This window comes from Sprattus sprattus (genome assembly GCF_963457725.1).
Source record: "Sprattus sprattus genome assembly, chromosome: 2".
NCBI classification, from domain to species: Eukaryota; Metazoa; Chordata; class Actinopteri; order Clupeiformes; family Clupeidae; genus Sprattus; species Sprattus sprattus.
Genome location: NC_137921.1, coordinates 12831808 through 12903896, shown reverse-complemented (window position 1 = coordinate 12903896; position 72089 = coordinate 12831808). Strand labels below are relative to the sequence as shown.

Sequence of the window (72089 nt, the reverse complement as noted above, 5' to 3'; positions counted from 1 at the left end):
GTCTTCACTACATTCATTTTGATGTGATTTGACTTCCTGCTTGTGAATCTATGGGGAAAAAATGCATCACTATACAAGTCAGAGATAAAAGACAACATACTTATGTTTCTTTTGTTAAATGTTACACACAACCAGCAACAATGTTTCAGACATGAATACAGTTACAACCATACAAAATAGACAAAAAGAGCAATATCTAATTCAATTTCTAGCAGATGTTTTTTTTTCTAGTGAGTTCCAGAGAATATTTATTAGGAATAAGGAGGCTAGTGGGCAGGGAATGGAGAGTTGCAGTTCCACCGTCTAGCGGTGATATCGAGACTGAAGGAGAGAACGGATGTCCATGTGTAACAGCTGTACCCAATTGGCTTTCTGATTTGCCTCAGATTTTTAGAGATCTGCTCAAACTTCTTCCTGATATCAGATAGGATTTCCGTCAAGCAAGATGATTCTAACTCACCAAGCTGATTGCGTCAAATAATGGCTTAAAATTGAAATACACAAAGATTTACATATCCATACAAGATTATAACATGTGTGTGCCACTAGTTTTGACACTCTCAAACTTTAGTAAAACTGATCTAACAGTCATAATGTGAAATCCTTTAATGGCCTAGTTATTACCACCACATCCTGCTTGATAAGCCTCGTTAGGGGAAAGTTTAGTGTAGGGACAATTAATAGCCATCACAACACACATCAACTCCACCTGGACAAGTGACTGCATGTCTCAAACCAGTTTAGATGTGAATGGAAAAGGTAAATATTCTTGTGGGTACGTATTTGAAGTTAAGTACTAACAGAGGATTAAGTGCCTTTCTGAAAACAAAAACGTCCTTGTGCCAAGAGTATTATACATCACTGGAGATTATCAAGCATATTTAAAGGGCCTTGCAGGCTGTAGTTCTGACTCAGACTCTGGCTATTCCCTCCAGAAATGGCAAAACCTGAATGTGAAAACCACCTAATGAGACTGTGATGCCATGATGAACAGCTTCTGTTATAGCCGTGGCACCTGTAGCAGGATGGAAACAGTCTAGCCTCAGAGGGAGATAATTGCTACAAGCTGGTTAAAATGTCATTAGCATTTGTTAATTCACAGCTCTCCTGTGTTATTACAATGCTCATAGCATGCTCATGCTAATTAAACTGTTCCTTTTTTTGGCCAAGGGATGATTGTCAAAAATGTTTCAAACATTTGGTCCAATCACAGCCTAAATCATACTGCAGATAGTACTATTGTTTGCCATGCAATTAATAACAAGACATTTAATGCTGTAAAATCACCTCAACATCTAATAGAGATGTGGATGTAGAGTTCTAAATTAACAGTAGAGACCAGATGTGGGCACAAAATACTTCAAGGTGGACTTAAGCTTACTGCTGTACTGAGGGTCAACATGGAATTTTGTGTGCAAATATTTAAGAAATTATTCCTCCTGACAATAAATTGAATTCAATATAGGGCATTTATACATTTCAAGGCTTTGCCCCTGGCTTTATAAATGCTGGGGGTGCTTATCATTTACAGGCAACAGCTTAGAATACAGAAAATATTGGGCAGAACAATCTGTTTGTAATTAAATAACATCCTCCTTAGAATCACATATTTTTTGAAGGCCAATAAAAGGGTCCTCACAGTTTAAGACAAAGCACGCAAGAAATACTGGGCACAATAACACTGCCATTGATTTTCTCCATAGCATGTAATACTACTTTCTGTGCAGAACTTAGAATAATTCTGCTCTAACGTCATCAAATTGGCATGACCATTCTATTATGTCGATAGAAAAACATGTTAGGAACTAATTATGTAACCACAACGTTAAAATGTCATAGACTTACGACAATGTGATCGACATGGTTGTTTCTTTCAGGTCGTACATGAACACTTAAAAGTAACTGTACTATTGCATTGGTCAGATTCAGGTTGAGCAGTTCAAACAGAATGTACTTAAAAAAACTGCAATGCACTTTCTACAAGCACACACTTTTGCTTGTCTTAGAAACATAGCTAACTAGTTAACTCTGGACAGCTCACTTAATAAGATACCATAAGATCAGTTTCCTATTGCTCTGCTCATAGACAGACACAAGACTTAATGTGATGTTTGTTTATGACATGCCACTCCTCTAGAAATGACTCATTTACAAGGACTCTACAGATGTAGTGAGGCTGGTCAGTTAATCGGTTGGGGGAATACATATGTACTAACATCTACTGAGAACTCATTCTAGGCTATTCCTTTTCAATATAAATATGACTCTACAAGGCTCATGCTCGTGACAGAATTACATGTCTGTTTTTCTCAGTCAGCTAAGTAATATCCCCTATTCGTTTCCAGTGTTATGTGACCATGTCTCAGTCTCCCAAGGACCTAATGTTCCTACTAATGACACCTTCTTTTTTCTCACATAACCACATAGTATTAATGTATGCTGCCCAGCCTTTTCACAGTATATACTTAAGTGCTACAGATTGCAATGCTGGAAAGGCTTTCTATATTGTCCTGTCAACAATGATACAAGATTAATGGTATGGGTACACAGCCCCTATCAGCCAAAAGCTGACAGTGGCCGTGTGGATGTCAATTCCTCTTATTTTACAGGTCACAGTATGAGTTCGGCAACCACTGGATTGACCCTTCCCAACAGCTATCTAATTGGGATAGGCACAGCAACAGTGTGGATTGTTCCTTATCAGACCACAATTGGAGTGTCTGAGAAAACAGAGCTGATGGACTCTGCGACGGATTTCTTCCTGTGAGCTTCCCCTTGGAGGCCGTCTTCATCCCCGTCCTCCTCGCCATTGGGGTTGAGCTTGCCATTCTGCCCCTGGAGGTCCTTGGGGTCTATGAAAGCAACATGCTTGTTAAGCTCTGCTTTGGACGCCAAGTCCCCATGAGTAGGAGAGACACTGAGCATGGAAGAGTGGATGCTATCCTCATCAAGGTTCTTACCTTTGTTGTGGTCGGGGCAGCAGAAGCAACGGCAGGGGGTGAGGTACAGGTAGATGAGGACGAGCACCACGCTGGCCAGGCAGCCCACGAGAGTGGTGTAGGCCGTGTTGAGTGTGTCACTGTTGCCGTCGAGGGTGAAGTTGTGCACTTTCACCACCACGTACAAGGTTTCGTTGAGGGCTGCACTCACGGCAAAGCAGGTGTACACTCCTGAGTCCTCCGGTCGCAAGGAACTAAGCTGGAGCTTGCCATCTGGTAGGACCGTTGCGCTCTGGTTGCTATTCGGAGTCACTGGCACATTGCTGGGCATCATCCAGGTCTTTGTCATGTTTCGATGCCGTGTGTCACAGCTGAGGAGGACCGTCTCGTCCAAGTAGGTCTCCTCATCCTCCTCCTTAAATGTGCTGCAGTTCATGAGGGTATTCAACTCAAAAGCAGCTACGGTTCTCTTCTCCTGGCCTTGGCCTTGTAACACACAAGTGTAATCATCCCTAAAGTCGTAGGCTGAACTAAACTTTCGAATATACCAATGAGTCAGCAAACTGTAGAGGTCGCAATCACATACGAGTGGGTTTTTGTGGAAGTAAAGACCGTTCTTTATCCAGCCTGGCAGGTTCTGAAGCTCCTGGATTAGCAGAACTTTGACCTTATTGGAAGACATGTCAAACAAGCTGAGCTTCTCGAGCCGAGTCTTATCTTTGACCAGCTCCAGAGGAAAGCGTGAGATGTGGTTTTGGCTCAGGTACAGTTTCTGCAGGTTGTTGAGACCAGTGAAGGCAGTGCGGTCAATCGACGAAATGCGGTTGTTGTAGAGCAGCAGCACCTCCAGGTGTACCAGAGGCTCAAAGATGTACTCATTTAATTGATCCAGATCATTGGAGGACAGGTCCAAGTAGCGGAGCTGAGTGATGTGTGAGAATGCTTCAGACGACAGAAAGTGAAGTCCGTTGTGAGCTAGCAAAAGGTTGCGCAGTCTGGGCAGCTTGACTGGGGTCCACTCTGCACGCAACTTGGTGATGTTATTATAGCTCAAGTCCAACACTGCTGTGTATACAGGCAGAGCAGTAGGGACCGTGGTCAAGTCCATTTTGGAGCAACTGACAACATTACTGGCACATATGCAGGTGGTGTGGCAGTTCAAAGGCGAGCCCTTGGTCCCTAACAACTGCAGCAGCAGCAGGGAGATACAGTGAACCCAGCCAACACAGGCACTCATTGAGAATGAAATGCCTGTCACGCACTTGCCTAACGTGTGTGGAAGAGACATCATTAGCGCTCTGCTCAGACTTTATTCTTTTTGCAAACAACAAGGGCCATCAATTGGGGGGATCCATGGCGTTATATTGTCCTACAAGAAAAAGCAAATACAAAAGACGTTTAATTAAAGATAAGAATGCATGTTGACTGACATTTCTGTTTCAGACCTAAATGCTGATAATGTCGCGCGCTCACATGCACACGCATCCTCGAGAGGACACAAACATTTTGACTCAAGGATTGAATTGTAAACAAACACAGATCTTACGCGCAACCGTAAGTGCCCAACACTGAACGTTACAAAAGCAAGATGATTCTCACACGCTGGGTAGCCAATCAAAAGTTACAGCAGCTGGAAAATTCTTGTCTGGCCACGACAAATCGAGATTAAGTGTTGCATTGCACCATTTCTCTTGATGTGTTGTCCGATGATGGTAGAAAATTCGAATCAAACAGACCACAATTTAAAAATCATTACACTTGAAGTGGCATACATTACCTCCTGGTTGCGTTGATACGGATCACGCCATTTCCAGACCAAAGGCAAATAACGAATCCTCTCAAAACATAGGGTGCGAATCTATTTCATCCACAACACATCACTGCCAGTCGTCCATCTAAAACATGCACCTTCACATGCAGGAGCGAAGGAGGGGCACATGAGAGAAGATCCAATTATCCCGAGATCCAGATGTTATGAACGTGTGACTGATGTAGGCTAGTCATACGCAAATACGATTACATAAAATTACATGTTTAAGTGGATAACCACCACGAGTTCAAATGTCGTAACATTACAATTATTATAGACCTTCAACGATAACGAAATTTAACATTTAACAGCCAAGAGGCGATTCTCCAAGTAACCGTCGGTCTTTTCGTCGCAAATCAGTGTAATTACGTATAAGCCCGTCTCTTCCAAAGACTCATCACCGAAGTCCTAACAGCATCTCCTCGCACTGAATCGTGTGGACGCATGAGCAGTACTGCAGAGAGCAATAAACGGTGGTCTCAGACCAAAGATCCAGAACGCTTGGCTTTGGTGAGACCTCGACAAGACAGCCTGACAATCCCTGGAATAGATTGCCGTGTCTCACCTTCACAATACATGGCATATTTTTTTCAACCTGTCTTGGGATAAAGATTAAAGAGCACACAACCTAGCCACGACAATTATCTGCTACTCTGTCGGGGAGAATTCTTGAAGGAGGTAGCACAAGTGGCTAAGCAAAAAAAAACACCAGTGTTAATGTAAGCGGACACGCCTAAAGGGTTGCCTCCTGTTTGTCTTACAAGGGAAAAAATAACCGTTACACGGATTTCAACCATTACTGTCAACATAAGACTATGTAGGCTAGTGAGACAAATATGATCAGGCACCTGTAGAAATACGTGAGTTCATGCAACGTGCTACCATAGCTAAAAACTATTCAATGTCTACATGGCTATTATAAAACAATATTCGGTCACTGTTAAGGGTTGCCCTTCTTTACGCAGGTAACTAAACTGGTTACAGGAGCACCTCCTTGCACGATGGAAATTTACCAGGATAGGCCTGCTTTTGGAAAATCCAGCCTTTGCAAGACTTCCCCCGCGAGAATGTAATTACAGACCTCCTGGCACCATTACTTCGTATCCTAGGCCTACTATGTTTCCACTGGGTTCATTTGTGTCAGGTCTTTAGGCACTTCTCACGTAGCTTAAACTGAAGTGCATTGTTTTTGGGGAGACCCACATGACGTCACTATCAGATATGTGCACCATACCACTGGCTGTGGTCTACCTTATAGGTTGTTTTCATTTGTCCTGGCACACGAGGACTGAGGATTTTCTTTTCTGAAAATTAAGACAAATAAGTGGCCTGGAAAGGGATATTGATATAACCAAAGAAGGAGAAGATGGCTAAGGTTACGTTGTAGTTGACATGGCCAGTGAATGTCTGTGGTTTGTTAGACAGCTATATCTCTTTGTACAAATATATTAAATATCTCCCATCGGCTTATATATTTGGCATTTAATCATTTGTTTTGAGGAAACCTTTGACTGATTTGAGAGTCCATTGCTCTCTTCTTGGATAGAGACTTATTCCATGTCAAGATGAAAGCATTAGAGTGAGGTCACCTTGGCCACCCAACCTGAAGAACAACCCATGATGATTTATGCTCTTGCCCTCTCTCTCTTTCTTTCTTTCTCTCTCTCTCTCCATCTCTTTCCTTTTAAAGACAGCCTTTGATGCCTCTTTACATTTCAGTGCCAGGGGATTCAGAGGTGAAAGGGTGTACCTCTCTCACAAGACTGTGCCAGGAGATCTTTTAATGACAATGTGTGTTTGGACCATTTTAAAGCCACATAACCCCTCAAGGATGACTTTGTATCTCATTAATGTTTATACCACTTATGTCCTGGCCAGAACTGCATTTACGCATGGGAACTAACGAAGAGATCATGCACTCTGAGAAATCAATAGAACAGGAAGGAAGATCACGCACTCTGTGAATCAATGAAAAGAAGAAAAAAAAGCTGATGACAGTTTCAGGGCAGATTCCATATGGGGGTAATGATCATCTTTGCTAGGGTCATGGAGAGGTAGGCTACAAAGTGAAGGCATCTGTTGGAGAATTTTCTGATGAAGTGGTGTTTAACAGAAGCCCAACTGTCTGAACAGAACTGAGCATCACTCTTTCCCTGTTAGGAGAAGGGAGGGGGGTGAGAGAGCTGTTGGGTAACAAGAGTACCGTCTCTGATTAAGAAGAACATGATGAAGATTGTGAAACAGGCCATATGCTTTGTGATGTTCCGGGGTTCTGCTACCCTAGGTCTGAGTGACCTAGGTTTCGGTGTGGGGTTTAAAAGATGAGGTCAGAGTGGCCTAGGAGATTGGGAGACATGTTTACCAAAAAGAAAACTTGCTTTCGAAACAAGCAACAATCTTACAATTCCATAATCAAGGGTCGAGAGGCTGTAGATCTGAAGTTTATTGTGCTCTCTTAACCACAATAGAAGATGTTCCCTGGGCGATCTCAAAGTAAAAATTGCTGCACATTCTCTTTTAAAGGAACATAGCTCCTCCCACATTCTTTTGTGTGGCTATTTCTGTGGCCAATCAGAATTAGCTCCATCTTTTAACTTTACTCAATCAGAACTTGTTGCGTGTTTGGTACCACTCCCAACTCCCGGGTATACTTGTTTACAACATTGCTGCCTGCCTCTCAGCAGTCAGCCATTTTGAGGGAGGCAACTAAAGCTTCCACCTCAAGTTAGTCCATGTTCACCAGATACAAAAAAATATTAATTTAATAATGAATTATTTAATTAATATTAATAATATCTGCCAATTTGGTTTGGTGTGGTCCCAGTGACGTAAGGAAATTGTGAAAAACAATCAGATTACCAATCGATTTTGGGAAAAATATGATATGAAGATTTCCAGTAAAGAGGGTTTTTTGGCAAGAGATTTTAACCAATCTGGTTTGGGGGAGTTAAATTTATGAGAAAAGTATAAAAAATGATAATGGAGATATTGAAGGAAATATACATCCAATGTATCTGTGTTTTTTCTTTTGGTTTGGGGTTTAAAAAATGATGTAGGGCTTTTCCTTTCTATCTCTGCATCTCACCCTTTTCGGTAAGACTTTGATCCAGCACCTTCAGAGACGTTGAACTAAACTCATGATACCTGTTGCCTTGGTGTGATTTCAAGACTTCAAGATTTTCAACTCAACAAGAGTTGGAAGTTTACCAAAACAGCTTCAAATTCAACAGTGCATAATTGCCCACGGAGGGAATTTTAAAAAGGATCTGAATTTTGAGCTTTTGGTATAAATAATTGTGTCCTTTACTCTGATTAGGGTAGTATACCTTTTATATGACTGTGAATTAAATTGGCTTGCACATTGTCTTTGACAGACTCATGTATTTATTTTTACACAGCCGGCCTACTGAAGCCTATCATAAATTATTTGTCCATCCAGACACCAGGCGTTTGTGTTTGTGCTCAAAATGACTAATGTTCTATTTGACTCAGGTTCCCGCTGTGATAGGGACAGTGTTGCCTGGCAACTATTTGTAGCCTTGCTGTGGTGGTTCAGAAGCCTACCTTGTGCCTTGCTCTGAGTCTGTGCATATTGTGTACAGGCATCTCAGGGATCTTCCCTGGACACTGATGATATAGGCTACCCTGACCTGAAAAGAAAATGATTTTCCTTTCTCCTTGTACATCAGCCACAATTAAATATTTAAACGGTTACAGAGACTTTATTGTGTCACAGGGCTCTCATCCAAGGCAAGCCAGTGCCAGAATTTCGAGGAAACCATAACATTCCCACACAATTATTTGCCTCCACAAAGAGTGGGATGCCTCCGTTATCTTAGCTGGGCTGTTGTGGTGATGTGGGCCAGCTTTTACCTCGCAGAAGGTTATGTTCTAGAAATGACTTAACAGTGCGAAGGACTCTTCATTCTTCTGATACCAAAAATTCTTTAATAGCTCCTCCAGTACGCCATGAATAATAAGATGTTTGGTTAATAAGATGCTTAGTTAGTGTGTGCACCACCTGGCCACTCTGCCTTTTGGATAAATACATTCCCTGGAATTGTACACATCATAATTAACAAGAAATATAGCTCAACAGAATCTTATGCAAGCTATCATATGGTTTACACTGGTCTAATTCTCCAGGACTTCACTTGACCACATCTGCCTAACATATTCCACATGGTCTTCTGTAACAAAAGGTCCCAGCAGGATATCTAAGACTCAGTACTCCTTGCAAAACTGAAGGATGCAATTACATTTCTTGGTCTAAATGCCTGTGTCAATCATATTTACCTGAGTTTGACTAATGAGAGTGGATTCCCTGAATAGATGACAGTGCAACCACAGTCAACGGTGACATGAATAATGAATGACTCTTAAATACATGAGACAAATGATAGTTATTTATAACCTTATTGCACTGAGGTAGGTAACAATAGCATGGCAGGTGATTTATTCATGCAAGTTCTCCTTCACCTGTCAGATTCACTTGCAGGGTCTCTCAAATCTGGTGGATATAATACATGGAAGAGCAATGAGGTTACACTGAAAAAATGCTGAATCATCAGAAGCTTTGCCTTTATATCCTCACCCTGTCTGCTTGTATTGCGTGGTCTCTTTAACTGTTGTGGGTTTGTGTGTACACGCTTGTGTGAGAAGCGTGTGTGTGGGTTCACCAGTAGAGGCCGAGAGGGATCCCCATTGGCTAATGATACTACACAAACACCAGCCGGCATTGTCTTTCTGTATCCGTCACCTCTCATTGCTTAGCAACCGGGAGACTATTTTTTTCCATGTCTGGTCTGACGTTAATACAATACTGAGGACTGACCTGTGCTTTCGTGCATATGTTGAAGGGAAGGTATAGCACATAATATACCAGGCTGTGTCTCAGTAGCACATTCTTATAATCTATGCTAGAGGCAGAAAATTATGAACCATGAATTAAACAGTGTTATAAGTGGATCCAGAGGGCAGACATACTTGGCCTTTGTATGGTGTCCAATTACAATAGTTTAATATTTAACATAAAAGGAAAGGTAAGCACATCCTGTTTGTTTAACTGCAATCTGAGAAGAGATAACAGCTGTCTGCATGAGCCTGAATTACATGAATATTGTTAAGAGGGTATTACTTCAATGATGGTCACTGAAAAAATGTGCTGTTCCTTGGTAGATAGGGAATGTAGTCTACAAAACAAAATGATGCATACAAAACATAATACTTAGGGTCGGAAAGGTTACTTTTGAAATGCATTAGGTTGAAGATTTTCTATTTACCCTGCAAAAAATATAATAAGTAATGTAATTATTATTTTAATTACTTCATCAAAGTTATCTAACTTGTTACATTTGATTACTCAATTCAATTAGGGAAAAGATTCAAAGAATGAGTGTTATATTGTACCTATAAAGCATTTTACCGTAAATAATATATTCAGATGGAACCCCTTTGTAAACACCAACATTTGGATTAGTAACTGTAGTTTAATTACATATTTCTTCTTAGTAATTGTATTACTGATTACAATTATATTTCTTTTGTGAGTTAATTATGTAACTCCGTTTCATGTAAGTTACTTCCGAACCCTGGTAATAACAGAGGCACAATCTAATTAACACTTTTAATCTGTGAAATAATCCATGAGGTATCTGGCTACTTGCCTTCACTATTGAATGTGATTATCAAAAAAATATATCCAAAGTACACAATTTTTGATGTGGTAAAGGTTTAAAGGCTTTTGTTGTACTGGCTTACCAGAGACAGGTTTTGCCCCTTGTGGTTTATGAACATTTTGATGTCTTTCTGAGTCGCATTGATCTGTATTTGCTTTGATAATGCATGGAACTTCATAAAAGTGCCAAGGAGGAAATCAACGGAATCACTTTCGAAGTAAGGTACATGGTTCTATTTCTTATTTTATATTTTTGTTCCCCAACTGTTTTTCTCTTTCCTATCTGCTAGAGTTAATACACGGATGTGTCTTGAAGGCCCATTAGTAGACGCCAGCTGGCAGCCAACAGCCAATGTTCCGGTGTCCCCCTGGCAGTGGAGTCCATCTCCGCCTGCTAATGACTGATATTTGTTCAGGTGATTGGAGTGAGCAGTGCACCTGCTCTATGGCACCACTTGTTATTGTTGGCAAGCAGGCATTCACTCAGGCAAGTGGGCAGACTCACAGGCAGTAGTTACTGTGCAAGGCCAAGCCTTTTTCCGCATGACCCTTGCAGCCGTAGACCTGCCCCTGTTACGGCACTCTCAGGCATATTTGAAATAAATAGCCTCTTCACCTCCCCTCTTCAACTAGAATGACACAGCTCTCTCTCTCTCTCTCTCTCTCTCTCTCTCTCTCTCTCTCTCTTTCTCTCTTTCTCTTTCTCTCTCTCTCTCTCTCTCTCTGACAGTCAAGGGCTTATTTTTGTTGTGGAGTGTAGATGACTATTTTTCATTGCTGCCTGGTATTATATAGGAAATATATATTAGGGGCAAGACAGGAGTGCAGTTGCTCACTGATGCTTGAGATAATGAAGCACTTTAGCCAATAGAATGTGCATATGTTCCTTTGCACACACCAGTATATGTGCCTAAGAACATAAAGCTCCATACGGACCAGATAGATTGGGGGCCAGCAGTGTAGAAAAGACACAAAAGCACAGTGTTGGTGTGTGCAAGGGGAACCTATAGCGGCCCATAACTCCAGCTTTATGACCTGCCCAGGGTTAGCGAAACGCTAAGAGGTCATATCAGTCATACACAGAAGGCCATTAGGCTAATGTAATTGCCTGGACTGCGGCATCCCCCATCTTGAGGCAGGGCTCTGCGACAGGAGGATGACCCAGGAGGGTGACTATGTGAGTCACCAAACACACCCATGCAGCTCAGTGTCCCGTTGCACCGGTCAGCGGCCTCTATTTGAGCTACTGTCTTCATTTATTCATCTCTGCACCGTGAATAATGAAGAGCAGGTGAAGGAGTTCCGGGACAGGGCCTCAGGGGGTAGGGAACACGAAACACAGAGATGACACTCGAGGCAAGATTTGTTTATGCCTGCAATTTGTAACCTGTCATCTCAACGCTGTGTGTGTGTGTGTGTGTGTGTGTGTGTGAGTGTGTGTGTGTGTGTGTGTGTGTGTGTGTGTGTGTGTGTGTGAGTGTGTGTGTGTGTGTGTGTGTGTGTGTGTGTGTGTGTTTGTTTCAGAGCGTTCTGAGCAGCATCAGAGGCATCCTATTTGTGCGTATACCAGAAATGGAACACATAATCGGCCTGAGAGCTGATTATATGATGAAAAGCGATTCTGTGCAACACAGGAGAGGAGTGAACCGCCCGTCTGGGACACATCATCCTCCAGGAACTCCCATCTGCAGGGACGATCCACCCGGAGTCTGTGCACATCTGCCTGAGAAGAGGAGAGAGAGAGAGAGAGAGAGAGAGAGAGAGAGAGAGAGAGAGAGAGAGAGAGAGAGAGAGAGAGAGGAGATGACAGATTGCATAAGTCACAAGCACCGGGCGTGAAAAAGGAAGAGGATAAGACATGAGGTTGCGTTTAAGGGGATTGGCGAGGCAATGCCTACATCCTGTCTCGCCCATCTCCCCCCCCCCACCCCCAACCCAACCCCACCCCCATCTCCACATCACCCCCCACCCCACCCCCCTGCATACACACCCATTCTGCACTCTAATCAGCAGCCACGACACACTGCCGCAGAGCACGGCAGATGGTCTTAAGCCAAAACGAATTCTGGTCAACGGGAAGAAAACTCATATCCCTAAATGCATTCATGAGGACACCGCAGAGTCTCAGGGTCGGTCTCCGGCTCCACCCCAGCGTCAGATAATGACTTGGCAAGGATCCGGCTGTTACGCAAGCAAGGGCCCTTCATGTGCTCGAATGCTCATGGGAGGGAACAGGCCATATATTATTAAGACTCAGCATCACTGGAGATTAACTCTTGGAATGCAGAGACGTCCAAGCTCCTGATGCCCACCACATTCAATGGTCACATCGGAGGCAACATCCAGATCTTAACAGACAGATTGTTCTCTCAGACTTTTTTGTAAGTCACTTTTAACCAAAGTTTCTGCTATATACTATAACCATAAACATAACCATATTATTGAATCACTCACCAGCCACTTAACATATTTCCTATAACACAACTGTTTGTAGTTCCACTCCAATGGGCCTAGTTTAATGTTCGATTTTTTTTTACTCCTGTCTAAATTACCAATCTACTATTTATTTTTGTTTTATTATATTTATTTTTATTTTATTTTTATTTTTTTGGACAATTCTTATTTATAAAATCCTAAATATGACAGATTTAGCCTAAAATGTTAATTCCATCCACTGTGTTTTCAACATTTTGTGAAATTTGCAGGACTTGTGGAGTGGACATTGTTCTGGCAAAGGAACAGGATCAGACAGATCTTGGTATCGGATCATGGTCTTAGTGAGTCTAGAATAAAAGCAAAAGACAATGATCATCATTTGACATTTTATTAAATTCAACATTTTATTAAATTTAACAATTCTCTAAGCTCTGTAACCTGTCCATGGTCAATCAAAGTGGAATTATGCCACCTGTCTAAGCTCTTCACCGGTTTCACTGCAATAAAAGAAATCACTTCGCCATCACTATATTAGCTCCCTTCTACCAGTTTTCCCTCACCGATAGCCAATCAAACGTATCTTGTTTTCCATTTCGGTCAGATGTCGGATCCTAACCAATCATCAATTAGAATTACTTCCTGGAAGCGGATCGTACATTCTACATTTGCTAAGTTTCATTTAACATGGCTAACGGATGACAGGTGTATCCAGCTATAGTGCCAATCTCCAAATGCTACCAGGATGTGGTGTAGTTACCACAAAATATGCTTTGACTAATGTTGCAATCTTCTCAGGGACCTGAAAGTAACTGAATGCCTTCCACAGCAGACTGTGTGGCACCAATCCAAAGGCATTACTTCCAAAGAATACAACACAGAGGTCTCTGCCCTCTCTTCTTGCTCCCTGACTTTTATGCCAAATCATGTTACTATGTTCCAAACGTCCAGAAAATGATCTTTCAAACTAAAGAGGATCTTTCCCTCCCGACTGATGGTCTATGGACTATGGTCAACCACCTGCCCGACACCACAACCTCGAAATTGTTCCTTTTTACTACACAATCACCCTAGATATTTCAAAACATCAGGCACTCATTTATAGGCGCCGGTGCAGCCCTTGCACAATGCCCTACCTCTTGCACCTCTCTCCATCGTCCATTTAGGAATAAGAATAGAGATTATATTAATGAGAAAATATAGGATGTATAGGTATACATATATATTCATTCCATTAGGGAGATATACATATCAAATATTCAGTCACCATCTGGGACTGTAAGGTAAGAGCCTTTCTGCATAGTGTCTCTTGAGTGAAAGCACAATGTGTTGAGTAATGAAGATTACTGTCTAACATACAACTCCAGTGCATACAACTCCATTCATTTTAATTCATTACATCATAATATTTTGTTGTGATAGACGAAGGCGTGGCCAGTTGCATTTGAAGCAACATGTAGTATTAAGAAGGTTGTGCAGCATATCACACAAAATCTGAATAAGGATGCACAAAGAGGAATGGACACAAACTCCTGGAAAACCAGAAATCTGGGTTACATAACCAAACCACCGATTGTGACAGGACATGGCATTTTATTTTTTGGAAAGTGCACCCAACACAATCATTTTAAATCAAAAGGATTTGCAGCTATGTAATACCATCAGCATGAAGTGTTCCTAGAACGGAAACAACAGCCGTGGGGAATTACTAGATAAATCAGAGAGTTAGATGTCAGGCCACCTGCTTTTGAAAATAGCTGTTTGAACCCTGTTAAAATCATTTTCCTGTGGTGCCACATAACTGAAAGTTTAAAACTTCAATACACATTTTCTACAGAATTAAGAAAGAGCAAGCATAATGTAAGTGGTCAGTAGATTTTGTTTGTGTGTTCGCAAACGAAACAATGTTCAGACAAAAACATAGGAGACGAAAGGAAGTTCACCTCTAAACATCAGTGCAGGATACTGTATGTCAGAGACTGCTGTCTTATAAATTACACAGATTAGTTTCGGGGTGTTAGACAAAGCCTGTGTCAATGGCAGTAATCTTCCTTTCAGTGAGGAGCCTTGCGGTAAGATTTACGGGATTTAAATGCATCCTCTTCAATCGGAGCCACCAATGTTAATCCCTGCTCCATTACAAAACACAAGCATCCATGGAAGAGCCTTGTGAACACCAACACCCCCCCCCCCCCACAGTCATGAAATATTAACAGATTTATGGACACTTGAACAGAGGGCAGGAGGACAGAGAACAACGGAACAGAAAAGATAAAACAACAATTATATATGTACTTGTCTAGAGGTCAGGAAGATGCACAATCTTCATAACTCATACAAATAAGGGGACACACTGTGTCTATTAAACACAAATGAAAACCAAGACTGTAAATCCACTGGCACCAAGAACGCATATGTAATATAAAGACACTCGTAATGGGAAAAATGCCAGTATAGATCTTCACAGTTATTTTATTTATTTTATTTATTTTACTTAGTTTAATTCTGTATTGTCTTTCCTGTTGCTGTATATGTAAAGCACATTGAGTTGCACATGTGAATGAAATGCACCATATTAATAAAGTTGCCTTGCCTTGCCTTCACAGACATGCACTTTGCAGTGGCCAACATTTAGGACAATACATGGCACTGAGGGCACTGTGAAAGTCAACCTTATAAGTCAACACCAACCTTATAAGTCAACACCATATCTCCAGTAAATATTAGATTAATCAGGGTCCTTGTGTTAGTATATCTTGCAACACTTGTTGCTATGTTTTTTTCCAGTGCTGATATTACAGGCTGCTGTAAATATGAGTGCCATTATGAACAGAGTTGGTTTCTCAGTCAATATTAGCATGCGGGAGACAGCTGGGTCTGTTGCTTTGGGGTAGTGTAAATATTTTATACAAAGATGACGATCTGGAATATATACTAGCCCACTATTTCATGACACCAAGGGTAATGGATACCAGGTGGAAGTGAATGATACTATTGAGTTTACGTCAGGGAACTAGGAGATTGCATTCATGTCTGGTTTGAACAATAAACATTGATTTTCTTCTAGCTGCTGTAGGTACCCACAGGCCAGATACATCCCAGAGTTCTTTAGCACCTCTTATTTTCACAGCAGAAAGTCAGTGCACTCCGACACCCTTACCTTCCAGCAAACACACTATTCATAAAATTTGACAATGATTAGGCCTATGTATTATAAATAGATGATCAGTTTTGTGTTTTCCTCTAAAATATTCAAAAGACTGGAGTTACTTTGTGTACAATAAGAAAAAAAATAAAGATCTTCTTGGACAGTGCATTCTTGACACATCGCATCATACATTGCCTCGTGTTTGGCTTAGTGTTGTGCCAACCTTCTGAGAGGCAACATCTGTCTGTCTGCCCCCCGGTGGTAACTGTGTTATTATTACCTCTACAGCATCTGTCCCTTCCCAACAGTGTTATATAGACGCACACACTGCATAGAAGAGTGTTTTAATTGACTTCGAGCTCCCCCAGCCTCCCGTCAGCATAGTCTCCCAGTGGGCTTTCCTCTGGGTTGGAAGCCTGTGCGTCCTGTCATGGGACAAGCACTGTCTCCTGTCTCCCACAGCCCTGAGGGAATGTCCCCCAGTGGACATCAGGAATAGCACATGCTGACCTCACAGCCTTTTGTTCTCTTCCAATTCATCCTCCTCTACGTCTCAGCCTCTACTCCTGTACTCCCTTGAAAGTGCTTACTTGGCCAGTGCCCCGTGCATCACAGATTATTCAAACTGGATTTACCCACCATCTGAAGACCCACCATCCCAAGAGATTTGGTGAACATGGTGTCCAAGATGGTTTGTTTGTTGTCATAGATAGTAAAGAGATTTGACAGGAGAATGAAATATCAAGTCTTCTTTTCATTTGGAAAAGTTCCTTCCTTTTTCATTTTTATCTGCTTCATTTTTTTACCCTAATATTTGTAGAAATGACCTTTCCTTCACCTCATGACCTACTGTCTACTAAACAGATGGGCACATGGGTAGATAAAGAGGATGAATTACAGATCAAATATGCCAAGAAGCTTTTGTAGACATCAGGCCATTTAGACCCCACTGTTCCCCAAATGTTACGTAATGGTCATCACCTCCGCCATGTAAACATACAGGGTCATGAGAGGGACTAGTAGAGTGCTTATTTAACCAGTAATCCTCTTTCAGTCTTTCCATGAAGATTACACCACCACAAACGACTCAGAGGTTATCAAACCTCTGTCAATCCGTCAGATTGGGAAAATGCAATGCAATTACAGGTCAAGTGTCTTAAACTTGATATATTCCCTAATCACCACTTCATGTAAAGGCCTGGATCCTTCTGCGCTCATTAATCCATGGAACCATATCAGTTTCTTCCTACACTGAATGCTTAATGCAATAATCACTTTCCATGACGGAGCCAGCAGACAGTTAAGGTGCTGTACTTACTATTGGTCATTTCCTTGAAACGTGCTTGTTTGTTTGGGGGAGACGCTGATGTAAACCCTCGAGCATAACGACACATGATGAGGTGGTGTGGCGGCCAAGCCTCCAGCCGTCAGTGGCCTTGAATCGTTACTATGAGGCCTCAATCCGTCAGGAGCGAGGGCCCTCTCCTCCACCCTTTGAATGATTTATTCCCGGGTGTTGAGTGACTCAATACTGCAGCACCTTTCCCTTTGAATTATGCGCCCGTTCATGACCTGCGGTGATGTCTGCTGATGAAATCACATCCATTTGCATTAACGACCTCCCGGTGAGTGGGAAGTGGCATTATGGTCGGGGAAGCCTGTCGCAAGCGTTTCATACCCAGACAGGCACAGAACCACATCAGCATAATTAAGTATGTCACTGCACAGTACAGTACGGACACACTGTAAGATACACAATTTAGCATCGGGACAGTAATCATTGTGTGCGAAAACAATATTCTGCATCATCAGTTTTTTTTTCATGGTGTTGTTTGTTTTGCACCACAGCTGCGGCTGCCTGGGCTGTGTGGGCTGGTGGGGGCAGACTTTTTTTTCTGCCTAACAGGTGATTTATCAAAAAGGCCACTGGAGTGGAAGAGCCAGGTGTCCCGCTGGCCCCCCTCTGAAGGTCGACTCATGCCGCAGTGTGATGCTAACCCCGAGGGGAGCCTTTTGCACATCGGCCAAGGACGTCTCACGGATGAGTGACCATGCGGCCATTTCACGTGTGGTGGCTTGGCCCTTTAATGACCATGAACCCCTGGAGACATGCTATCAACATCCATCAACTCCTCTTGGACACTGCAGGTTTTTTTAAATGGATATATATCCCATTGAGTGTTCATTACAGTTCCTGTACCGACCTGTACCGACCTGTACCGACCGACCGACCGACCGACTGACGGAAATGACCGAACCGACCGACCGACTGACCGCCCGAACTAACCGACCGACCGACCGACTGACCGACTGACCGACCGACGGTCCTGGATGAGTGAGAAGGACAGGGTGGAGGAAACTGTCACATTCTCTGTGCCATACTGCTGCTTTAGAAATCTAAACAGCTACCCTCACTTGCTCAACAGCTCCCCCCACCAGCTCTAAGTTACTGTTAAAGTCAGCTAATTCAATGGACTACACTGAAAACAGTACAGGGACCATTAAGGATGAGGACAGAAAATGAATGTAGAAGAGATTTTCGCTCCACAACATTTATTGGCCACCGCTGCCTCCGCCTCAGTAAACGGTGTTTGATAAATAATGCAGAATGTAGCTCTCAATATTGAAAGCTCAGGATGTGCCAGTTCAGTTTTCTGAAAGAAGCTTTTTAAGTGGACGGCCTATAGTTGGCCTATAATGGTTTAGTTTTATTTGCATCAGGTATAATAAGTGGTATGTTGAATTACAACCAAATCTCTTGAATCACACTCACTCTCCTCCTAATGTGCATGGCAAAGCATGTGGCCTCTGAGTGCTGGCACCCTAGCCAATGGACATGCGATAACGATCTTTCATTTCTCTACAAGCACTTTCTTTCTAATGTTATGAGACAGCTCCTTTCATCTTATTTTGGGATTTCCAGGAGGAGAGTGTAACTGGTTTTAACCAGCACTGCCTTCTCCGCAAACTCCAGTAACACCCTGTCCTTCCCTGTTCCATTTTCCATTTCCCTTTTCATTTTCAACCCTATCAGGGCTTTGTCAGGAATAATACAAATCTTAATAATATAGTTATATTCTCCTCTCTTTACATCATTCTTTCCTAAAAACCTTTCCTTCAAATATTAATGAGGTGTAGCAGTGACACAGTGGCTACAATCATTAGTTTCAACCAGCAGTTCCACAGAAAAAGCTAGAAGTGTAAATAAAAGTCAAAGACCTCCCATAATTGTAGCACTAGCCGAGCAGCTAAGCTTGAACCCGAGGCCAGGAAGAATAATTCGTACTGCATGGATGTGTCACTAACTGTCACTAATGGCATTCAAGTACAAGTGTATGATCGAATCATGAAAGCTCAGTGCATTTCCTGTGCATTACTGCTCTCTAAGTGGCGGCACTCTGCCTGGCCGTTTCAACTAAACAGCCCCTCAGACTTTTTGTCTAAGTGCAATTCCTGTCCCGGGGGGAATTCATGCGCCTAGAAACCTCCCATCCTTTGAGGAAGTCCGTACATATTCTCTCTCCCTGCTCTTGCCAGACAGAGCGAGACCTTTGACAAGCTGATATCCGACTGTGCGACCTTTGCCAGAGGCCTTCGTGAGTTTTGCCATGTCATTCGCCTTTTCCTGTGTCATTCCGCTCAGTGCTCTTTCTCACACAGGGCGCGTCACGCTGCCTCCCTCTGGCCATGTTCCTCTCTGACACACATATGAGTGGCAGTGCAGCGCATTAGGTCATCTCTGCCTCATAAAGACTTACATATGTCTCAAGAGGACTCAAGGCTTATTCACGGGATAGCCTGCAGTCTGAGGGATGTGAAATGGATGCTAAACTGAGCAATTTTTTTTTTATCACAGATAAGTCTAGTGTGTCGCCGACCGCTGCTTATTAGTGCTTTGATGTTCCGAGTGCAGTCATCCTGTAAGGTTTTTCCCTCAGCGATAGTCTCTCCTGGAATTCCTCTGCTATACTCAGATGTTTTTTCTTTTAATAATGGATTCATTATACTCCCTGCTAAGCAAAGCTGCTCGCGTTGGTGTCTTAATTCATTTTTAGAAAAAATCTTTTTAATGATGGCATTCTTATTCTCTCTGGGGGATTTCTGTCTTTAAACCGAGGGACAATAAACAAATGGCTCATGCTGCTCCAAATATAACGTACACCCACTCGCCAACCATCCAGGCCTCTGACATCTGATTATCTTGGCGCTGCATGCTCGCTCATTGATGCTTCCTGGCTGGATTGCCTCTTGATTGTTGTGTGCCTCTGTGGAGGCTTCTCAGAGGAGGGGGCATTAGTAATGCGTGAGAAGCTCACAACCCCCAGCCCAATAAATTGCGGTCTATTTTAAGTGACTGCTCTTTTCGAATCCCCCCGAAACTGAGCTTTGGCGAATAATAGAAACACAAATGACAAAGGCTGATTTTTTTAGTTTTCTGTCGAAAACCCAACTGAGAGGGAGCCGTTCCCTGTGGCACCAAGCTCTGTCTGACAGAGTGTAGATCTGCCGCACTGCCCCCCCCCCCCCAAACAGCTTCACCTCCCCAGGGATTTACCAGTGGGTGGAGAACATCTAGAGCCCAGTGAGGGTCTCTCGAAACCCAGTAGGAATCAGGAGACATTTTGAGCGTAACTGAGCATTGCCTTTGGAGCTCATCTTGTCCCTCGTGCCCAACAAAGACACACAGTAGGGTCTGATTATATATAATATACTAAGTCCCTCTAGTCAGGTACAATTTTCTGGAGTAGAAGGGGGGCATACCCAACACCATTTCTGAAAGGAGGGATGGGGAGGTGTTGGAGAAGCTGAAATGTGGAGCTTTCTGCCAGGTGACTTCATCCCCTCTCTCTAGAAACTAGGAAGAATCATGGGGGGACTTCAGGGAAGATGCGGTGCAGGGCGGTGTGATGAGAAAACAAGGAATTATTCACCAGGCAGTGTTTGTTGTGGCCTGCGGGATTCCTGATATATTTTAAGCTTGTGTGTGTGTGTGTGTGTGTGTGTGTGTGTGTGTGTGCGTGCGTTTATGTGTGTGTTTGTGTGTGTGTCTGTCTGTCTCTGTGTGTGTGTTCTTCAGAGCTGGCAATGTTTTTGATAAAATGTCATGTGATTAAGAGTCATTTATCTACACCACACTAAAACTAGGTTGGGTTTGAGCATCCAGCCTCTCAGTGTCTCCATGGCACAGATGACTGATCATATGAAGATATTTAAAGGCACCCAGTGCAACTTTATAGGCTTGAGACTCGAAAAATAAACATTCAATTTCTAGTCTTTTTTACACGTAGTAAGTTTCAATAACTCCATACCATTACATATCGACATTCAAGGAGAAAAGATGAGACATCGTTGTGTGGTGAGAACTGATAGAAAATCGTAAACAACATCAATCGCCGGTGGGGAGAGGCCATTTTTCCATTCATTGGAATCCTGCTTTATTTATTGGTAGCACCAATAAAAAAAGAAAATGGCGGCGATTGTTGTTGTTATCGATTTTCTATCAGTTCTCACCACACAACGACGTCTCATCTTTGCTCCTTGAATGTCGATATGTAATGTTATGGAGTTATTGAAACTTACTACGTGTAAAAAAGACTAGAAATTGAATGTTTATTTTTAAGCCTCGAAAGTTGCACTGGGTGCCTTTAACTTATTTCTCCTATACAATTGAAAATTCCCAGGATGTATGCTAAATGGTTTACATCTGTTGGATTCATATACTTTAGACCGTCGGAACTGCTTCTTGGCCCCATCGTCTTTGGAATGTGACTCACCCAACTGATTCAAGGCTATATTTAGAAGTATCTAAAACAATCCATGGCATAGCCTTCCTAAGGCATGCCAATACACTGTGTCTCTCTTGCAGTTTAAGCTGTAGTATATAATTTTTTGTAAATAAAATGCTCTCAAGCATATAATAAAGATAAATTAGACAACATTGAGACAAAAGTAAAAAAAAATATATAAAAATGTTCTTATTTATTTCTTGTAAAAAAAAAACTGTGGCCACTTCTCAAGACCTTGTGTAAGGCAGGCTCATTTATCAACCTGGGCAACATTATGCTCCCTTCTCCCTTTCTTCTAGAAGTTCTCTAGTTAGCTGTAGCTGACCAATGTTGGTCAGACATGTCAGGATAAAGGACAGACTTGGCAGAGTAGGGGAAGGAGGGAAGGTTGTAAAATGCTATTTGTTATAGCGTTGGGTCTCATGATCGTGAGCTAGTCTCCAGGGTTTGTTTGAGTGTTAATGAGTTGTCTTTGTTTCACCAGAAAAGAGCTTTGTCCAATTTTAATAGCCAGAATCACAAGTTTACATAAAAGCCATGAATTTATTTATATCTAAAGTAATTTCTATAGAATACCAACCCTTCGACTGCATCTACTGAAATAACAGAGAAAAAAAGAAACTGATTGCACCAGATGCTAAGAAATGTTCAGGTCAACAGTCTAAAAACCTCCTGAATGAAATGTATACAGCTAAAATACTTTTGCAGTTCTGAACTTTGAAGCACCACTCTGGATTCTTAACATGGAGCATAAAGTATTGGCATGATTAGTTGACACTGGCATGGCTTTTGCCCATGGCTTTATCAGGCCTAATAAGCCTTAATCGAAATAACATTGGATGTGATTGGATCAGATCAGCTCACAGCCACAAGAGGCTGAACAGAGTACATCCTTTCACTGCAAGGCAACTTCCTGTTTCTACAACTTCCTTTATGTAAGTTTTGATAGAACGAATCCAGACATGGAATCTGTTCTATATATTTTTTCACAGCCTTAATGTCATGGAAGGTTTTCTTTGTAAACGCCCAAACCACACACTGTTTGGCAGAACAAAAAGATTGATCGTCTGCGCTGACAGTTGCTTATGAAACTATGTGATATTTTCAATATATCGAATGTTGCACGCTCCCCGTGTTCTCATTCTTGTCATTGTTCTGTTCATCATATAGAAAGATGTACAAGAGACATGGCCTCTTTTTTCTGTGATCCAAAACAAACAGGACCTCATCTCACCCTTCTCTCCAGCTTAGCACACATCCAATCGATACCATTAATTGCCATGACGTGTCAATCACTCAATCATTGCTAATGCTTTATGGTCATTTTGTGTGCCTGCCTGCCTGCCTGTGCTGTGATTGCTGTGCACGAGAGATTAGGCCTTTGAATGGGGGGACACATCCACTTGGTCACCGCACCAATGAAAGCGAAGCTGTACAGCAATTAGCAGCACAGCAATGACATTGTTATGACGACATAATGGTCATTTCAGGGCAAGGTTAATTGGGTGAGATGGTACTTGAGGCCATTTCCTTGTGCTGCTTGCTGTGAACCACAGAGGTCTTATGTTGCTGAGAAAGCCTTGCCGCTTGTTTCATGAAACAAAGATGTGATTAAATGATGAAAGAGGGTTTTAAGAGAGACACAATTTATGATCTATTAGCACAAGTCTCCATTTTTAAAAGTTTTATTGAAATGTATATGTACAGGCCAGTGTATATAAACCTTCCTTTGATCATTTAGCTTTCCTTCCAGAATGCAAATCAGTGGTGTTATTATACTGAATGACTTTAAATTATAAAAGGTTTTGGGTGAATTGCACCAATGACCTTTTCAGATGATTCTGAGCAGCATCATGCATGAAATGGATCCTGGTAGGATTTTCAGAGATCAAGGAGCGCCCCCTACTGCATTGGTGGAGAAGCCACAGAAACATCCAGATTTTCTGCGCCTCAGGAGAAACAAAGAATCGGTCATATGCTAAAAGTCCCTGGACACAAATTCTTCTTTGAAGATGAATTTCTGCCAAATAAATGAAAAATAAACCGACAATTACATGCTTCCCTCAACATCATATTTAAATGAATATATGACAAATGTTCACATTGCATGTTACCCTTTTTCATGGGAAAATTTTACATTTGAGAGGAAATGTCCCAACCCATTCAAACCCAGTGCTTCGATGGTGTATGACTGTTTAGATAATTCGTCATGGTCTTGATAAGAATCATTAGACCCTAAACATGTGTATGTGGATTGCCTCAATTTTAAAAGCATCTTAAAAGCATCTATACCCCTTCAACAACAGGCTGTTCTTGGCTATTGGCAGTGGACATTGTTACACTTTATTATTTCTGAGGAGAAAGCTAGAGTCTAGGTTGTTGTAAGTGCTCTGGGTAGCCATGGAAACCATTGTATTGGCCTCTTCTGTGATTGGTGCAGCATGAGTGAGCAAGTGTCGGCTATTTTTGTCATTATTCAACACGTCCAACACACAGCTCTCTCTCACACAAACACTCACACACACACGCGTGCACGCACACACACACACGCATGCACCATGGTTGCAGCAAGATAAAAATAATCCAAGGAATAGAAAACAGAAACCATAATATGACCATAATGCAGACACTACAGGTTATGCATTTCTTGAGATGAGAGGTATATTGCGTTTCTATGCCATTAGTGGCATCTACATCTGTGTATTCTATCGGCGTAAATAGCAACAAAAAAATGGTTGGTAATGTTGATGACAATGACTTCTGATGCTGATTTTAATGTTGTGTCCTTCATAACTCGTGTCAGAGCAAAGCTAAGAATTTTCAACCCTGTTTATGATGCATTTACCTTTTGTCAGGTTTCATAGACATTGCTTCAGCTGTGCACCTTCTATCAAACATATTATTTAACCATGCTATGTTACACCAGATTAGGTTATTTCACACACTATGTAAATATCTGACTGGCAGTGTGAAAAAAACAGCCAAGTTTCACCTCAAGTGTCATTCAGTTAATACACTGGTCAGGTCATGGAGGACAAAATCAATGGAGGAAGGACCGGGCTTCAGACTGGGCTCCCCTGACTCGCGGAGTCACATGGCCGTGTGGTCTGCTGCTGGACGACCACCATCACTAATGAATAAATCCCCTGAAGAACGGAGCAATGATGGGGAAGAAAAGAGGGACGCTCAGAGCCAGCTGATCCACACACTCTTGCACACCCCCCAGGTGAAGAGAGCCGAGAGCCGAGCGGGGAGAGCAGCAGCAGAGCCCAGTCGTCCAGCTCCATCCATCCGCACCGCACCTGCCAGATCATGCATGGCCCACGCTGCAGTCAAGCAACAGCTGGACACAAGCTTTGCTCTTTTTGCAGACTGCTGAATATATGTATAGTATATGTTTATGATTAAGGCTGATTGGTTAGAAGAGGAGTTGTGATTACAATGGCTCACCAGTGTAGCAGACTGGGAGCCAAGAGTCATTGACACACCATTGCTTGTATTGATTTTACCTTTAAAGGTCTATCTAATTTAATTCATGAGGTCACCTCCATGTCAATGGAGGTATGTTTAAGAAATGCAGATATGTGATTCCATTTGCATGGTCTAGTTTAGCACGTAGCTCTGTTTGATCATAATGTACCACAGACTGTCATACTGTTTGCGTTTTTGTTTTGTCAACACAATTTGGAATGTTCAAAGCACTAATGTTAATGTTATATACAGTTATAGAGTAGAATATAGAGCAGTTCCTCCCACACACCCTCTCACACAATGTGTGTCTCACTCAGCCTGCTGCAACCTAAAGGTAGACTGGGAAAATTAGAGCCCTACTGCTAATTCAAAGGCTGCCCACCATTTGCTTTTTAGGTTATTGGATTTCTTCAATTCTTTCGTATCTGCAAATCCACCTGTTACCATAACATAGAACATAGAACAAAGAACATAGAACTTAGCCAATAAGACAATTCATTACTGTTTCTTGGCAAACAGCACGAGCAAAAAAAAAAAAACTGCAGACTAATTTTCCGAATTACCCAGGGGGTAGATAAGTGTGCCAGGGAGAATATATGCCAAAGGGAAAAGGATGGTTCAACATGCAAATGTACACAATGTACATGTAAATGTTAACGCAAATGAGGATCAGTTATGTCTACATTATCTACAGGTGGAGTCACAGTTAGGTCATACTGGTTGATCTGGCCAAACTGCTATAAATAGTTCATTCAATGTCCTTGGAAGCTCAGCCCTGGTAATGGGTCTGTCCCTTTGGACTCATTAATGTCTTACATTAACATAACTGTTGTGTTTTCATTGTCTCCTGCAGCCTCTGTTACTACAAATAAATAATCCGCCCTTGTGAAAGGGCTTTTGAATGGATTAGATCATGGGAGGTCGTTACATGCCATGTTATTAGTGAGGCAGGGAGACACTAAATGCTGCGGAGAATAGCAGATGCCTTTTTGCCTTCATTCTCTTCCATCTCTGTCAGACCCAGTGTGACCTTGCCTGATGGCCATGTGAGTCTGAGTGGAGGTGCAAGAATCGAAGGGGGGAGCTTTGGGCTGTAGGACACTAAGACCCAGCAGAGAGCACAGAGCTGCCTGCCTGCCTGCCTGTCTACTCCACTCTGCTCTGCAGTTGCCCTGTGCGTGTGTGAGCGCAAGCACACGTGTATGTGTGAATGTGTGTGTGTGCATGTACGTGTGTTTTTGTGAGCGTAGATTTCTGAAAACATGTGCACCGTGTGTGTGCATGAGTGTGTGCCTTGTGTCCCGGTGAGCATCATCGCGTTGCATCTGAAACAGGTGGCCAAGGGGAGCATCTCTCTCTCGTTCTCCAGCAGGCTCTCACCGACTCTCGTCTCTCCCGCTCTTGCTCTTTTTCTGTTTATCTGCCTGTCAACTCGGCTCCAGCACCAGCGTGGCCACCTGGACCGGGCGGCTGCCTGGAGCGCAGCACAGAGGGGGGAGGGGTGTGTGTGTGTGTGATTGTGTGTGTATGTGAGGGTGTGTGTGTGTGTGTGTGTGTGTGTGTGTGTGTGTGTATGTGGGCAGGGGGGGAAGGGGTGAGGGGTGACTGGGCTGGGTGAGGGCGGGTGTCGGTGCATTCGCGTGTGTTTGTGTGTGTGCTGTGTGCTGTGTACTGTGTGTGTGTGTGTGTGTGTGTTTGTGTGTGTGTGTGTGTGTGTGTGTGTGTGTGTGTGTGGCTCTGTGCATGTGGGGGGTGGATGAAAGGGCCAGGTGAGGAGGAGACACGGACGCCCCTCTCCTCTCCCACTTCTGTGCGCCGCCAGTGGAGGAGAGGACCACACTTCTGTCGGGAGTGTGCACCGCTAGGAGAAACAGCCTCACTCCCCCAACCTAAGGTATGTCATCTTCCACCAATCTGGGCTGTGTCACGTGGAGTAGCTATTTGTTTGCTTAGGAAACAGAGATGCTCGGTCCAACGCGCATCATGGATGAGGCTTACCTCTGAACATCCCGTTTTTTTTTTTTTTTTAAAACACTGTTGCCATATTGATGTCTTGTTTTTTTGCCATGTGTACCGCACTGTGTGTCCATCTCGACGAGGAGTAGGAGCTCGGGTCACACTGTTAAGGCGGTAGGATATGAGTTCCAGTGTAAAAGAGGCTGGGCAGGACTGTGGAGACTTGCGATTGTGGGTCAGGGGCCACGCTGGTGTGGGCAATACAAGGCAGGGGGTGGAGGTCTAGCCAATGGGTTTCCTTATGTTTTTAACAGTCGATAATTACCTCCATTACCAAGGAGCATCGCTCACTTCTCAGGATCAACCTCTCAGAGACCACTGAGCATTTTTTTGGTAGGCAACAACAGTTTTAGTGTCATCTCATGCGTAGCGTGTACGTGGTAGATTATGATCTGGTTTCTGTGTCATTACAAAGTTTGCCTGTGTGTGTGTGAGTCTTTGGAGATTTTTTTTTTCCTTAAAGGAGAGGAAGCCAAAGGAAGAAAGAAAGAAATCAGTTGTTGGGCAACAGTGCTTGTTTTCTATCACAGTTAATACTGAGTCATGTGCATATAATAGGGTCATATGTTTCTCAGTTGGCAGCAGCCAACATTCTTTCTCTCTCTCAGACTCTAGTCTCTTATACTGAAGAGGGCCACTTCTCCAACACGGTGATGAAACTTTTCTTTCATAAATATTTGACTTTACAGCAGTTAACTTGGATGTCGCTCTAGATGAGTACTTTGTTTGTATATATATATATATATATATATATATTGTTTTTCTAAGATGTTTGGGTGTGAACTGGATGGTTGAGAAACATGGCCATATAGAGGGTTAAGATGGCTATAATTTGAGCACTATTTCTTACTGTTTGAGCTACTGCAAATTATGTCTTTTTAAACTTGGAAATTGGACGAAATCCCCCTTAGATCTAATTTTAAGAAAGAATAAGACTATATGTAAGCACTGAACTACTTGTCTGTCACTGAAGTCATATCCATTATCACAAAATGCATATATTTACAGGTGCAATACTGAGAAAATAATCTGTAAAAACGACTGTGTTGCAATTATCTCATGAGTCTGATATTGTAGCTTTTAACCTCTGTTAAACGCTCTGAAAGTCAACCTGAAAGATCTAGGACAGAGTTAGCATGGGTGACACTCCTAGCCCTCTCACCTGTACCAGTATAATAAATACATAGTATTATATTTGCTTAACTAGTCCACAAAATTCCTAGTCCTAAATATAAACAGATATTTGGTAATTTTTATTGGTTTGTTTTCTCCTTATCCCCAAGTCAGGCAAAAGCAAAACATTTAAATTTAAAGTACAGAGAACCTTGCTCCTTTCAAACTGGCTTCTCTGTATCTAGCCCTGAATCTTTTCAACATTCAACACTAAACGCACGTTGCTTTTCTTTTACTCCTGCTCTTTTCCAATTAATGCTGTTATGATAAAGCTTCTCTCACAGCTCCAGTGGCATCACAGTCCACAGGGATGGAAATAGCCCCTGAGACATCAGTGTCACTGAATTTATTTATTGGTTCCCATGATTATTTCAAAAAAGCTTCAAATCAGCCATGCTATTACTACCCACTATTTCTGACCCCGGAATGGTGTGACTTGGTGGAATGGTGACTGGAAAAGAACAAACTCACTGACATGTTTTTGGTGTACTGTATCGGGAAAACACACATGCCGGTCTGTGTTTATGTATGTGTTGATGTGTAAGTGCGTGTGTGTGTGTGTGTGTGTGTGTGTGTGTGTGTGTGTGTGTGTGTGTGTGTGTGTGTGTGTGTGTGTGTGTGTGTGTGTGTGTGTGTTTGTGTGTGTGTGTGTGTGTGTGTGTGTGTGTGTGTGTGTGTGTGTGTGTGTGTGTGTGTGTGTGTGGGTGTATGTGTGTGCATATGGAAATCTACCAAGAGACAGTTCACGTGATCCAGTTATTTAATGGAGAGCAGGGTTGTGGACAGGTGAGGTTGGGACCATAAACAGGGCATCAAAGGCCTCCTGGTTGCCCGAGGCCATGATGATCCCTCACACACTTCTCCTCCTTTAACAAACTTTCTCATCACACAGCCTGTAAACTTGACCTGCTACCGTTTTGCACCATTTGTCTGGTCTAACTTTGCAAACCTTTTGGATGTTCTGATCTGAAAATGTTTTCCTGTCTCCCTTAGGACAAAGACGAGTGAGATTTATCCTTTAATCAACCCCTGGAAGGTGTTTGTGTGAGTTCTTTGGGGTGCTACTATGGGCTCGGACTAACGGAAGCATCTGAACCACTTGCCCCTCAGAACCAGCGCTCAGGCACAGGAGGATGGGCAATGGGCTTGAGAGTGACATTGCTCACTTAGCTCAACCCATCCTCTCATGGAGCCTGCTGCCCCCGCCAGCCTTCTGTGGAACGCCTCCAACACCAGTCACTGGACCCCCATATCATCCCGGGCCAATACTTCAGAACTGAGCCGGCCCGAGAGTGGAGCTCTCCCCCAGTCGCTAGCCCTGGTTGCCATGCTGCTGGTGGACCTACTGGCCATCGTGGGCAACCTGGCCATCATGACGGTGATCGCCTGCACCCCGCAACTGCGCAAGTTTGTCTTTGTGTTCCATCTGTGCATGGTGGACCTGCTGGCTGCCCTGGTGCTGATGCCGCTGGGCATGGTTTCAGACCAGGCCTTCTTCAGCGAGGCCCTCTGCCGTGGCTACCTCTGCCTGAGCGTGGGCTTGATCTGTGCGACCATCCTCACCATCTGCGCCATCAACGTGGAGCGGTACTATTACATTGTCTACCCCATGCGCTATGAAGTGAAGATGACTGTGGGCCTAGTGATCACGGTCCTGGTGGCGATATGGATCAAAGCCATCCTCATGTCGGCCTTTCCCCTGCTGGGCTGGGCGCTACAGGCGCCAGGGGGGAGTGGACCTTCCCCGGTTCCGGTACGGAGGCGCTGCTCCCTCCACTACACAGGCGGCAACGGAACGCCCCGTTTGGTTTTCATGGTCCTCTTCACCCTCATGTATTTCCTTTGCCCGGTCCTCATCATCCTGGTGGTCTACTGCAACATGTTCAAGGTGGCCAGGGTGGCTGCCATGCAGCAGGGCCCCGTGCCCACGTGGATGGACACGCCGAGGCAGCGCTCAGAGTCCCTCAGCAGCCACTCCAGCATGGTGGGCAGTCTGGCGGGGTCCCGCATCACACCTCAGAGGACGTTCAGTGGGGGGAAGGCGGCTGTGGTCCTGTTGGCGGTGGGCGGCCAGTTCCTGGGCTGCTGGCTGCCGTACTTCTCCTTCCACCTTTACTCGGCTCTGGTGCCCATGTCGCCCGCCACCCTGGCCCAGCTAGACGTCGTGGTCACCTGGATTGGCTTCTTTTGCTTCGCCTCTAACCCCATCTTCTACGGCTGCCTCAACCGTCAGATCCGAGAGGAGCTCTCCAGGCAGCTCGCCTGCCTCTTCACGTGGGGGCGGCCACGCGAGGAGGAGCAGCTGCCCAGCCGCGAGGCTTCCATCGAGGAGAACTTCCTGCAGTTCCTCCAGGGCACGGGCTGCAATCTGGAGCCTCGTAACTCCCAGAGCATAACTGGGCCACAGAAGGGGCACGATGCTCTTCTCCCTGAGCCCCTACAGACCTCCCCGTGCCTCCAGAGGCCTTCTGTTGACTTGAACATCCCCGGCCAAATTGTGGAGGACACTTCGGAGTTCACGGAGCAACACCACCTAAACAATGATCTCAACCTGTCAGAGAACTGCCGCAGGACAATGCCTGACCTGTAGGAGTGAAATGCACACTCGTTTCAACTTGTGTTTTTATTGCTATTGATGTTCCCTCAGTTTTTATTTCATAGTTTGGTTTTGTTCGTTCGATTTCATGTGCTTTGAATTTCAGGGTTTAAATGTGGAACATTTAAAAAAAAAAAAAAATGATAGATCAGGTTAAGATTCTTAATGTTCCTGTCAGATAGTAGAGTCAAGAGAATATTATGAACCAAGACGTTCATGAAGTTTTAAAACAAGTAAATTGTAATGCGTCATCATTTGTCTTGCCCTCTGTTTCACATTCAACTCTCTCTTGATGAAAGAGAGGCTGACCCGGAAAACGGCCTAACAAAAACTATTCAACAAAACAAGATTTAAGCATGCATGCCAGTAGCATTCTCCGCAGTTTTGCTTACAAATTAGGAATTTGGTACAGGTAAATTCCAAATATGACATTAGGACAGACTGACAATTCAGGCAGCAAATAGAGATGACAAAGGACAGCATCATGATCATTTTGTGAACATGGCCGTGTCATCTTGCACAATTTGAGTGCCTTTAAGGCCATTACTCAGTTGATCTTTCCCCCAAGGACCTTCTGTTGTATTTTTTGAAAACCTGGGGACAATATCAAATGTGAACGAAGGGATAAAATAGGCAATCATGTGCCATAACAGCAGATCGTGGAGAGAGCTGTCACAGATTCAGAAGACTGTTCACTCAATCTCCACCCACTCATGTTTCAAGACAGAAATGAATGCAAATTCTGTCACATTTTTTCTCAGGATTCCAAAACGATATTGCTGTGCCTTTATGACTATATCCTAATTAAAATGTACATAATGTTAACAGGTTTTATTGAATGGTTTCATAGCAAGGGTATTTATAGGAACGAGTCAGACGGAGATGAATATTTTTAACTTCCCACTGATTGCACTGAATATTTATTCAGTGAAACTGCACAGAGAAACACATTGACTCAGTCTTACAATGTTTAGCACATGGTGTATCTGTCATTGGAAACACTGCACTTAGACATCAATCTGAGAGAGATTCAAGAGGGTTTATCATCTTGCAGTATAAATTACAACAAAAATGGAAGCACAGCAAATTGGACACATTTAAAGATAGAAAATTACAGTGTTGAGTCATGCTGGTTCCTAGCCTGAACATCTGCATGCTAACTCGCTTTCATATAACAGTGTTATGGTCTACATCACAGAGGACAAATTCTAATGATTGGGACCAACCCACTTTCAAATGGCTCATTGTTTACAGGTTAAACCATAACAAAGTCTCTCCACAGTACACTTTAAGTACCACTGTGTTTTGCCATAAGCAACCAGGGCTTGTTGTGACCACAGAATACAATGGAGGCAGTGCTATCACTGCTTTTGCCCTTTCTTTAGCTACAGCCGGGGGACATTACCATCTTCTCACCTCAAGGAAATGAAACACAGAGATGCTTTGTAAAACTGCTACATAAACAAAGTCTCACATTTTCTGGTGTTTTATCTCTCGCCCTTTCTCTCTCTCTCTCTCTTTCCTTTTTCTCTTATTCAACTCAGTCAGCCTATATCACATGATGTCAAAGCAAGGTATTTGGGGACGTCTTAGGTTCTGTGTTAAAAATACGGTGTGGTGCTGGGCAAAAAAGGGCTCACGACACGCTTCTAATGTTCTTGTTAAATGACTTCAGTACTGGCTGAAGTTTTTAGTTGGATTCTTGATTCAGGTGACAAAGGGTCTTTTGGCGTCATAGAAAGGGGTTGATGAAGCTGCATGCAAATTTGTATAAATTGAATTACATATAAACAGAGCAAACATAATTATCTCATTCAAGTGCAACCCTTTGCACTGTTTTCGGCAATGGAGTGCCAATCCACTACTGAGAAATCCCCTGCCTATTGTGTGGAGGACAGCTCTGTGGTCTGTATTTCAGATGACTTCATTGAAATAAGACAACAGGGATGTAGAAACATGTTATTTATAAATAACAGGTCAGGGAAGAGTTAGCCAGAGTTGATCATTATCCACAAACGTCCAAACAGACATGTTTTGTTTGCCCTGTAAAATGTTCAATCACTCAATCCTTTATCTCATAAATCGGTCTATCATCATCGCATTGTGTGGGTTGCTGTGGGGTCAGCTTCTGATCAATGTCACAACGCTGCACCTAATAGAATCACAGCCATTTATAAAACTCTACAGCCATTTTGTCTAGGTCGATCAAGATACAAGTCACTGCAGATGGAGATGATGCTGGAGAAACAGATGACCATAAGGTTTACTAACCAGTATCTATGGTAGGGCATCCATGTGGCCAAGTATGAACGGGCTTCTCTTTTGTGAGAGCATTCTTTGAGACCACTGATCTTTCTGAGGATAGTGCCTGCCACCCATAGATCCATCTGGAATTCATGTGTAATTATTTATTTTCTTTTTGTTTCGTTTATATATATACGTATATCGTGTTTTGAAGAGAAAGTCCTGGTTGGTGTTATCGCTTTCATTTGCCAAGTCGTTATGATTTTTGTTGATTCTAATTAAAATACATCAAGAAATGCATCATGAATGTGTTTCTGTCTAAATGTTCATCACACACAACATCTTAAGATCATACCATCTCATCACTGGAGAAACCAGTCTGGGTAGTTACAATTTTATTTTTATTTTCTGTTTCTATTTCAGGTCAATTCTAACACAATACTAGTACAGTTGGGAAACAATGACTTGATCCTTACAGAAAAATCCTTGTTATCATAGATATTGTGTGTACCTGTGTGTTTGTGTGAGTGTGTGTGTGTGTGTGTGTGTGTGTGTGTGTGTGTGTGTGTGTGTGTGTGTGTGTGTGTGTGTGTGTGTGTGTGTGTGTGTGTGTGTGTGCGCGCGCGCTTGCATGTTTGTGTGTGTGTGTGTGTGTGTGTGCAAGCGTGTGTGTATGTGTGTGCGTTTAGACATTCAGGTTTAGTATGAAGGTCTAAAGGGACAAAAAAGTAAAATGCTGGGAGAGGAGGAAGATAAAAAGGAGGTGACATTTAAGGGAGACAGCGCTGACAATCTAATTATATGACAGAGTTGGAGGTGTCTGCTTCTGCGCTTCTTGTTTCAGGGTTGGAAAATAATCACACAGATTGTCTCAGAACAATACCAACAACAAAATCAATAAGCACTTTGTTTTCAGTTCATCATCTGTTCAAAAAAGGTCCATATGAACTCTAAATATTATGAATCATTACGTTTATAAGACCAGCTAAATATTTTAGCCAATGACCTTTAAAGAAGGTGGTCTTTGATGTCTGTTTCTGTCAGCTTGACATTTTAAATTAGTTTTAAGATCAAAATGAAATATAGAATATTCCCTCACCCACCTAAAGTAATCCACCATTAACTATGACAAAGATTTTTTTGTGGCATCACTAAAAAAATGTGAGATAACATTTTACATTTTAAAATACATGGCACCACAACATTTCAGTGCTGTCTTGTCTTTTTTTTCCTGCTTTGTCTTTTTCATTTTAAAATGGGATGTCCTTTATGAGGCTTCTCCGGGCGAAAACACACATACCACCCCACCCGCTCCAACACACACACATACTGTATGTATTAGTGTTCTCAAAAGGAATTAATTAGTTCATTTTCACTGTGATTTATTGGAAATATTTAATATTTAAATACACAATTAATGCAATTAATGCAGCTGCCTGGGTTTTTGTTATTATTTCTGTTAGTGCATATATAATGGTAAAAATATCTGGAGGCATCCAACGTACACCCGACACGGAGCTTTATTGAATTCGCGCTTGCAAGTTTGTTGAGTACAACTAAGCCATGTTCCAATTACCGACTGGCTGACCTAGTCTCTAGCTTCCTCTAAAGTATGTCCCTCCTCAAAAGTCTGTCTCTTTTTTCCCTCTACTGCTCCGTGTCTTCGTCTAAAATCCCACTTTCAAAATAAAAGTCAGCTACTTTCTACACAATTATGCAGTTGTAATGGCCTTGATGGTTGTATTGGAAATCTATAGTTTACAAGAGAGCCTCTGTGTTCAAAGTAAAAAATACGCTGTCGAACAATGGTATTTTAATTTAAATATACTTCCTCTATGTTGATTCCACATTAATTCTGTGATTTTACATTTAATTATCCCTTTTTACAGGCGTCAGTCTTAAGATGAAAACAAGATATTAATCGCAAATAATCACAGCAAATTGTGCAACAGAAAGACAGCCAGCACTAATATATATATACCATAAACACACACAGTGACTCATATGCTTTGATGTATTGGCCATGAGAGTGTGAGAGAGGCCCCTGGTGGAGAGGTTCAAACAGTATGACCTTTCAGCTAGGTTTTAAGGATGAAAGTCATACTGAGTATCTTTTTTGGGGGCGGCAGTTTATTCTTGATTCATGTCACACACGATAATCATTTTATGCTTTCAGAGAGGCTTATCTATAACCAAGAGGTTTATCTGATGGCTATTCCTGTCCTCTCTGAGAGCACCATAGCCATTCTCTCATTGTCTATACAATGAAATTATAACGTATACGGCAAAGACATGTTACCATGCGCAAAGTCTTCGTCCATTTCCTTTTTACGAGAACACCAGTGTATTGTGGCACACGGGGTGAGTTCATTCCAAATTGCTCTGTTTCATTCAGAAGTATTGAAGGTGGTGTTTCCATGGCAACTTATCCTCGATGACATTCACAGGCGGAGGGAGAAGATAACAGAAGCATGGACCGAACCCCTATGATGCCACTCCAACTTGCTCTGTATCTCATAATCAACTATTCATTTGCTAAAGTCTGTTGTAGGCCTTCCGATTTATTTTACAAAAAATATTATTTCAATCAGCAAGAGGCAGTGACTTTCATTGTTTTCTTCAACAGATTTTGTTTGCCAGTAAAATATTTGCATTTCCCTTTTCCCTTTCCCTGTTGACATAGCACACTGGAAATATAACTATCCAATTCCATGACTATAGACACTCAAGTATGCAATTGTTGCAGTGATTAATAGTCAATTGCAAACTGTCTACTTATAAAAGAACCAAAATTGATCTAGGAACAAATCACATCAAGCATTATTGCCTTTACCACTAAAGATGGCGCCACTTGAATAGTGTAATAGTGTTCAAGTTCACCATGGTGTATAAAGTTATCAGATGTGCATATGTTTAAATGTAAAGAATGGTGCATTGTTGCCTGAGCCAAATGTCGATGGGAGTTTAGGGCAAGGCCCGCTCCTTCTGTGTACGTGTGTGTGTGTGTGTGTGTGTGCTTTTGGTCTTTGGGATGCATGAGGCTTGGATATAGGGTTGTCTGCAAACGTGGGGAAAAGAATGAACTGTTGAGCGTTGAGACGTTTATTGTGCTCTCTCAGGTGTGGCTGTTGTCAACAACAGCCGAGAATAAAGACAACATTCAGTGTGTCCTCTGAGAGCAGCAAACGCTACTATAGTATAAACAATACATTCTGTGCCCAAAATATAAGACAATTCTTGTGAAATGAATGCAACGTGAGACAGATGTGTAACATTTTAGGCATGTATTAACTGTTAGGTATTGGTACCTGACATTTTAGCAATATTAGCATGTTGAACCTAGTAAATGCAGCAAGAAGCAATATTTGATTACTATTATTGTGATAAAATTGAAGTAGGCTTGGTCTAAAACCTTGATGTAGAAAATGTTTGCATTCATTATGTGAAATCATAAATTCAAAATATAGCTGCAAGCAGCGATGGCGGTTTCCTCCTCCAAACATTGCGAACCAGGGAAAAATTTAATTTTGTGACAATTTGTCACTGTATAGAAAAATCCATGCTGCAGACTTGCCAATGGGATATTACATTTCAAATCCAACATTTACAATGCTTTTGCCCTGAATTTAGACTGAGTGGAGGTTGTGTGTGTGCGCTTACCCTGTGTGTCTGTGAGAATGTATGTGTGTGACACCAAGCTGTGTGTCTGTGAGAATGTGTGTGCGTAAAACAAAGCCTGCGCGTGGGAGACTGAGTGTGTGAGATTTAGGAGCCGCGCGGATGAGGAGACAGAGAGACATTCTATAGAGAACCACCCTAGCAAGTAGTCAAGCATGCATGTTTCAAATATTCACCAAAAATCTACTTTTCATCTTACAGTCAACTTTTTTTCAGATTTGTGTACTAAACACTCTCAAGTGTCTTCGTATGAACTTGTGATTGAATCAGAGTTTCACTTTTTGACCTGCAGATGTGTAAAGCATTATTTTAGCGTTAACAATGTATCCAATTTGCTTTTAATCAATCATTTTTCAAGATATGAAGTTGCCTTTGCACATGGGAACATGTTGTAGTGTCTTCCAAGTGACATACCAGTTAGGTGTTGATATCTCAAAGATTAGCTGAGATATGACTTCACTTCCTGTTTGACCGCTTTTCTGCTGAATTTGAGTGGCTGTACCGGACAAACCATATGGTAACTTTTTGTGAAATTTTGCACAATCATTAAGGATAGTCCCTTCTTTATTCATACAAAGTTTCATGTCTCTCATTATACCATTCTAGCGCCACCAACGGGTCAAAGTTGGACTTGTGTTAACACACGCAACTTTTGAACCGTATGACCGATTTTCAAAAATGAGGTACCATTGGATTCCCGGGATCAAGACGAATTAAACACACCATGTGGCGTAAATTTCACTCAAATATTTGCTGACATATGACTTCACTTCCTGTTTAGCCACTTTTCTGCTGAATTTGAGTGGCTGTACCGGACAAACAGTTGTGAGGATCAAAATTCTGTTGATAACTTTTGTGAGGCTAGGTCTGAAGATCATCTCTGGTGATTTTGAAGAAGATTTGCCAAAAATTGTAGGAGGAGTAGGCTTTCAAAGGTTTTTGATAAAACCGGAAATTGCGGAAAATCTATATAGCCGGAAATTGACCGATCGCGAAACTCCTCCCTAGAACGGCCCTTGTCCAATCATACCTTAGCAACGGCTACTAAGAGCATAGACATGTATAGGTCTATACATGTCTATGACTAAGAGAAGAAGGTCCGACAAATTTGAGGTCTGAGCAGCGTGGTTAAACAGTGTGCCTATGGGACTTGTAGGTATTACATGACTGAGAGATTAGAGGGATACGTCGTTTTTTTCCGCTTCCCCAAAGCCCAAAACACAGGCGCAAAAGTGCCAGCTGTGTATTAAACAGTGTGGTCACCCCACACCCAACTAATATATCGCAAAATACACATAGTCTGCTCCAAAGTAAATCAAGCTGCTTGCTGCCAGCTAGCTATCGCTAGGCATGATGGCTAACTATCTAATTGAGAGAAAATCAAGAACAGTTATGGATCATGAATACTTGTATTATTACCACTAGAATAACATAACTAGTCTATCCAACCAAAGTGTTCATGTTAAAAAAAATGTTAATGTATGTGCCTGTCTAAATGTCACTGTCTGTATGATTGCTCGCAGAGCTGTTGAAGCTATCGACAGCAAACGCCAGCATTGAACAAACATTTTAACGAACACTTTGTAGTTTGTATTTATGCTTAATACAACATTGAACAGAACTTTTAACGAACACTTTGTATGTATGCTGCTGGCGTTCGCAATCGCCAGCTTTGATAGCTCAGCGCGCACATTTACAAAAGGTTACTGACGGTAACATCAGCATTGCTAGCTAGGATAGTCACCATACATACCTCCAGAGTCTCTCGCCAGAGACGGAATAAATAATAAGAATAATCTTTGGAGGTTATTAGCTAGCTTGAAATATTGTGTACAGATCTTACCCAGTGGTGAAATAACATGACTAGTCTACAAGGTTGTGCTGGTTGCATTTCAATGAAGAGGTCGTAGGGTTTCTATTTTTTTTTTTTTTATTGAGACCTGTATGCCTTTGCTTCAATTATTGTTGTGTCCACTTCGTTGTTGATCTTAATATTTTGGATATATCCTTCCACTACATATTGCAGTCCTTTTTGGCTTGATCTGGAGGATACCGCGGAGGTATTACTCCAAAAATCATCACTCATACTGACAGTTATAGCGATCGTACCTAGCCTGGATACCAGCCCAAACCCCGCCCACAAAAATATTTGTCAGGGAGATTTGGTCTGGCTCTGGGTTAATTGGGAGAGAGTTTCATCGGTAGGATCAAACCGGACCAATCAAATTGGCAGGGCGGGCTTTATACGTTGATGGACAGATACCAACGCTTGAGTTGAATTAACCGGTAGATTCGAACTCCGACCAAGATGGCCGCGTCTCGGGTGCTTAGTGGGGAATATGTTATGTGAATTAAGCTATCTACACGACTTTTTAATGTCTACATTGACTCGGTTAGTTGTGCATGTGCAACACGAATGTTACAGAGTATTGTTTGTCTTAACTAAAGTTCTCTAGACCATTATTGTTATATCATTGCTAACGTGTACACAAAAAACCCATCGAAATAAACTGTAGCTTGTAGCCTTAATGCTAATTAATTAACGTGAGCAGGCATATCTCAACAGACATTGACAGCGCATTCATTTTGAAAGAGGAACAGAGAAACGCGATTAAGGCATTTGTCATTGAAAAGATGTTTTTGCCGTCCTTCCTAGGGATCAGGTAAAAGTTTAATCTATCAGATGGTAATAGGCTACTACGTTGCTCTGATTGGTTCTAGGTATCCAATTCAGCGAATAGGCATTTTCGTTGAAACACGCCCCATAATCACAGCCCAAAGGTCCGGTATCAGACTCATATTCTGACTAGAATCATGAGTATGACATCGTCAGGCTAGATCGTACCCGTACTTGCCATGGCTTTAAGGTTGACAGTTCCGTGAATTGTGTCGGACGTAGCAACAATAACTAGGGGGCGGAGCCCTGGCGATCGGTCAATTGACGCCATAGGGTCTGTTAAATTCGTTTTGATCCAGGGAATCCAATGGTACCTCATTTATGAAAATCGGTCATACAGTTCAAAAGTTGCGTGTGTTACAAAAGTCCAACTTTGACCTGTTGGTGGCGCTAGAGTGGTCTAATGAGAGCCATGAAACTTGGTGTGAATGAAGAAGGGACTGTGCTTAATGAGTGTGCCAAATTTCACAAAAAGTTACCTGGTTCTAGGGGCTGCCATTGACTCCCATGGCAGGAGAATAATAATACTGACAGTAACAATAGGTTACCTCCTACCTGAGGAAACCTAATGATGTGTCTTTTAATGAGTGGAGCTCAGAGCATGTCCTTATTATTCTCTTATTGAATATTTGCAGTGTGTTGAAATCTACATGTTATACATTACATCTGACTGAGGAAAACAAGGGTTGGTCAGGAAAACGGCTTTGTCAGCAGCTCCGGGTCTGTCTGACTTACAGCAAATACAGCTCCTAGCTTGTCAATGGTTCCAGATTGTAGGTAACAGGTAGCCTACTTAGCTGGATAATTCACATGTTAATTTCCAACCCTTTCACTTAGAATAGTACTACTGGTTGTTATTAGAGCAAACATGGGTATGAACCAGGGGAGAAAACATGTTGCTTTGCAGAGGAAATTCGAAAAATATTTTGTATCCTGAGAATAATATATAAATCATTTTGCACCATTGTTGTTTTAAATGGAAAAACTCATAATCATCACAGATTTGAGCATAATTTCTGAGAATTCCTGCCACAGATTCAGTTTTTTCCCAGCTAAAATAACAATGCAAGTCTTGCAAGATTCTGGTGGGACTGAAGAAGCCAAGAGTGTGCAAGTGACCGTCGTCATTTTGTAAGCTGCCGATTAGTATTTTCGCATGTTCCGTTTTTTAAAACAAATTCCAATCACTGAATGAATGGGGTTGTCGCTGCCAAATGTGAGGACCCTGCCTGATGTGAGTCCGCCGCTGCCTGATGTGAGTCCGCATGCGCAAACACAAACGGTTTACGGCAGAAGGCTCAGGAGCAAACTATCCAAGACGTGCATGCTCATACATGGTTTAATATCAACGTATCTGGCTTCTCTTAACGCATAATGTAGGTTTATTTAACATAGTGTTTTATAATTTTGTCAACGGTTTACAGCATAGGCTCAGTGTCAACATATGGGGCTATGTTGCATTACTGTTACTAGTAGGCTAATGAATGCACTGCTTAACTAATAATTCAATAAACATGAAGCTTAACATCATAAACCTTGGTGGATTTCAAACGTAAACAAATGCGCTTGTCATTCCACTTCATGCTGTAGCCTACACCACCAGCATTACCTGGCTCGTTGTACTACAATAGTGTCGCAAAGTTTGCGCATGCGGACTCACATCAGGCGGGTCCTCACATTTGGCAGCGACAGGGGTTTTGAAACCCCAAAATGATGCATGAGGTAGTTAAATAACTGAGAGACCCCACATTCAATTATGTTCAATAAAATGGACGTAGATATTGTCTCAGTATAGACAAAATGCCTGTTGCTATCCCTAAACTAACAGCAAAAAATAACTACAAACTACAAAGCAGGTTACTTGCAACCGGGCATTAACATGCGTCTTAGGTGATCCAATCACAATTGGAGTTTGTCAGTTCACACCCGACATTAGAATGCGCCTCAACATGCATCTTGAGTGACCGCTTGTGATGGGATCTCACTTCCCCGCGCACGTACATCATTTCCCTTTGTAAGGACCAAATGTGTTGTTGTTTTTAAACCAACGGGAGGCAGCAATGTATTTCCCGTGCCCAAACTGCCTAAAATTAAAAGAAGAAGAAGATATCAAAACGATACAGATTGGGCCTATTCCTTGTTTTAAATTGTGAGATTTTTCCATCTTCTCTGTTTTGCTCCTCTGTCCTCCCTCATGTCCAGCAGGAAGAGCTATTTTGGCGTTTTACTGTAGACTTAAGTGTTTTCTGAAACAATCATGAAATTGTTGGTATGGATGCAAATCGTTCTGACAACAAAAACATTATTTCCCAGTTTAGCTGAATATAGTTTAGAGTGGATATGGTCTAACAAACCATGCTTGAACATGTGACCAAAAATTTGCTATCTTCTGAGCAGCGTTCATCGAGGCTCCCACCCTGGTACTTCCTCATCCATATGGACCGTTCATACTGGATACTGACACCAGTTCGGTGCAGCACTGTCTCAGGAGGGAGAGAGGGGTGAGCAGGTGATCACCTATTTCAGTCACTCGCTCAGCCGACCAGAGAGAAACTGCTGTGTCTATGAGAGCTGCTTGCTGTGATCTGGGGAATTCACCCCTTTGGGCCTACCTCTACCGAAGACGGTTACTATTGCACCCCTTCAGGCTTTAGAGCCTACCTCTACAGAAGACGGTTTCTATTGGGAGGGACATCTGGCTTGGTGGCTTGCGACTCTGCAGGACTATGACTTTGAGATGTGTCACCAACCTGTCCTGGTGGCCATGCGAAGAGGAGCAGTTCGTAGTGACCTGCTTCACCACCCAGAACGGGCTTCTGTATCGGTGTTGGCAGGCGCCTGGAAGCCAGCGTGACATCCTGCAGCTTCTGAAGCCTCGCCAGCTGCATGCCTAAGTCCTCCTGTTGGTTCATTGTTGCGTCTGGAGGCACTTTGGCATCACCAAGAATGCTCCAGACCCGCCTCTATTGGCTGGGCTGCTACCAGGACATAGAGTTATGTTCACCAGTATAACTCCTGCACAGCCAAGAAGGGACCAACTCAGCGCTGTTATGCCCCACTGCAGCAACACCAGGTGGGGGGACCACATGGACCATGTGGCTGTGGATGTCCTGGGCCTCTCTTCCCACCACCGACCAAGGGAACCACTACGTCCTTATGGCTATGTAATATTTTGACTGAGTGACCAGACACGTATGCAGTGCCTGACCAAAATGTTGCCACCACTGCTGAACGCCTGGTCAGCAAAATGTTCTGCCATGTCAGTGCACTTGGGTTGTCGAAATGGTACTGGAGAAAGGTTGCCTGGATCACCCAGGCCAATGCACAAACAGATGTTCCACTCCGGAATGGACATTTTAAAAAGAGAATAAGCTGGCTGTGGCATTGTTGATGGAGAAGCCAAAATTTCAATGAAGTATGATTCCTGAATCTTTGATGACGTATCATGGTCATTTCATATTTACTACATATTGGTCTTTTCAGCCAGGAACAACCAGAACATGCTGTATATAAGCACTGTAGACTACTCTATTTGCCTTCTTACAATGACTTATGTGATGCCTACAGACAGATTAAGTTCCATTTTGTAAAAGGTCAAGTGATTTGTAATAGCCTAAGTTCAGATATGATTTGTGCTGAAATGTGACGCAATGATCAATTTGGACACTCGAGCGCCCTCTAGGGCCAGAACAAATCCTTGTGGGAAACGAGAAGTGGGAGTCACCCAGAGGCTCAGATTCATTCTGTGCCCCAGTTTTTGACGTGTAACTTCACCCCCTGCCATGAGCCTAACCTAATATTGAAAAATGCTAAAAGGTGGGCAAGGGGCTGGGAGGGGGGCGTAAACTCCTGTGAATGATGAATCCCCATCAGCCAATGAAAATGAGACCCACATTAACAGGCGATGGCTGGGGAAGAGGGGCTGCCCTTTTCATGACATATATAGGTCCCAAATGGTTGACTCTATGTCAGCATCAGGATTTTAAACAGTAGATGGCGTATTAAGCCTTTTTAAGCCCATAATATATATATATATTTTATAAAAGTGCAATATTAACACAATATATAGGCTACTGATAGTTTATCACAGTCATATGGTTTAGTTTAGAACTTAAAAAAAAAAACATACCAACACATTTAAGGGTGCTGATAAACTTTAAGGCTAGTATAGTGTTTTGTATTATCTAGTGTCGTATAAATCATCCTGACAAGAAAGGTAGACAAATTGAAGAAAACAAAAAGACTTTTGTATTTGTGAACATTGTAGGCTATGTTGAATATGAAGCCCATTTGCACTACATTTCCCAGTATCCACTCCGTTTTTTTCCTCTTTTGCAGTTCTGCATTTTTCTTCCACACCAGGAGCAGTAGTGTTACTGTCTGAAAGAGCTGGGTTTTACGGGGAGTTGTAGCTGAACGCAAAACTTTTTTGAAGTATTCGGAACAGATGTATATGAATTACGTGCGGACGTTTGGGTTTTCTTACTATATGTTTTCTTTTTTACTTTGGTGTACTGTTAATTATTTTGACTAACTTAAAGTTTTATTCTCCTCGGTTTCTGGCTAACGATGCTAACCAAACCCATGTAACTTAGCCAGCTAGTATAGCCTACGTTACTTTTTAGGTGAGCATTCGTACAAGTCAAACTGCTAATTAGCTATTTGGACGATTGCGACTTACCCCATACAAGTACTTTGAATGGCAAGACGTTTTTAACCGCCAACATTTTTATATTCTTTGTCCTTGCTTATTTTGTGTTTGCTTGAAGTGCGTTTGCGAATGGCGTTTACACTGCCCATTCCCCCACGTTAGAGAATTGCGTTAACGTTAGATGCCAACGCCTTTTTTTATTAAGTCGTGATTTTCTTTGTTGCGGTGTTTAAGTTGTAGAAGTTTGACGAGTAAATCAACGAACACAATTTAGAAGCGTGCGTTTAGACCGAACATTTTCTCTTCGTCCATTGCCCGGTTCCAACAAATAGTTTTGTAGTGACTGGTTTTGAAAATGGGTTGCACACTAAGCGCCGAGGATAAAGCGGCTATGGAGAGGAGTAGAATGATAGACCGCAATCTCCGGGAGGATGAAAAGAAAGCATCCAGGGAAGTCAAACTGCTTCTTCTTGGTAAGTACTTCGCTAAAAGTCAAATGGATTAAGTGTTCATAGCATCAATAATAATTGCCTCTATGTGATGGCCGTGTATGACGGGAACGATTGATAACTGCCGTAACAAATGCACGTAGGCCATAATTTACAATGTAAACGTCGCATTTTGGCTGGTCATGTTGATATGCATACTTTTAAGAAATAGCGCTCCAACTGATCAAACAACTAACACACAAACAAATGACTGGTGATATTTGAATGCCCCTTTGTAACTGTTAGTTGCGCATGTAACCATTTGCAGTCTTTCATTGTACAATCAACTCTGCATCTGTGAATAATGAAAAATAGAATGTGATTCTAATGAGTCATAATTTTGTTCATGTTGTTCTGTAAGTTTGCCATATTGTGTCAATGCACTTTGAAGAATACTTCCCAGGTAGTTAAATCACTTGGAGGAATAGGGCAGTTCCAAAATTTCATGTTTTGTTTTCATGTTTTGCTTGTGCTTGGTGCTCTTCCTGGATGTCAGTTTTGTGGTCCTTATCTGTGTCTATTCCTCACTATCAGAGAGAATGTCCTGTCTGTTTGCAGTTTCTCTGAAAGGCACAAGAACACCAATTTCTGCCTTTGCTAATTTGTTGCCCATATAAAACATTTCTGCAGCAGAATGAAGCAATCTCAAGTGGGGGGGGAAATGGAGAGGAAGTTTACATACAACCTATTTTCCAGACACTGTTCCCTCCTTCTGTTGGGATTGGAACAGAATTTGTTAGTTAAAGCCATGGAGTTTGGCTTTTGCTCTGGATGCATAAAACCACTGTACTTTGGCGGCTGGAAATCTTTTCAGCGGGTTTAATGAAACATGCCCTGCTTCACCATGAATGCGACTCCCAAATAACTGGCTCCTCAAACACTGGCTGAGAGCAGCTCGGGCTGTAGGCCACCGGCCAAAGGCCCCTCCTCATCGGAGGTTTGGCTCATCTTTGTCAGCCTGGACAGTTCTGCCTCCCCTGTTACAGGAAGAATATTTCCGAAGGTAAAAGAATGTGCAATACAGTCACTTCAGGACTGTATTGATAACACAACTGTGTTACGGCTGCACCTTTTTGTTTCCCATCTCTTCAAGAAGACTGTCGTTCATGTTGCACATCTCTGGCTGGCTGGCTGATCAACCTCCTCCTTTTGTGCATGGTAATCCGCCACTGACCACAGCGTGTCTGGCCCTTTAGACAACTGCTTCCACCTCACTGGAATATTTGAATCAGCTGGACTATCCCTGGTACAATGTTCATCCCATTCCCATATGCTGCCCTTGGTAGCTTGAGCTAAGTTAACATAATTGAGTAAATGGATTGCTTTTGATTTTGGCTTTTTTATTCCTCAGTAGCTGCCACTTCCTCTGAAAACAGATGACACTTACGTTAAGTCCTGTTTCCCTTCTTTATAAGACAGGTTAGCTGATGCATATATTACATCTTATCATGAAACCAAGGTGGCTGCTTTGTCACTCAATACTAGAGTAGCCTGTGCCTTTTACATTTTTTGAGGTTCTGACTAGATTGCTATCGTGCTTGTGTTCCACCGCTTAATTACAGCGAGGACACACTGGTTTGAGTCTTATGGGAAATGTTCCCATGGTCAAATCAGCCACAGATGTTCATGGAAATGAATGTTTGTCATCAGTATTGTCCTAAGTGTAGTCTTCTTGTAGGAACATGCAGAAGTCTGAGTTCTCTGAATTCCAGTTTGTAGGCTACTGTGTATTTTCTTGCTATCAGGCCTCACGTTTGGTGTAGAGGCATTACCATCTGTAAATACCCGGAATACAAGACCATGTATCTTGATCAAGATATCTTGTTTCCCCATCCAACAACCAAACTCATTTTTGAGCTGCTTCGGCAGTTTAAACTAAGCAATTATTTGGCTGTTTGGGCACTGAACAGTTTTCACACTGGTGACGGTTGTATGATATGTTGTTCATGTTTTAGTGGAAGCTGGTGGTTGAAATAGAGTATGAAGCATGACATTATGAACCTGAGAAACCTAGGAAGATCCAGGGGAAGAATTATTTGAAAAATTAAAGGTGCCCTTAAATGGTGACTTCTGGTGAATATGAGGGAATTAAATTAACAAATTAAGACTGAAAACTTACGAGACATTCAACAAATTCAAGGTATCACGTATTACTGCATTCAAGCATTAGACTGTCCTGCTCCTACTGATAATTGTCAAAAGGATTTAGAAAATACTGGGATTTCACAGAGGCTAAATGTGTTTACATATCCCTGTCTGGGGTTATGGGAAACATAAACAGTATTCCAGTCTCCTGCCCCAGCAATACCCGAACAAATCCAGGATGTAATCAAATTGATTCAATTTAATACCAATTTAGGTTATTCAGTAAAACATTAAGTAACAGAAACACAAGATTTGAGCGTTAACTAACGTCCTAACTAACTAACTGAGCATCCCTGCCACTAGACACACCAAAGATCCCCCAAAATTGCTCTTGAATTGATCCGTGTACATCAACATACTTCAATTGATCCGTGTACATCAACATACTTCAAAATAATGGAAAGTTTTGCATTGCAGGAAATCCATCTGTCACGCAAAAAAATTAGCCACTTTTACTTCACTCGTAATTTCCTCTTGCAGTGTAGCAGCCACGGCCCCTATCAGATTATTGAGAATATTTGTAAAGACACAGGGTTCCCAACCTTTTCTGCTCAAGACACAAAAGAGATATTTGGTCTCCCCATGACCCAAGACTTACAAAATGAAAATGCCAACACATACAAACAAAAATTAAAAAATCGTAGTTTTCTGCTGTTAAAACATTGCCTCTTGAAAGGCCACCAAAGGATCCATTCTGACATGTCTGGGCATGTTCAAATTCACTGCCCTGACATTTGGAATGGCTAGAATTGCGTAAATCATCAAAATATGCTCTTCAGATGTCGCTAGCTGTACTGTCAATTAGCCTGAAGGCTCCCTGTTAGCCTGATTACAGATTACAATCCATGTATGTGGAATTGTGAAATATAACACATACATTGTCCATGTGAGTAATTTTTCACTTTTGTGAATCTTTGTTAAGCATTGCTTCATCTGCGTAAATGGATGAGCCGCCTCTGTTGTCACACACTGCTCATTATCAAGGGTTTCGAACACCACTGTATGGGTAAATCATGAAATAAAAGGCAGTAATAATATAATCTGTAATTTTAAAAGTAAAATGACTGATATCCACAGAGCAGGGTTTGTGAGGGTTGTTGAGTGAGTAAGTATGCATATTATGGAATTTTTGTATTCCTGTAGGTCTATGACCATGTATCACGTGTGAAATACTAGACCAATTACTTTTACACTCATTGTACCAGCAGACCCTGTGACATTGACTCTGGAGATTTCAAAGACATATAAGTCTCATTGACAGTTTTGTGTTTTGCAACACTTTAGACCCTGAACTTAATCAATGGACAGGTGATCGTACATTTGTACCTGTTCTGGATTAGTTCTTGGTAAGATCTGGGTTATGTAGCTTTTGCACACATCAAATGAAGACTGGCAACTCCTAAATAAAGTTTGATCAGTTATAAAACCTACTGTGTGCTGTATGCTCATGTGTTCCAGATTATATAATTATAATAATCAGCCTCATGGTTTAATCTGTATGATCTGTTTGCTGGCCATTGGATCCGTTTCTGATCCTCTGCTGCTGTTCAGCAATCACACATAGCGTTTTCTTGCGGAAATGCGTTTGTAGTTTCCTTTGTTTTTTCAACTGCCTCCTTTCTCGAATCAGCCTTTCTATTTTAACCTGTTGTCTAGACTTGACTTGACCTGACCTTGCTTTTCCCTCTTAGCTTTCTGATAAACTCCATATTTGTCCATGCCGTAATAGCGGATGACCTCACCCATGCAATTAAATGTATACTCCACTGTACCCTACAGTCCTTTCAAAAAATTCCTTTTAAATCAACATTGATGCAATTCCATTCCGTGACTTCTGAGGCCCCTGGCCCTCTAGGCTTTGGTTCCTACCTACTGCATGTTTCCTTCTTAGTCTGCTTGGTTTGTCCTTGCTGTTCCCCAGCTGCATGATGCCCACCATTCTTTGGAAGTGAGCCGGGTCCTTCTTCCTCTGGAGCAGGGGTACTGATATCCTGTGGTCTTTGGTACTTAACCCACTCCTGGACTTCAATCCGACTTGAGCTACTTCTTATCAACTGGTGCACAATGCTGGGGCCCTGTACTCCTTCATCCAGGCATTTCATCCTTCCCTGATGAATCCTCAAAGCCTTTCAGTGACGTTTCCTTCCTCCATCCACATATAGAAAACCTGGAAAAGCGCTCCCTTTATTCCCCAAACTGGTGGTGTCTGTGTTCATCCCCTTTCTCATTGTCAAAGCCATTCCATGACCATGTGGTGTGCCTGTGAGTCATATATCAAATTTAAAATTAATAAATGAATTTACATTTAGTCATTTAGCAGACTCTTTTGTCCAAAGCGACGTACAAGGGAGAGAACAGTCAAGCTAAGAGCAACCTGGTGTGACAATAAATACAACTTTTGATAAGAAATAGAAAAACTACATAGAAAGCAAGTGCAAGTTAAGCATAAGTCAAGGTGCCAGTTAGTAAGGGAGTGCTCTCTAAAGAGTTGGGTCTTCCAGAGCTTCTTGAAGGAAGAGAGGGATGCCCCTGCTCTGGTAGTACTAGGCAGTTAATTCCACCGACGTGGAACTACAAATGAGAATAGTCTGGATTGCCGTGCTAGCACAGGCCGGCAGTGCCAAAGGACGCTTACTAGACGAGCACAGCTTCTTTACCACCCATAGGCTATAGTAGAGCAGGGATGAAATAATTATTATTTACTTCATCCACCAGCCAAAGTGGTCTAGAATCTACCAGCCACTCATATTTTCACCAGCCACTGTGCTGTAAACGCACTTTTGTGAGTAACTTATACATTATTTCTATAATGTTTCTCTTGCTTTAAAAAGAACCCCCCCCCCAAAAGAAAAAAAAACAAGTGCACATTTTCTGATAAAATGATGAATTTAATATTAATTCACTTATGGTTATCCAGTTTGTATTTCCCCTCCCTCCCTTACACTACACACATTTCAAATGCACAGAAACAGAAATTTTAACAACATGTCTTTAAATCGTGAACACTTCTCACCCTCCTCTCTCTCTCCCTCCCTCGCTTCAAACTCCCCCCTTAATCAAAATCTGAACCAGATTCCGTTTTCTTTGGAGCCAACTGTTGGTTTTTCTCCCATGATGCAAATCACCTCCTTGTTGCACATGGAGGCTTTCGTGGTCATTGATAGCTTCCAATTTTATTTAATTTTAATTTAGTAAATCTGTTCGTCTTGCTGCTGGCAGAAGTGTGTTGCCGGCAGACTGACTGGCTAGTTTTCGATGAGCATAGGCTAGTCAGTCACGTAACTCCCCACTGTTTGGCTCTTCTCATTGAAAAAAATCACCTTTTTAACTTTTGTTAACTCAAGTTGTCTCCTCTTGTGTAGGCCCACTGACATCAGCTGCTTTCTTTACACCTGCAATGTAAAGCCACGGTGTTGTTAAAATAGTCTGTCAGATTAAAGTGACCATCCCAATCGAATTGTTCCATTACTACGAGGCAGATGTGATGCCTCAGAAACATCCGCAGACCTGGGTTTGTTTGATATAAGTAAATATTAGCAACCTCTTAAAGGGATAAGTAATTCACCCGGCTGAAATAGGTCTGTGTGCCCAAACCACATTTAGCTGATGCTGACATATAAATGATTCATGGGGTTTGATTGTCTTGTAGTGCCATTGCAACAGTAATGTTGTTTAGTGTGAGGCTGTCCCTTGAGTATAGGTGAGCCTATGCTACAGCTACAAAACAACCTAGCTAGCCTTTTTTTTCGTCAAAATGCTTAAAAAGCTGGTCTTTAAACGCAGTCAGAATTAACTTTAGAGAGAGACATTTCTTTCATTGCTTCTTTTTTTCATTGCATTAGTTAATGTTTATTATGTTTCCCATTATTAAAATCATGCTGCTAATGTTGTCATTTATTAGTGTGTGGAGAAAAACCCTGTGATTCTAACCCAGGCTGTATAGGACATTAAAAGCAGCTGCTGGCACACAGCGTTGGCTTTCTCTACCATTCAGCATTTCTCCCATCACCACACTGAGGGTCACATATGAAAATACTGACCTGGCTCTGCCTCTGGTTATTTCAGCAGTTAGCAGGTAAAGTCCTTGGACTAAGATTTTGCCATAGTCAAGACAGTGAAATAACTCGGTTAAAGTGGTTTAAAGGCCTTGAAGGCCCTTTCGATCTCTGTGGTCTTGAACTATTTTTGTGCAAGGGAGGGGCAAGCATTTTTGAGGAGGGTTTATGTGGGTGTTTGACAGTTTAAGACCGCTTTTGGAGAGATGAAGGCTAGCTTTTAGTTCTAGAGAAGCCTATCAGGTGGTCAGAACAGTAGGTGGTGATCTCAACTTCAGGGAAAACAAATAAGGTCTGATGAGTCATCTTAATGAATGTTTTGAAAAAGTGAGAGTCACAGACTCTGTGTGTTTTAGGGTCCCATGAAATCAAATTAATTGGTTTCTAAATTCAATTGTTTTAAATTAGATTCTGTGTTTTCCGTTTTGTATTCATGGAATTATTCATTATAAACAAGTTTAATAATTTAGAAAGGCTATAATATATTGTGCTGTTACATCAGTTCTTTAGCGACCTATGTTGTAATCTGAATCTAGGCTAAAATTATGGTGTAACTCCAATGGCAAAAGAGTACAACATCCTGTTTCAGAAGAATTGTGATGAGTCAGTAGTACCCAGTTTTGCTAGATTTGAAGTCACAGATGGCCTTACTAAGTTTATTTCATAGTTATATGTCTGTGGTTTATTCAGATGCTGCCTAGTGACTATGTTTAGTGTACTGTTCTCCAAATAAATATATTTTTTGAACTCTTAATATACACAGAAAATGTACCAGTTTGATGCTATTCTGTCAAATAGAAGGCTGCCCCATACATGCGCTGTGTTCTGGCAGTCTTAAACACGGAACTCACTTAAGCGCAGACACAGTTAGATAGCTGTCTGACACGCCCCATAGCAGAGCAAAGTTTGGTGATGAAGGCGGTCTGCACTCTTGTGAAACAGAAACGGGCCGAATGATCAGATGCTCTGCTGGTTTTCTTGCTTAGAGTCAGACCAGATTCCCACCTGACTCGAGGAGAGGATTTGACTGCTGCTTGAGGCTGTGTGTGTGTGTGTGTGGTGAGTGAGTGTGTGTGTGTTACAGAGGAATTTTCCGCATGATCATCCCCATGTCTATCGGTAAAACCCACACATTGCTATAAATACAGGCCAGCGAGCCGGCAGGGTTTTCGAACTAAACTGTGAATTCTCTCAGTGTTCAAGATGTAAGCCTGCTGTCGCTGACTCTAAATCACAGGCCGGGTGGAATCTCTGGGTGTACGTCCCTGTCACTGATTAAAGGAGGTTGGACTGCAATTTTGTGATTCGTAGTACTGTCTGGCCAAACTGCTGTGTTTATTGTGCAGTTTTTAATGATGCCCTGCTACATGCAATCTATAGATGGATTCTTTCTTTTTGTAAATGTACCGTCTTTCCACTTGTCTGTCAGTCTGCTGATGCTCTTTAGGGGATTTCAGCTCCCTGCTGGAGTGCAGCAAGTCCCTAGGTGGTGACATCAAGCCAACCTTTCATCTTCATGGCATTTAATCTGCCCAGGATGAGAATTAGGACCTCAAATAGTGTGTGTACGTGTTAGTGTGTGACTGCGTGTGTGTGTGTGTGTGTTGTGCAGTTTGTTTGTTCCAGGCTTGTGACGTCTGAGGGAGGAATTGAAAGATTCTATTCAGCATGTAGGCCTGTGATCCTGCTCTGAGGCATATGATTGGCCAGTTTTGGTGATGCAACTTTCTGGTATTATTATTTGGTACTATTATTAGCTCGGACGGGTAAATGAGCGACCAAAATGTTACCCAAAGACGGATCACACCAGACTGGAGGGTTTAACAGTGTCTGAACTTTATGGGACAGGAGAATGCATTAGAGTGGTAAATATTGCGGGAAAATGTTGTGATTAATCTGACCATGAAAGTATTGAATGACCTCCATTATAACCAGGCACTATATAAGCCAGTGCCACAGTGTAATGGCATGGCCCACAAGGAGTGAACATTGCAAGATATACAGTTTTATATTGTATTATATATTCTTGGTTATATACATGTACTGAATATATACAGTATATCCCCATTCTGTTCATTTTGCCATAATCCAATAGTATTGGTCTGTTTTATAGAAGAATGTCCTTTTGTTCACCCTAACCTGGTTGGTCACCTGGAGGTTGCTTGGACAAGATTTTAAGGAAAGGCTAAATAGTATGCAGACTCTAGAGATTCTAGGCAAAAACTCAATCATCATGTGCAGAGACTTTAGATTGTAATAAAACCATGATCAGTCTTCTGCCTACATCACAAGGATCAATTCAAGACTGAACATGAACATACTACACTCATACACATTTACAGATAGTTTTAGTTGCTTTAGTTGGTGGGTGGTTGCATACATGACATAATGCGCACACAATAGTCTCCTTCCCAGGTGGTGTGATGAATTACCTCAGAGGTGTGAGGCTTTATGGGGTTTGCTGCAACTGTAAACAATGAGTCCTTTGTTATGAGATCAGAGAGGAGTCCTCGGTTTAACTGACTTTGGGCCCTCTGGTCGGACTTTGGAAAATCAGGGTGTCCATTTTGTAAGTGCTTTGTGCCTTACAGAGGTGACTGTAATGGTCTTTTCTTTCCCTTTTTCCAGGTGCTGGAGAGTCGGGGAAGAGCACAATTGTGAAACAGATGAAGTAAGTTATTTTGAGCAGTGACCTAACCACAGCTTTACTGCAGCACCAGCAGCTGTTTTACCTCAAAGGCATCTGGATTCTCAACACAAGTGTCAGACTCAACCACCCAGTCACAGTTAATCAGTGTAATTTAAAATATTTTTTCTAGAAATTATCTTAAAATTCCCCTAAACTATGCAAATATCCAAATGGAAACAGTAATACAGCATTAGTGTTTCTGGTGTTGTATTCAGGGCATTCGTATTTATAATGTATTGTCACACTGTTAAGACCCTGTGAGAGTGTTTATACTGATATTTCTTCTGTCTTCCAAGGATTATTCACGAAGATGGTTACTCAGAGGACGAGTGTAAGCAGTACAAGGTGGTTGTGTACAGCAACACCATCCAGTCCATCATCGCCATCATCAGGGCCATGGGCAGGCTGAAGATTGACTTTGGAGACCCTGCCAGAGCAGTAGGTGTCTCAGGCAGAGATTCGCCTAGTAAAGCATGTTCAAAAAATATCACATCACACAGAGGCATGTTTAGAGATGGCCTGTGTTTACTCCCCTACTGAGCACAGTTTTCTACAGATATACAGTATAAGGAAATACTAGCTTCTCCGCTATGCATTTAATCTGAAGAATGCCCGGTGTCTGAGGACCTTAGATGTCCACCTAAGTCATGTATTTCAGTGTCTCTTGTGATCTTACATTGCCCTGACTTTCTTATCTCTGTACTTCCACACCTGCCAGGACGATGCTAGGCAGCTGTTTGTGTTAGCTGGCTCAGCTGAGGAAGGGGTGATGACCGCGGAACTGGCCGGCGTCATCCGCAGGCTGTGGAAGGACGGCGGCGTTCAGACCGGCTTCAGCCGTTCCAGAGAATACCAGCTCAATGACTCCGCTTCCTAGTAAGAGCCCAGGCTGAACGCCCCAATGCAGGTCTGCCAGACGCACAGGCAGCCGTCAGCTAAGGAGACGGTGGAGTCGAATCCATGTGGTTAACTTAGTAGCTGTCAGAGCTCCAGTGCTGTGGTTTATGACTTGGGGTGGGGCCCTAGAAAGGAACAAGATTGATCTTGCATTCTTTTTTCAAGCTTAAACTTGTCAAGAAGTGGGGGGGAAGAATTTTTCAGACAGAATGATCTCTGTGTATGTGCAAATGAGTTTCTTGTCAGTCGGAATGATGAAATTCCAAACCCTGACGCAGCTGTATCGTGACCAGCGTGAGATTTAGGCTGCCTGGTCAGGTCATGTGGGATTGGTCATTATAATGTTGTGTTTGTCCAATACTTTATGTGAAAGGGAGTTTTATGGCCATTTCCCAGACCTCTGCATGTTAGCACATGACATTGAGACCGGGGGGGGGGGGGGGGGGGGGCGGGAGTGTGTGAGAGGGCAGGGTTAGGCAGGCGTGCGGCGGGGGGGGGGGGTTGTTATTTAGGAAACAGAGGAGGCGTGCTGGCTTGAGAGGAGCCTGCTGGGCTGCCACTCAGCTGGCCTGACGAGCCACGGTGCACGGCTCACCCCGCAGTGTTTACACTCAACCCGGGAGCACCCAGCTTTCACCGGCTGGAAAAATATCAACCCGTATTTAGCATTTCAGTCTGCTAATTCCATCACAGTCCCACAGTCAATTTTTTCAGGCCTTGCCGTTCTGATGATTGACCATGATGGATTGTAGGTTGGCTTGCTGTATTTTGCTATACTCTCAGGGGACCCATGGTGGTGATGCAAATTTCACTATGCTGTGCTTGTAAGACCTGTTGTTTATTTCCTCGTATTACTTGCTAACCGGTGATGTGCCTGTACTTTGCGACCATGTAAAGGCCGTGTGTCCTGATGCAGACTCTCCATCTCCTTGTAGTTACCTGAATGACCTGGACAGGATATCTCAGCAGAATTACATTCCCACTCAGCAAGACGTGTTGAGGACTCGAGTGAAGACCACAGGCATCGTGGAGACACACTTCACTTTCAAGGAGCTGTACTTCAAGTGAGTGCCACCCTCGTACACATGCTTATCTTGAGCCTTTCGAGGGGTTTGGGCTCAACCGCATCACTTCTGCTCACTCACTGCCCGACAGTCAAGCATGGCAGTCATTCATAGAAATACAGAAGGAGATTAAAGAAAGGAAAAACATCCACCCTAGGAGCATATCACAGCAGAGGTTTGGGTGACTCTTTTAAGTCAATTTGCTTATTAGAGGTCTGATTAAAGAGAGTGAGTTTGACTCGCAGTGATTTTAATTTTTACTTTGACTTTACCGAAAAAGTAACAGGAAGAGAAAATTGCAATCCGGAATTGTTGGAAATCACAAAATCTTTGAGGGACTGTTCCTATCCAAAGAGCAGGGGATCATCACAGTGGTGTCTTGCATTTTGATGTTGATGTATGCGGACAGGGATATAAGAGAACTGGACTTCTTCACATGATTGCTTTTAATATGATTTTGATATGAGGTGCGATTAAATCTTCAGCGCCTAACTTTTTTTTTAACCGTACACTGTGAGTGGGTGCGTTGTCATGGTCAAGCACCCAAATGCCAGCGTTCCACAGTTTAGGTCGCTTGCACTTCCCCCAAGGTGAGACCGTCAACAAGTTTTAATTTCGGAGGCGTCTGAGGGAGAACATTTAGCGCAAATGACATTCACCGTCCATTCAAAGAAAACACACAAGTTTCACACACACGATCATCGCTCCTCTACCTGCTGGGTTTGGCTCCCTGCGGCTCCTTCCTCTTCCCTAAGATGAAGTTCAAGCTGAAGGCCTGCCGTTTTTGACACAGTGGAGGAGATCCAGTCCCGACGGGGATACGCTTAAAGAACAGGACTTACAGATAGATAGAGATAGATAGATAAATACTTTAAAGGTGCATTAAGGATTAATAGCTATTCGCTAAAGGTATGCTAGCAGCTAAAACTAACGAAATCTCTTGAAATGTGCTGACTTTGACATTATGACAAACGAATTACTCAACGACTGTCCTTACACAGTCAAACATCAATCATGTGCAACACAAGACTAAGCAAGACGGCAAATAAGCTACTTACTAGATCGGCAGAAGGTAATCAAAGTCAGGTCGGCGGGCATCGGCAGGCAAAACTACAGAAGGCAGTTATATGCCTATCGACCCTGCTATGCCATTGGCACGGACGCAATTCTCCATATTAAAAGTCATTGTAGCGCCCCAATTTTTTTTAAGCTGTTATTTTAAGGTTAAACTGCTTATCCTAACCCTAATCCTGAAGCATAATTGTTGCATATTGTGCCTTTAATAATCCTGTGGGGAAATTCTGGTATCTTACAGCTCTCTCATATTTACAATCATTACAAACAATATATACAGACAATATGATATAAACAAACAGTACAATTCAGCTATGTACAGTGTAGGATGAAGGATGTAGGGTGTAAATTGCATATTAATTAAAGTTTAATGGCAGTTGGGACAAAGGACTTCCTATGTCGCTCAGTCCAGGTAGCGTTCCAAGCGTGGCAGGAGTGCTGGGAGCGGTGTATCACTGCACAGGGTGACATACTCCCAATTTCGGTGAATGCAAATACAATGACAATAAAGGCTTTTCTACTTCGATGAAGATGGCGCTGAAATTTACATCTTTACGGTGCAGTTTTTGGATTCAGTGTTTAGTCTAGCAAGAGGGGAACCACTCGGAGAACGTTTAGGTTCTGATAAGTGGTGTTTGGAGTTACTCAGAGATGCACCACGGCTGGCACACAAAGGCACATGTACGTGATTACAGGGAAGGCCATATTCTGATTGGATAAGAGCACCCAGCTGGCTTGTGTCTGCGAGTGCTGCTGCGTGTCAGTGGCCCAATAACTGATTCTGGTACTTTGGTTTGAAAATACAGAATGTTTGATGTGGGCGGCCAGCGCTCCGAGCGGAAGAAGTGGATCCATTGCTTCGAGGGCGTCACTGCCATCATCTTCTGTGTTGCGCTTAGTGACTACGACCTGGTCCTGGCAGAAGATGAGGAGATGGTGAGGAGAGATATCTGTGTGTGTGTGTGTGTGTGTGTGTGTGTGTGTGTGTGTGTGTGTGTGTGTGTGTGTGTGTGTGTGTGTGTGTGTGTGTGTGTGTGTGTGTGTGTGTGTGTGTGTGTGTGTGTGTGTGTGTGTGTGTGTGACAGCTTTTATCTGATCTGCTCTGTGTATACACGCAAAGGCTCAGGATATATATGCAAACACAGGGGTTTACAATGTTGTTTCCTGCTCTGTAATATAAGAGTGTATTGTAATGTAACAATTAACACATTTCACAATTTGCATGAAATCCTGCCCCATTAATTACAACCTTGCTGACATAATTGCAGGGCACTCTGTGTGTATGAAACCATCATTTTAGTAAAGTAAACTAATTCCACAGCCGTTTGACCCTCTGTCTCATCATTATTAAAAATAACTGCTTTGCTTTTTGAATCCTTAAATTGTCACGGTTGGAATCTTTTGAGTCTATCCTGTACATACTGTAACAGTGACCTGATATGTCTCCACAGAATCGAATGCACGAGAGCATGAAGCTTTTTGACAGTATCTGCAACAACAAGTGGTTTACAGACACCTCCATCATCCTCTTCCTCAACAAGAAGGACCTGTTTGAGGAGAAAATCGCCAAGAGTCCTCTCACCATCTGCTACCCTGAGTATTCTGGTGTGGGAAAACAGTGCATTAACCAACAGTGCCTTTTAATAGATAATTTCCTCTAACCCATGACCGAAGCAATTTATCACGGTCTCATGGTTCTGTATAACTCTGTGATTGCAGCGCTGATAACTAGCTTTGTTTATAATTATTTTTCTGGGTCTTCAGCAGCAAGGGCCTCTATAGTTCAGCTGGTGAACTGCTGACGCTTATCTCAGTGCTCCAGTTCACTTGGCCTGCTATCCATCACACACAATCCCCCTTTCACAGACTGGAAGTCTGGCACCCCTCTGTTTAAGTGTAGTTGGATACCTATGTAAACTGTCACGATTCAAGGCGCACACATCTCTCTGTGTGAAGAACCAGTTTTGAGACAAACAAGAGGATTGTCAGCATACATAGTGAATTTGTGGTGTCATAGAAAGTCATTTATTTACAGTTTCCCTTGGTATCTGTTTGGAGTGACCAGTCCATTCTTAAACACTATATACACAGCTTTCTTATAACAGAAACTAAATGACCTGCCATGACATGACGGTGGCCTGCGTCTCCCTTTGTCTTTGTGACTCAATAATGCCCCACCAGTATTCAGGTGTTCGAGGTTAGAGCTCAAGGTCGCAAGTCACCGGTCAGTCAACATATTGTTGATTTTACCAGTCAGGACTTCTCCCTCTCATTTAACTCTATGAAAATGGTAATGATGATCACTTCCCGTTTCGATGACTGATCTGAGCTCTCCTACCAGACATAGTTGGGAACTCATATGTGTTGTTGATAAGCATGCTGCCAGAAGACATTGTAGGAATGCCTACATTATGCCTATATAGAAATGTACATAATATGAATATTGACCACAGAGATCCAATCTGGTCCTTTAAAAATAAGTCACTACCAAGAACAGCAATCAAAAAAAACAATTGGACATTGTTTGCAGTCTGAACACCGCTAAAGTTTCTTGGTTCTGCCTTCAGGCTCAAACACGTATGAGGAGGCAGCCGCTTACATCCAGTGCCAGTTTGAAGACCTGAACCGGAGGAAAGACACTAAAGAGATCTACACACATTTCACCTGTGCCACCGACACCAAGAACGTCCAGTTTGTCTTTGACGCCGTCACGGATGTGATCATCAAAAACAACCTAAAGGAGTGCGGTCTTTACTGAGCGAGCGACACACAGGTGCGATTACTAGTACTATCACTGTACCTCACTGGAGCATATGCTGAGTGGTGGCTGTTTCCTAATCCTCTCCCCTCTTTCTTGCAGTGGATGGTGTGACCGCAGTAGGGAGAAAGAGATGGATTTTTCGGCAGTGCTCTCCTCGAAGGACAGCCATGTCTTTGCGAAGTGGAGCTAGGTAGAGACAGTTACGAGACTGCACTCAGACACCGCTGTTCAACTGATTTTTAAAATACGAGGCTTCCTTTTGTACTTAGCCTCCTCCTGTAGCATCATAAGTGTTTTTAAGAGTCCCTTTTTTGTATTCATCGTGACGCCAAGCATTTCAGAAAACAAATATGGATGGATTTGGAGTACTTTTATGTCATCATTAGTTATTTATCCTATTTGTTCTTCTAGTTCTCTGCTGTCCTCTCCTCTCTGCAGAATCAGGCCATACTATGCACAGGATTCAAACTGCAAAAGAAAGTTTCATCTCAGTTTTCCGCTCTTTTTAGTTGTTTTAAGTATGTTTTTAGTCATGTCTTTTTTTGCCATAAAACCATGCCTGTACAACGCAGTAAGTGTAACTGTTACATAGCAGTAGATAAGATTCACAATGTTCCACATTTGATAAATTATTAATAATTTTAAAGGTAATCGTATGGAAATTTCATCTGTCTCCTCCTGTGAGATTGTGGGTAGAATTGCTCTCTTATGAAAGGATTATGAAATGTGCTGCCTGTTTTGTGCTATTTCACTTTCAGAGTAGATTGGGGAACCCACAGGGATGCTACAGGTTTTTTGGATTTTCTTTCATTTTACTAACCAAAAATGGACCACTTTATATTAGACAATATTTTTATATGTATGTAGCCACTACAGTTTAATTTGTATAGTGTGAATTATTACCAGTTGAGAGCCTTTGTAATTGTCTTACTACACATGGCTTCTCAGCTAAGCCTTTGTAATACGTTTTTTTTTTAATGAAAGTAACCCTGACCTAGTCATGTGGAATTTCAGTGCTTGATATTCGTAGACTTTTAAAAGAGAGGCTTGTTTTCTTAGATGTTCTTTTTAATCCTGTGAATTTCAGTTGATACAAAGATTATATCTGACCAAACAAGATGGTGGTTGTAATTAAACATTGGTCTACATGGGAAGAATTGTTACATTGTCCAATGCCCTTGAGCATGCCTTGTTTCTTTGTACAGAGAAGTTCTGCCAAATACCTAACAGTTTGCGGGTGTGAGACTGTAGCCCGCTCATCTAAAACAGCCTGAACATTCCCAGAGGACAGTATCATGACCTGGCTGGCTCTATTTAACTTTGTCCAGATACAAAGTTTTATCTTAACATTGTTAGATAATGTCACTAAGAATTCAATTTAGATTTTTTTTTTTTTTGATCTTACAAAATATTAGAGATTGAAGAGTGCTTTTATTCCTTTTTGAGAATTGACCACTAATATCTATTAAAGCACTGCCATCACAGTCTTGACTCCTGTTCCTGTTCTTACTGATGTCATTTTCTCCCGGCCTTGCTATCAAAATATGGCCTGGAAGTATGACGTAGTAAACCATGGTCTTCCAGCTGAAACAGGGAACTGGTTGTGTTGTAACGCCATAGATGTTTTCTTCATAGTTTTTTGACCATGGGTGTAGGTAGTGTATGATTTGATTCCCAAGTGAGTGTTCCAAGCCAGTCTTCACTGCTTCACTTCTTCTGTTATGTGTCTATGTTAATGCAGCCTCTCAAGCGTGGTGAAAGTAGTATTTCACGTTTTTCCTGTTGAGTCTTTGGATTATGTTCGTTAAGGAAGTGGACCGCCACTGTGTACAATTCTCTGCTTACATGCTGAAAGATGAGGAGAAAAATACAAGATACAGAGATACAGATACAGAATCACAACTTTGAACAGGACTGGGCAAATATTGGAGCTGATTCGGATCTTTATTTTTTTTTTTGTCTACATTTACAAGCCAGGGCAGTTTTTACAGGCCATTAAACATCAGATTCAAAATTAAACAACAGGACTCTAGCATTTCCATTGTTTAAAGAATTATCATATGTGTATATATATATATGTATATAGATATACATATGTATATATATATATATCCTTTGTGACATAAATATTTTACCTACTCTTATTTACAAAATACATTCTCTACTCGGTTTGATTTTGAGAAAAGCTCTTTTCACATTGAATAACATAACATACTGATTACATCAAAAACCGATATGTTTTGGTTTGTAATTTAAGTTATGATACTGGTTAATTTCTGACTTAACATAAAAATGTTACAAGAAATTGCAAACTAGACACTGGATGGTACTGTACATAAAACAAAGTAGAAGAATTTCTATAAAAATGTATTTATTTTTTCCGGCTTGATGTGCCATTACCATGAAAACCACCTCTCCATCATAAAGCCACCAAAAGTATACTATTATTTAAAAATGAGGGAGCAACTACACCAGTGTCTACAAGCAGTCTTACTTTGAGGTATCCACATTTTTTATAAAATGATTCTCTCAAAGTGACATGCGTCATCCCTTGGTAATGGTGTGTGTTGTTTCTGGAAGAGTTGGGTCAAGTCTGTTATGCACTATCCAGCATGGATGCAGACAGGTGTGGACAGAGGGGCGACGGAGGGCCTGGGGGCTTCTGGGTGAGTTTCAGCCACAGCCAGTAGTGCAACCTCTGGGTCTTCTCAGAGCTGTGCTCGAGGCGCAGTACCAGAAACAAAGTCCTAGATCCAAAAGAAAACACACTGAATTGTCACACAAAAAAAATGATTCAATTTGATTCAGGTGATTCGCTTTGAAACTACTTAGTGTCTTGGAACAGAGAATATACAAAAGATACCCTTTTGCTCTTGTTCACATGCTAATGTTGATATGCCATTACAAACGGAATCAATGCACCATCATGCCACCCCCCAAGGATGGCATTGAGATGTTTGGTGTATTTGAGATACCATTACACTATTGAAGTGCCTCCCCCACCTTCCTCTTGAACACCATGGTGTTTTACGTAATCTAATGTTTGAGTCAGTGTAGCAATAGGAGACTGTTGTACATTATGATGAAACTGGTGGTGGTCCATCGTGACATCTGTGGACTTAATTTCATTTGATTTCCAGTGGTCTATTTCTCCCGGTCTGTCTAAAGCTGGGCCTCATTACTGCTGGTCAGGAGGGAATTGAGGCATAACTACAGTTACCATGGAATCAGCCCCTGTTACAGAATCCAGTTTAGCTTACCCTTTTTTTTGTGGTGATAACCGCCTAGAACAGACCGCAGTCCTTAAGGTTTTCTTTGATGATAATGTCTGTCACGGCGTTGAACACAATTTCCACGTTCTTTGTGTCTGTGGCACAGGTCAGGTGGGCATAGATTTCTTTCACTCCTTTCTTCATGTTCAGTTCCTGGAACTGCAGCTTGATGTAATTGCTGGCATCATCATATGTGTTGGGGCCTGGATGGGTAGAGAAACATGAGAGCACGGCTTTACCCCATGACGTCATTCATTACCAGAGGAAGTGAGATAAAAACTTTTCATTAGGAGGTACAGTGAGAGATGTTGGGATAAGTGTCATTAATTCAGATCTTTACAAATGTGGATTTAGGCACTATGCTTGAAGCTGCTGTAAGCAACACAGTTGTTAATACATTTAACTTTGGCTTAAATCTATAGCCAGATGAAGGGGGAGGGGGGTGCTTCTGATGTACCATCATAATCAGGAAAGCAAATGCTGAGATGGACTTTCTTGATCTTCTCCTCAAAGAGATCTTTCTTGTTGAGGAAGAGCACAATGGAGGTGAGGGCAAAGAACCTGTGGTTACAGATGCTGTTGAAGAGATGGAGGGACTCGTGCATGCGGTTCTGAGAAGAGGAGAGAAATGGATGGGAGACTAGGTCAGCAAAGAAAGAAGTACCATGGAGACATCAGTGACGCCCATGAGGAACTCTGCGGGCTGTCAGGGGTCTGACTATTTTCAGGATGTCTTTTTGGTCTACTATTTTCCATGTTGATAGTCATGTGGTTTTTTTACTGTTCTTTTTTTTTTTATCTCAGAGGGAAAATGGCAGTTCTGCCTTTTCTGTTATTTTGGGAAGTGTCTACATCAGCCCTGGTAACTCACCACTTCATCGTCCTCCACGAGCACCATGTCGTAGGCGCTGAGGGCACCGCAGAAGATGATGCAGGTCACACCCTCGAAACAATGAATCCACTTCTTTCTCTCTGATCTCTGGCCACCCACATCGAACATCCTATTTATGAAGAAAAATCCCGTTATTTATTGTGTGAATGTTTCTATAGAAAAAGGGAAGTAAAAATCCCTCTTACAGTCCTCCGAGTCTGATAAAATTATGTTTCACCATTTAACAATGACTGGTGTCATTTCAAGGGGGTGAATGCAATAACAAGCTCAAGATACCAGTGACTCGAAGAATATCTTCAGCCACTGTTGAAGTCATACCTTCACCTAAGTTGAAAAGTAATTAAACTATCTACTGAACGCACAACACCTTCAAATACTTTGGATATTCTAATGTACCATTGTAGAACTTTAAAGGAAACAATTTTCCTTATGTTTGGTAGGACTATGACTGAACATTAGTGTCCAGAAATTGCTGGGGTTAGTTGTCATCCCACATTGGTACAGTACCTGGAAGACCATTTTTCTGCTTGAAGTTACCCAGATTGTCTTGGACTCACCTGAAGATCAGCTCCTTGCAACAGAAATTTTCCTCAATGATACCAGTGGTCTTGACTCGAGATCGCAGCACATCCTGCTCAGTGGGTAAGTAGTCGGCGCTAGCGATTCTGTCCAAGTCTGCGAGGTAGCTGTGAATGTCAGACCAAACAAAGGGGTTAGGCTTTGTGGTATAGTCCATTTGATCTTGCATTTTCTTTTCATATCACAGCGGAACTCAGCTACCACTGGATATCTTGTCAGCCTTTGTGAATCAAGTTTCTTTAGCCATGTGATGCTCTCATATGGACTATTTATTTTCGTACTACATGGATCATGACATTATTATTATAGCATGGCTGTTTGTGGTTTTGAAAAAAAGCACTCACTATCCAGCGGAGTCGTTGAGCTGGAACTCAGCAGCTCTGTCGTAAGCAGACTGCAGACCTGGGTCCTTCCACAGCCTCTTGATGACATCTGACACCTCAGGAGGCATGGTGCCCTCCTCAGCGGAGTCAGACAGGTTCTGCAGCTTCTGGGCATCCTCCTGCATATAATGACACAATCACACCCATCAGTGGCCAACCCAGGGTAAATGACATGGAACAGCATAATAACAAATGGCTTTCTGTTGAAGAGTAACAAGTCTGTGTGGTTGGGGTCTTTGTTAACCTGTCCTTGTGATGTGGAAAAGTTGATCTCCAGCATCTCCATTCCTCGGATGATGGCCATGGCGGACTGCAGGATGTTGCCATAGATGATGGCCCTGAACTCCAATTGTTCCTCTTTTGTGTAACCACCCTGATGAAGAATTCTAAGAGAGAGAGAGGGAAGGAGAGAGAAAGGAATTGTGATGTAAAGTGTCAATTCTATGTGGATTGTACATGGCGCCCTAGTTGGTGTGTTTGAATGACGGCTGGTGAGGAAAAGCAAATGGTACTGTAGTTTGTGTTTGGACTGGCAGCCTAGTTGGCCTACATTTCTCTGCACTCTGAAATGAGTCCTCTTGTGGTCAAATATGGCTACTGCATGTCGAGTAATGTACATCTTTCAAATGGGTTGATGGATGGTCTGGATGGATCAGCTAAAGGATAATCATTAACACAGCATAATATCTTCATTTTGTGTAGTGAGTGTTGATCTGTTGATCTGATCTGGGACAATGATCTGGCTATAGTGTTTCATGAATGTGTGTTTTGGATGTCTGCTCTTGTCTTGGTGTGCTGGGTAAAGGCTGTTTTCTTTTTTGCACAGTGCTGATACTCACTTCATCTGCTTTACAATGGTGCTCTTCCCAGACTCACCAGCACCTGTTTGGGAATGGACAGAAAGAAGTTATTGAATAGATAATACCACACCGGCTTACTGTCGGTGGACTGATATTTTTTATTTTTTGATAGTAGATAGTTTAACAATTACAGACAAAAAAAAAAACACATTTATCATCTACTGGACCAACAGGTGACGTTTCTGCTTATTCTAAAGTGATCTTGCTGAAGCCTCACTTCTATCTGCTACCTGCTTCTATACGTCAGAATATTTAAACCATGTCAACGCTTTAAAAGTCAGAGGACATGATTATAAAATGAAACTAGGGGTAATAGGGTTAGCTAGAGCCTACAGGAAAGCTGTCTAAATCCTGCTCTGACACTTCCCCTCTGTCATTGATAATAAATAATACCACACCGCTTAATTGTGCAACGGACTGATATGTTTTTATTAAGTTGATAGTAGATCTTTTATTAATTCAGCATTCCAAACTGCAAATATAATGGTAAATCCTGTATATTTACACATGACATGACATGACTTGAATTGAAACAATCAATCCAAATGTTTCAATGTTTCCTGAAGGCAGGGGAGTTTAGGTCAAACAAAGGCAATGATATGCACAACAATTACGTACAAAAAGACATATAGCATCTACTGGACCATGGGCTCCCTGTGTCCGGGACCATGGCCTGCTCAGGCCAGTTGAGGGCCTTGCCCAGCAGAGAGTCAGTGCCAGAGACACTCACCCTGCCTTCATCCCTAAGGCTGACATGCCCCCTGCCTTTGAGCAAATTAGCCTAGACCTGCGTCATCACCGTTACCTCGGTGACTAATCATCAGCTTAACTCCCCATCCTGATTAGGAGGAAGATGGTAGGTTGAACGTAAACTTCCCCCATAGACCAAATACTGCTGCTAATGGCCTTACTGGTAACATAGCAGATCAAAAGTGCCTCTGAGAACCTTCAGGGAGTTCAAACAACAAACATTACAAATTCCAGAGAATCCTGCAGAATCAAAATCCTGCACAAAATTTCAGGATGAATGCAAGAAAACATTTTTGGACCAACTGCTTGTTCTAAATAGGTTGTTATTATTTATTTTGGAGAACATGGTATACAGTGAAAGTGAAAACTTAAACCTGGTTTCTAGTCCCAAAGATGGCTACAAGGGAACAAAAGTTGCTTTTGTAGCAGCCATTATTGCTAATGTAAAATAAAATGCAGTGCAGTGCTGTGCTGCAGTGTATTGCAGTTTTCTCTATATATAAAGTACAGTATAACCAAGTCTCACTTTTATCTGCTACCTGCTTCTATACGTCTGAATATTTAAACCATGTCAACGCTTTAAAAGTCAGAGGACATGATTATAAAATGAAACGAGGGGTAATAGGGTTAGCAAGAGCCTACAGGAAATCTGTCTAAATCCTGCTCTGACACTTCCCCTCTTACAAAACACTATCACACCGGGCCTCCTGGGAATCATGATTATTGACTATTGCATTGTGATTTTTGGAAGTCTCTTTCTTGTTTTATAGATTATGATTATGACATAGCTCCAGACATGGATGAGGAATCAGGGTGGCAGACTTTGATCCACTTCCTTACTGAAGCATGTTTGAAGTTATGATCATACTCCAAAAAGATTTTTGACAGTTGAAGTCAATGAAAGTGAATTCAGTGGGTGTCTCTGTTAATGTAAATTCATATATATATATTCTGTTTCACCACACAACGAGAAACTGAACAGGAGCTCAGTGAGAGGATCTGGACTTAACCCATCTGAGTAATCGGATTTCCCCTTTACTGTCAGTACACCCTAATTCACTTGAACCTTGAGGTTATGATCTCTTAAGCAGATATGGCCACTGATTGGCCGGACACAGAAATGCTGTGGATGCATAAAGGATAAAAGTGTTTCACTTCCCTAAATCCGTTGATACATAAATTGTAAACTAAGTCATTATTTTACCCTATGAAGTAGTACATGTCTTGTATCTTGGGGAGAACCAAATGCTATGTTATTATATATTAGAGACCTGAAATATCTCATCAGAACTAAATCTGTTCTTCATAACTTGTTTTCTTGTTGTTGTTGTTGTTGTTGTAGTTGGTGTTTGTAGCTCTAATTAAAATAATGGCTAATAGCTGATTGCATATGATCCCAATGCTTTTTCTGTGCTGTGGTTCATATGGGCTTCAGTTGGCTCTGAACATTTATACAGATACATTTTCCATCTGAAGATTATCACTGGCTCTCCTGAGGGGAAAAAAATAATTTTTCTCTGCTACAGCATTCTTAATGTAATTACACTTATAGGTGATGCATCCAATTGCCAGTGTTCTATTTAATTTAGCAAACATTGATTAGCTTTAATAAGGAAAAAGGTGTTCATTGAAATATTCAAATGGCAGTGTGCATTGTACAACTTCCAGTGGCCGTCTGTAATCCTACTGCCAATTTAGATGAAAACTGTCAACCTGTCAAGAGCTTATAACTTGTGCATGTCCTTTTAATCTTTTTGATGAAGCTTCAAATGAAGCTTTCATATCCCTATGCAGTAAAGAATCCGACGTCATGTTGTTGCTGGAGTGGCTGAGTTGCGCTTCTGTCTATAGTTATATCTTGATCACTTCTCAGGTGTACCTGTATATCCTGTGCCAAGGCCAAAACACGTGTAAGCAACCGCTAAGTGACAGTTGACTTAATCTTTAGCCCTAAAGAAGGCTTGACTTCACAGTGAGGTCGGTGACAATTTAAGCACGTCGTTTTTAACCCTAGCCCAAGCTTTAAAATTCTTGACGCAGATGTCAAACTTTTTCAGTCTTCACTAGTTGACTTCATTTACAATTTATTTATCAGACAATTTAGGGAAGTGAAAAACTTTTATCCTTAATGCATCCACAGCAGTTCTGTGTCCGGCCAATCACTGGCCTCAAGGCATATAGAATCTTGATTTGAGATTCTGTAGCTGTCTTAGTGCTGCTTCACTCTGCACCTCTCTGGCCAAAGGCTTCTTGACAAGAATCAAAAGGAGACAGCTCTCTTACCCAGCAGAAGCAGCTTCACGGTCTTGGACTCCTTGTCGGCATCCTCCTGCAGCTGCTTCTCCAGCTCTTTGGACCGCTTGCCCTCGGCACTTGCTCCGGCTCCCATGTCTGCACCTTCTCCTTAATAATCCTACAGGTCCCAAGGTGTGAAATGTTGACTCCTTTCACTCAAGTCGTGAAGCACAGAGAAATGGATGCACGCACCTGGGTGCTGCACGAGTGATCTGCCGTGGGAGGGTGACCTGACAGTGGAGAGATCACTAGCTTCCCAGCACTCCCCTCGTAGTTGACTGGATAAGGACTGTCCAAAGACCCAAGTAAACGGGCGTGTCGTTCAAGTCTGAGGCTCAAACCACTCTAATTCCTCTCTGTCATAGCCTAATGCCTTAGGTTGGGATTGGGGAGGGGTTTCAAGATCTTCCCCTGTGAACCAGCCAATCCAATTAGCTCGGCTAACAAGGACAAGTAGTGAAGGTTGAGAAAAAAGACTAGCACACCCAGTCTGACTTAATTTGTTTGGGGCAGACAGGTGAGAAATTTAGAAAATGAGGTCCTCTACGCCGAAATCAAGATTTCTTTATTGCGATAAGACTGTTGACACCCTTGATAAGAAGGCCATGTCCTGAAATTTTGTGGCTAGCTCACGTACACCAAAGATTATAGTTAACACAACTATCAGACTACCTCAAATCACAGATAAAGACCTAATGGATGAAGAGACTCTTTTCTGTAGAGTAAACATGTGTCTATTTTGTCTGTTTTGTGGGTTTGTGTTGTCCGTGGCTGTCATTTGACATTTGATACCATATTTGAAAAGGAGACAAGGTACAGTCTTCATCCAAATCAATATAGAGATCCTATAGACTCCCAGGGAACACATGTGCAGGATGGATCTCTGTACATATCACACCTAACCACACCACTGCAGGAGACAGACAGGAATTCAAAGTTATAGTCATGTGTTGTGTTACCCCTGCACGGCTGGAGAAAAGGCAGATGCCATGCGGGTGTTGAGGTCAGTGTGTCTCTCTGATTGACATTGACAGTGACACCATCCCATTTTCTAGGATGCTCTTTGGCATCCCTTACTAAACATTATAAATTAATTAGAAACATTTTATAAAATACAAGAATGATGTGTCCTGGACCACAGCTAATGCAGTATGCAGTGTGGTTCAAACATTACTTTTCATTTGTCATGTGGCCTGTCTTTCTTGCAATCAGGACATGCCTCAAACAATGCATGTATTAAAGAAATTATGGAAACTAGAATGGAGCTCAGCTGGGTCAGAAAGATTTAGTAAAAGTGTTATGAAACACTACAACTTTTTTTAAAGTGCACTTTCATTTACCCACTCTTAATGGGGAATGGGGCCTCTTCAAGGGACAACATTTAGATTAAACTTGAGATTCTCCATAAAGGTGTCAGAGAAATACATTATTAAGATTGACTTGACGATGTATTTCAAAGCAGATATATGGGATTTGTACACAAGAGTACATTGGATGGTGGTTTGAAGAAGCAATTAAACCCACTTTTAAAAGTATGTCATTTCCTCTGACCTGAATGACAGTTGGAATGAAAACTCTGAGAGCCTATTTCAGTTCAGGACCAGGATTACTCTGCACAAGAATCAGTCCTGTGCATTTAACCTTCTGCAGGATTGACACCTTACATAACAGCAACAGGGTTGCAGGACACTCAATGCCCTGCTGTGTTTTCTGCCATTCAGCTGTGACAACATTTCTTCCTGGTTCCAAATTGTTCATGACTTAAAATTTGGTCAGAGTGTGCATATTGTATTTTGTCTCATACAACTATGAAGTGTCGATAAACCACTGAAAAAAGGAAAGGGGCTCCAAAACCAAGGATCAATATGTTTTAAGGACCAATAACGGGCACCTAGCAACTTACCAGTAGTGCTCAACATTGTCTAGATAACCTTTATGCTGGCACCTCTTGAGGCTGGACCATAATTCAATGAGAACTTTCTTTGCAGTGATCTCACTTAGACTTTCCTTTTCAGCCCAAGATCACCTGTCCTGTCTCCTCATTTGCCAAGACCAGCCCCTTTCTGTTAGGGACAGATTTAGACACACGTAACTTCCATTGGGACAGATAGTCTTATCGCCTGCCGCAGGTTGCTGGGGTCTGAAAATCCCTAAATGCTTCCAAGAGGAATATAGCAAGCTAATCATGGTATCCTCGTCCGTTCCAATCTCATTATCGACCGTGGCCTACTCCCGCCTCTCATACACCGGCAGGCCTGTTGATCTGTTGACAAGATTACACACCACATAAGTATAAACCTTTGGAGGGGAAGGCTTATAGGGGCAGATGGCTGCTTCCTGCCTTTGGTGGCTTGTACCAGGTGGGGTGACTGAACAGGTGTACAATTGGAGAGCATGCAGCAATAGTGTAGTCTCCACTGCCACACAGATCAAGGTGTTGTGCCAGCATGTTTTGAGGGGTGATAACCATCACCTTAAAAAACCCTGTTGGCATGAAGACCGTGTTTTAAACATAGTCTGAATGACCTTATATCTACCCACACTTTCTCAGTTCTGTTGTGACTTTTTAATATATACAACCTTCTGAAGCACTGATAGGAAATAGCCTGTGAAGGGTGTGTTATTAAAATGACAACCATCTTACATTTCACCTCATGCAAAAAACTACCCGTCACATAAAAAAAAACTCTTTCAAAGTAATCTGCTATCAGGCCTTGGCACTCAATGTGTGTGGACGTGTCTGGTTGTAATGGTTGGCCTAGTTTATGGGACAGCTCATTAGTTTCCCCTTCGGCCCCACCTTGGTAGTGACATCATACAGTAGCCTACTTACAAAACTGGATAACTAAAATGTACTAGGTCTTTTGCTGTTCTATATTGTATATGTTTATATTTTATTATACGGCTCTTCAGAATGTTCCAAAAAGTACCGTTGATTTGAATGGGCCATCCCTACGTCATAGGTCACATTAATTCCTGATGAATTAATTCATGAACCATGGAAGCAGTGAGAAGAGAAAATGGGCATCCTGTGATTTGCAACAGGCTGGAGAATGGTGGCTGATTTGGACCAACAGCTCACATTCCCAGAGACTGTACCAACAGAAGAAAACTGTGGAGGCAGGACATACTGATATTATATCTACTTATTATACGGCTCTTCAGAATGTTCCAAAAAGTACCGTTGATTTGAATGGGCCATCCCTACGTCATAGGTCACATTAATTCCTGATAACATACCGCTGCGAAAAGATAAAGATAAAGTCATTGGCAACGGGTTTTGTACTTCTAATTCACATCTTTCATATCATTCCGCCAGAAGTCCAGTCATTTTAACGCAACAGTAGACAGTAATTTGAAGTCAGCAAGTAATGGGTTGCTATGCAACACCTGAAACTTCAAAGTTCTATTTGCTTGAAGAACTATTTATTTCTAAACGGGACTCATGAAACGGCAACTAAATCATTAAAAAGAGGTATGTTGGACGAATGTCTTCTATCGTTTTTGGCAAGTTAACGTATAATAAGCGGGTCGGGGTGTTGTTTGCCCCGTCGGGAATTATTTTTGAAGAATGACCTCCGGACAA

At 42.1% G+C, this 72089-nt stretch overlaps 4 protein-coding genes across 4 annotated transcripts; 2 read left to right on the top strand and 2 right to left on the bottom strand.

Moving 5' to 3' along the window:
* Positions 1 to 2700: 2700 nt before the first annotated feature.
* amigo1 (adhesion molecule with Ig-like domain 1) lies at positions 2701 to 4230 on the bottom strand (the record flags this gene model as incomplete). Its single annotated transcript, XM_080831938.1, has 2 exons — positions 2701 to 2852; positions 2961 to 4230. 2 exons carry the CDS (start codon positions 4228 to 4230, stop codon positions 2701 to 2703), a joined length of 1422 nt encoding a protein of 473 aa, XP_080688064.1.
* A 25409-nt stretch (positions 4231 to 29639) lies between these two features.
* gpr61 (G protein-coupled receptor 61) lies at positions 29640 to 31043 on the top strand (the record flags this gene model as incomplete). The annotated part of the gene is made up of 1 exon (XM_080833063.1): positions 29640 to 31043. The coding sequence occupies one exon, from the start codon at positions 29640 to 29642 to the stop codon at positions 31041 to 31043; it is 1404 nt and encodes a 467-aa protein (XP_080689189.1).
* Positions 31044 to 44024: 12981 nt separating this feature from the next.
* On the top strand, positions 44025 to 60920 carry gnai3 (guanine nucleotide binding protein (G protein), alpha inhibiting activity polypeptide 3). The gene is made up of 9 exons (XM_080832925.1): positions 44025 to 44772; positions 53616 to 53658; positions 53973 to 54114; positions 54395 to 54552; positions 55509 to 55637; positions 57518 to 57647; positions 58163 to 58316; positions 59279 to 59484; positions 59572 to 60920. Exons 1-8 carry the CDS (start codon positions 44655 to 44657, stop codon positions 59467 to 59469), a joined length of 1065 nt encoding a protein of 354 aa, XP_080689051.1. The 5' UTR covers positions 44025 to 44654; the 3' UTR covers positions 59470 to 59484; positions 59572 to 60920.
* Positions 60921 to 62756: 1836 nt separating this feature from the next.
* Positions 62757 to 68597, bottom strand: gnat2 (guanine nucleotide binding protein (G protein), alpha transducing activity polypeptide 2; the record flags this gene model as incomplete). The annotated part of the gene is made up of 8 exons (XM_080860751.1): positions 62757 to 62947; positions 63202 to 63355; positions 63616 to 63745; positions 64194 to 64322; positions 64560 to 64717; positions 64843 to 64984; positions 65438 to 65480; positions 68492 to 68597. 8 exons carry the CDS (start codon positions 68595 to 68597, stop codon positions 62757 to 62759), a joined length of 1053 nt encoding a protein of 350 aa, XP_080716877.1.
* Positions 68598 to 72089: the final 3492 nt, after the last annotated feature.

Bases quoted from the DNA above. Each gene is read 5' to 3' on its own strand.
- gnai3 (XM_080832925.1), top strand. From the start codon at position 44,655: ATGGGTTGCACACTAAGCGCCGAGGATAAAGCGGCTATGGAGAGGAGT. The intron at 44,773-53,615 runs GTAAGTACTTCG...CCCTTTTTCCAG, and splicing joins AGTCAAACTGCTTCTTCTTG to GTGCTGGAGAGTCGGGGAAG. The intron at 53,659-53,972 runs GTAAGTTATTTT...CTGTCTTCCAAG, and splicing joins ACAATTGTGAAACAGATGAA to GATTATTCACGAAGATGGTT.